We start from the raw sequence: 72089 nt of genomic DNA, 5'->3' as shown, positions 1-72089 counted from the left end.
GCTCGTCATAAAGGGTTACGTCGATGCTAGCTTCGACACAGATCCGGATGACTCCAAGTCACAAACCGGATGCGTGTATATTTTGAATGGTGGGGTAGTCAGCTGGTGCAGTTGCAAGCAAAGCGTCGTGGTGGGATCTACATGTGAAGCGGAGTACATGGCAGCCTCGGAGGCAGCACATGAAGCAATCTGGACGAAGGAGTTCATTACCGACATAGGAGTTATTCCCAATGCGTTGGGCTTGATGACTCTCTTCTCTGACAACATTGGAGTCGTTGCCCTTGCCAAGGAGCCCAAGTTTCACAAGAAGACCAGGCATATCAAGCGTCGCTTCAACTCCATTCTTGAAAATGTTCAAGATGGAGACATAGAGATTTGTATAGTGCATATGGACCTGAATGTCGCAGATCTATTGACTAAACCTCTTCCACGTGCAAAACATGATCAACGTCAGAACTCTATGGGTGTTCGATTCATCACAATGTAACTAGGTTATTGACTCTAGTGCAAGTGGGAGACTGTTGGAAATATGCCCTAGAGGCAATAATAAAATGGTTATTATTATATTTCCTCGTTCATGATAATTGTCTATTGTTCATGCTATAATTGTATTATCTGGAAACAGTAATACGTGTGTGAATACATAGACCACAACGTGTCCCTAGTGAGCCTCTAGTTGACTAGCTCATTGATCAATAGATGGTTACGGTTTCCTGACCATGGACATTGGATGTCATTGATAAAGGGATCACATCATTAGTAGAATGATGTGATGGACAAGACCCAATCCTAAGCATAGCACAAGATCGTGTAGTTCGTCTGCTAAAGCTTTTCTAATGTCGAGTATCCTTTCCTTAGACCATGAGATTGTGCAACCCCCGGATACCGTAAGGGTACTTTGGGTGTGCCAAACGTCACAACGTAACTGGGTGGCTATAAAGGTACACTACGGGTATCCCCGAAAGTATCTGTTGGGTTGGCATGAATCGAGACTGGGATTTGTCACTCCGTATGACGGAGAGGTATCTCTAGGCCCACTCGGTAGGACATCATCATAATGAGCTCATTGTGATCAAGGAGTTGTTCACGGGATGATGTGTTACGGGAACGAGTAAAGAGACTTGCCGTAACGAGATTGAACAAGGTATCGGTATACCGACGATCGAATCTCGGGCAAGTATCGTACCGATAGACAAAGGGAATTGTATACGGGATTGATTGAATCCTCGACATCGTGGTTCATCCGATGAGATTATCGTGGAGCATGTGGGAGCCAACATGGGTATCCAGATCCCGTTGTTGGTTATTGACCGGAGATTTGTCTCGGTCATGTCTACGTGTCTCCAGAACCCGTAGGGTTTACACACTTCAGGTTCGGTGACGCTAGAGTTGTAGAGATATTAGTATGCGGTTAATCTAAAGTTGTTCGGAGTCCCGGATGAGATCCCGGACGTCACGAGGAGTTCTGGAATGGTCCGGAGGTAAAGATTTATATATAGGAAGTCCAGTTTCGGCCACCGGGAGAGTTTCGGGGGTCACCGGTATTGTACCGGGACCACCGAAAGGGTCCCGGGGGTCCACCGGGTGGGGCCACCTATCCCGGAGGGCCCCATGGGCTGAAGTGGCGTGGGAACCAGCCCCTGGTGGGCTGGTGCGCCCCACCCAAGGGCCCAAGGCGCCTAGGGTTGTAAACCCTAGGGGCCGTTGCCCCCCGAGGGGCCGCCGCCCCGGGGGCCGCCCCCCTCTAGATAGGATCTCCAAGGGGGCATGCGCCCCCTAGACCCTATATATAGTGGAGGGGAGGGAGGGCAGCCGCACCCTAAGACCTGGTGCCTCCCTCTCCCTCTCGTGACACCTCTTCCTCCTCTAGTAGCGCTTGGCGAAGCCCTGCTGGAATCCCGCTGCTTCCACCACCACGTCGTCGTGCTGCTGGATCTCCATCAACTTCTCCTCCCCCTTGCTGGATCAAGAAGGAGGAGACGTCTCCGCTCCGTACGTGTGTTGAACGCGGAGGTGTCGTCCGTTCGGCGCTAGGATCATCGTTGATTTGGATCACGACGAGTACGACTCCATCAACCCTGTTCTCTTGAACGTTTCCGCTCACGATCTACAAGGGTATGTAGATGCACTCCTCTCTCTCTCTCTCGTTGCTAGATGACTTCATAGATTGATCTTGGTGATGCGTAGAAAATTTTAAATTTCTTCTACGATCCCCAACAGGGGGCGGGCTTCTTTGGCCACTTTTATTTTGATAACCTCACATGGGACAATGTTCTAATAATGATGATCATCACACTTTTATTTACTTACAACTCAATATTACAACTCGATCTAGAACAAAGATATGAATCTATATGAATGCCTCCGACAGTGTACCGGGATGTGCAATGATCTAGCGTAGCAATGACATCAAAAAACGGACAAGCCATGAAAACATCATGCTAGCTATCTTACGATCGTGCAAAGCAATATGACAATGAATGCTCAAGTCATGTATATGATGATGATGGAAGTTGCATGGCAATATATCTCAGAATGGCTATGGAAATGCCATAATAGGTAGGTATGGTGGCTGTTTTGAGGAAGGTATATGGTGGGTTTATGGTACCAGCGAAAGTTGCGCGGTACTAGAGAGGCTAGCAATGATGGAAGGGTGAGAGTGCCTATAATCCATGGACTCAACATTAGTCATAAAGAACTCACATACTTATTGCAAAAGTTTATTAGCCCTCGAAGCAAAGTACTACTACGCATTGCCCCTAGGGGGGTAGATTGGTAGGAAAAGACCATCGCTCGTCCCCGACCGCCACTCATAAGGAAGACAATCAATAAATACCTCATGCTCCAACTTCGTTACATAACGGTTCACCATACGTGCATGCTACGGGAATCACAAACCTCAACACAAGTATTTCTATTAATCCACAACTACCCACTAGCATGACTCTAATATCACCATCTTTATATCGCAAAACTATTGTAAGGAATCAAACATATCATATTCAGTGATCTACAAGTTTTATGTAGGATTTTATGACTAACCATGTGAATGACCAATTCATGTCATCTCTCTAAATAGATATAAGTGAAGCAAGAGAGTTTAATTCTTTCTACAAAAGATATGCCCACACTCTAACAAATATAAGTTAAGCAAAAGAGCATTCTACAAATGGCGGTTGTCTATGTAAAGAGAAACAGGCAATCCAAACTTCAAATGATATAAGTGAAGCACATGAAGCATTCTATAAAGCCACACTCAAAAGATATAAGTGAAGTGCAAAGAGCATTCTATAAATCAACCAAAGACTATCTCATACTAGCATGGTGCATAAAAGAAATATGAAAACTAAATGCAAAAGATGCTCCAAGATTGCACATATCGCATGAACGAAACAAATCCAAAAACATACCGATACTTGTTGAAGAAAGAGGGGATGCCTTCCAGGGCATCCCCAAGCTTAGACGCTTGAGTCTACTTGAATATTTACTTGGGGTGCCTCGGGAATCCCCAAACTTGAGCTCTTTCCTATCTTCCTTCTTCTCACATCGAGACCTTCTCGATCATCGAACACTTCATCCACACAAAACTTCAACAGAAAACTCGGTAAGATCCATTAGTATAATAAAGCAAATCACTACTCTAAGTACTGTTGTAAACCAATTCATATTTTGTTTTTGCATTGTGTCTACTGTAATATAGCTTTTCCATGGCTTAATCCACTAATATAAATTGATAGTTTCATCAAAACAAGGAAACTATGCATCAAAAACTGAATCTGTCTAAAACAGAACAGTCTGTAACAATCTGAACATTCACCATACTTATGATACTTGAAAAATTCTACCAAAATTAGGAAAAATAAAAAATTTGTATAGGAAGACAGTGCAAAAAGAATCAGAACCGTTTGACATTTCAACTAAAAATGTAAAATCGCGCACTACAGATAAAGTTTCTGTCCTGCACCATACAAACCATCAAGCAAATGTAAACATCCTAAAGGCAAACCTTGACACATTATTTTTAATTTTAAACCTTATAAAAGCACACAACAGAAATAAATGACTCTCTAAAACTTTTGGGTTGTCTCCCTGGCAGCGCTTTCTTTAAAGCCATTAAGCTAGGCATATAGTGCTCAAGTAATGAATCCACCCGGATCCCAAGGTATATCAAAGCCAATTTTAATTAGCAATGATTTGTAATTTAGCAGTGAGCACAAAGTAACATATATCATGCAACAACATAGTCTAACTCTCTTCCTATGCATCGGCATGTCATAAAAGAACAATTCATGCACACAAAGTAAAGGCCAATGCATAGTATAAACAGTTTCTTGCAATTTTGTTGTATTGGAAACATAAAGAGGCGGAGATGTAGTTCCTCTCTCATAATAATTGCAAGTAGGAGCAGCAAGCACATGCATATTATATCTATCAAAATCATCATGTGTAGTAGTAAAAGACAACCCATCAATATAATCCTTAATAAGGGCAAACTTCTCCGATATAGTGTAGTCGGGAAAATTCAAAAAGATAATAGGACTATCATGTGTGGGTGCAATAGCAACAATTTCATGTTTAACATAAGGAACTATAGCAAATTCATCTCCATAAGCATAATTCATATTGGCATCTTGGCCACAAGCATAGCAAGCATCATCAAAAAGGGATATTTCAAGAGAATCAACAGGATCATAACAATCATCATAACAATCATCCTTCGGTAAGCACAAAGGGAAATTAAACAATGTATGAGTTGAATAGTTACTCTCATTAGAAGGTGGGCATGGGTAGCTAATCCGCTCTTCCTCCTTTTGTTCTTCGCTCTCCTCCTCATCTTTTTCATCCAATGAGCTCACAGTTTCATCAATTTCTTCTTCCATAGACTCCTGCAAAATATTAGTCTCTTCTTGGACAGCGGGGTAGTCCTCAATATATGGTTCAACATAGGCATTAGAAGCATAATTATCATAGCAATATTTAAGTATGTCAAAATTTTCAGATTTGTAAAGAGTAGCATCATACGTTTCAATCAAAGAAGCAATTTCATAAGCACCCTTAAAAGCAACAAATTCTTCAATTTGTTGAACATCATAATAACTATAAAGAAGGTTGGAAAAGGCGGTAGGCGTAAGCGGGGTGGTTGGCCTTTGCCTAGTGCCTAGGCGGTGCCTAAGCGCCCTAGGCGCAGCCTAGGCGGTAATATAGTTTTTACTCGAAGTGTATTTGTGACTTTTATATGGGTGTTGATACTAATTTAGGGCATATGAATAAGGTAATTACCGGCTACTCCCACTGGAATATAACCCGCTTGACATATCTGTGCAGTATGTGGCATGATTTCTTGCTTGGGTAGGCAATTCCTTGCTTTCCCTGCCTAGACCTTCATTTATGCCCTAGGCGAGGCGTTTGGCCATTGCCTAGCGCCTAGGCGTGCCTAAGCGCCTCCTAGGCACTGCCTTTTCCAACAGAGACTATAAACACCCTTAGCATATGAAGATATGATTCCATTATCACTAAACTCACATTGATAGGGAAGGTGTTTCTTAGGGTTTTCAGAACAACAAGTAATATCATATATTTCGCATAAATTCCAAGCATAGCATTGCAAACGATGAATTTGACCCAGTAAAAATTTCCCTTTTTCAGATATTCGGTGTGGCACACAACAAGCATGCTCATCTAAAGATTTTCCCTCAACTAAGCTAGTTGGGGTTTTAGCACGAGCACATAGGGATCGAAGATGATCCAAGTAATAAGCTTCAGCAGTGTGATAGATTTTGAGTGGTTCTTCAACCACTGGTTTAGTAGGTACAACTAATTTTTTTGGTATTTTGCGTTTCCTACCCATAACTAAAGATAGAAAACAACTAAGAACAGCAAATAAAAATTACTTAGTGATAAAGCAAACAAGCACACATGAGAATATTCACCCCACGCTATTGCTCCCCGGCAACGGCGCCAGAAAAAGGTCTTGATAACCCACAAGTATAGGGGATTGCAATAGTTTTCGATAAGTAAGAGTGTCGAACCCAACGAGGAGCTAAAGGTAGAACAAATATTCCCTCAAGTTCTATCGACCATCGATACAACTCTACGCATGCTTAACGTTCGCTTTACCTAGAACAAGTATGAAACTAGAAGTACTTTTGTAGGTGTTTTGGATATGTTTGCAAGATAATAAAGAGCAAGTAAATAAAAGCTAAGGGCTGTTGTAAGTAAAGAATCAATAAAGTAAATATAGCGAGTGTGGAAAAGTGGTGGTAGGAGTTGCGAAATTGTCCCTAAGCAATTGACTACTTTACTAGACCGATAGCAAGTATTATGTGGGAGAGGCCACTGCTAGCATGTCATCCCTAACTTGGAATTCTATGCACTTATGATTGGAACTATTAGCAAGCATCCGCAACTACTAACGTTCATTAAGGTAAAACCCAACCATAGCGTTAAGATATATTGGTCCCCCTTCAATCCCGTATGCATCAATTTCTATGCTAGGCTGAAGCTTCTGTCACCCTTGTCATCCAATACATAGTCCTATCAACATACAACTAACCCTATGGTGTGATCCACGTGCGCGGTCATATGATGGGCACCAAAGGACAGCAACATAACCACAAGCAAATTAAATCAATCATAGCAATTCATCAACCACGATAGGACAACGAAAATCTACTCAGACATCATAGGATGGCAACACATCATTGGATAATAATATGAACCATAAAGCACCATGTTCAAGTAGAGGGTACAGCGGGTTGCGGGAGAGTGGACCGCTGTAGATAGAGGGGGGAAGGTGATGGAGATGTTGGTGAAGATGGCGGAGGTGTTGGTGTAGATCGCGGTGATGATGGTGATGGCCACGGCAGCGTTCCGGCGCCACCGGAAGAGAAGGGGACAGGGGCCCCCTTCGTCTTCTTCTTCCTTGACCTCCTCCCTAGATGGGAGAAGGGTTTACCCTCTGGTCCTTGGCCTCCATGGCATTGGAGGGGCGAGAGCCCCTCCGAGATTGGATCTGTCTCTCTTTCTCTCTTTGTTTCTGCGTTCTGTTCTGCTGCCTTTTCACTGTTTCGGGTATATATGGAGATCCGTAACTCCGATTGGATTGAAACCTTCGCCATGATTTTTTCTCGAAAATTAGCTTTCTTGCGGCCGAAGAAGGGCATCAACCGTCTTACGGGTGGCCCAGGAGGGTCAGGAGCACGCCCAAGGGGCAGGCGTGCCCCCCTGCCTCATGGCCACCTCAGGCACCGTCTCGCTTGGATTTTTCTTCCGGAATTTTCCAAATATTCCAAAGATAAGCTCCGTTCGTTTTTATCCTGTTTGGATTCTGTTTGATATGGATATTCTGCGAAACATAAAACATGCAACAGACAGGAACTGGCACTGGGCACTGGATCAATATGTTAGTCCCAAAAATAGTATAAAATGTTGCCAAAAGTATATGAAAGTTGTAGAATATTGGCATGGAACAATCAAAAATTATAGATACGACGGAGACGTATCAGCCGGCGCCTCACCCCCTCCGCATGGTCCCTCGCCGTCCGCGGCGCCACCGGCACTGGGATCCTCTCCGGATCCAAATGCCAGTCATGCGACAGCGTCACGTCCGGGTACGGCAGAGGCACGCGGTGGTGCCAGTGCCACTCGGCCTGGTGCAACGGCACGTTGATGCGCTGCCTCTACCGGGGAGCGCGGGGGGGGGGGGGGGGGGGGGGGGGGGGGGGGGGGAATGGCGGGTGGGGGCTTTGCCCTTGCGGCTGCTGCCGATGCCGGAGAAGAAACTCATGCTGGCGGTGGCTAGGGTTGTCACCGGCGTGCGGGCAGGGGTGGCCAGATGGGGATGTGGGGCGAGTGATAAGTGGATGAGGACGGCCCCGCCGCACGCCCGACTTAAAAAAGGACGACCTGCGTCGCTGACGCGTGGGCCCAAGGTGGGCGGTCATCATAAATTATGTTGACCATGGCGGTTGGGTGGCCGCCAGGTGGGGACGCGGCGGACGGCGAGGAGACGCGCGGCGCGTCTGCTTCACGTCTGCGCCGACACATTCCAGGCGCAGTTTTGCGCCGGAAATGGGTCGGCGCGGACGCCGGGCGGACATGATTTGAGTTTGGGTTGGCGCGTTGGGCCGCCACTTTTGTCCGCGCCGACCCAAACGGACGCGGGTGGACGAAATGGGTCGCCCCATTGGAGTTGCTCTAACTTTAGCACGAACACCTAAAACGAACATTGTACTCCCTCCATTCCACAATGTAATGCTTTCTCTATCCTCATGCTTCAACTTTGACCGTAAATTTAACTACCAAAACCGATTGCGGCGGAAGCAAAAGTTATATCAGTGAATTCGTATTCGAAAGAAGTTTTTAATTATGTAACCTTTTCTCCCGCCGCAGTCGGTCTTGTTCGTTAAATTTATGGTCAAACTTCGATCTTGGGAAGCGCGGGCGCACTATATTTTGGAATGGAGGGAGTATCTATCCATGGACTGATTTGGACAGGGTTCCAAACAACGATGTGGGAGGCGGTCTTTCAAATCTAGCAAAAACGTCTGATCATATTTGATGCAAATTTAAATAAACTACACAACTTTTCATTCAAATTTAGATAATTTTTACATAAAATCGGATGATTTTCTTTTAAACCGGAGCACATTCATTACATTTTGAGACAAGTCCACATTTCAACCCTCAACTAACTAACATGGTTGATTTTCACTCTGATCTTTGAAACTGATCGAGTTCAACCCTCACGTTGTCACAAAGTTCAAATAACAACCTTTGACTCAATTTTTGGCTGGTCAAGCGGTTTTGACCAGTCAAAGCTGACTAGGCAACCTAGTCGGCATGCCACACACACATCCATCCCAACCTTATGCCCCTGTCTCTGTATGTTCCATTCACACCCTCACACACTTATCCAGTCCACCCCGTCGCCTAGATCACAAGAAACGCCGCTGCTAGCGGCCACCACCTCCACCATCGACAAACGGAGACTTGCGATGCCGCCACACCGCTGACAGGTTCCTTCTCTCTTCCCCTTAAGTTGCTTTTGTTGTGAACCATAGCCCAACTGTTGTTGTTGCCACCACCGACGAGCTACTAACTTGGGCAAACTGCTGCTGCTGGTGTTATCGCTCCACCCCTCCTTCTAGTGATCCTCTCTCTCTACAGTTGAAACCCTAGTAATGATTTTTTTTCCATCTCTTGTAGATTGAATGGATCCTCTGAATTGGCCTTTTCTTCATCCACCTGACATCTCACCTCATGTATCACCTCTTCCATGTGTATCTTCTCTCTCTCCAACTGAGCAATCTCATCTTAACGTAAAGCATAATTGGGATCATCAAACTGCCTACTATCACAACGGCACAAAATAATGGCATAAGGCTGCTTGTAATGGGTAGTATCATAAGTTAGTATCATGCATATGGTACTAGTATGTGATACTACCTCCCTAATGCATAGTATCATGTACTAGTATCATAGATGACTTTATTTATTGCCATGCATGACACATAGTGGCATTGCATTTATTATGATACGGTATCATTGTATGCCCTCCTCTTCGAGCAGCCAATTGCTTATGATGCGCCAATCTCCGACGAGGTGCTTGCCAAATACGCCCTCCTCTTCGAGCAGCTACTTGCATTAGACGTGCTACAAGCTTTCGCCGACTTCTTCGGGTGGCAACTGCCCAGCTCGCTGCCCCCTCCTCCGGGGCAGCTCATTGTCGCCTAGGTGGCTGCCTCTACGCCGTCTATAACGTGCCCCCCACCTTTTCCTATGGATTGTAACCTCAAAACATTTTTTTGGAATGCCCGTGGTCTTAACTCCGGCGCTAAGCGCTCCGTTGTCCGCAGCGTGATCTCCGCTGCTGCACCTACCATAGTGTGTCTCCAAGAGACAAAGCTCGCTCACGTCTCCGACGCCATTGTCGTGGACACGCTAGGTCTGTCCTTTGAGGACTATTTCTTCCTCCCCGCGGATGGCACACGCGGTGGCATCCTCCTTGCTTGGCAACGTTCTACCATCTCCCTCTCCAACCCCCTCATCGGTGAGCATCACGTTACGGCCTTGGTCTCCTCCTTGGCCGGTGAGGGCCATTGGTGGCTCACCGGGGTGTACGGGCCTCAAGATGATGACGCCAAACTCGAGTTCCTTGCCGAGTTACATGACGTGCGCGAGTCCCGTATCGGCCCATGGCTAATTGGTGGAGATTTCAACATGATCACCTCGGCCTCGGAGAAGAACAACTCTAACATCAACCGTCGCACCATAAACAGATTTAGGCGCTTCATCGCCGACGAGGAGCTTCGTGACCTCTATATGCACGGCCGACGATATACTTGGTCCAACGAGCGCGACGCCCCCACTCTGGTTCGCAACGACCGCATTCTTTGCACCTCCAGTTGGGAGATCGCCCACCCGCACTGCCTACTCCGCTGCCTCTCCTCCGCGGCCTCCGATCACTGCCCGCTTCTTGTTGACTGCGTGGCCCGCCCTCCGGGTGCACGACATTTCCACTTTGAGAAATTTTGGCCGAGGTTAGAAGGTTTTCACCATGTGGTTGCTGAGGCTTGGGCCTCTTCGCCACCGGACGCCGATCCCTTTAGATGGATCGTGACACGTCTCAATGCAACTGCAAGGAGGCTGCAAAGCTGGAGTGCATGCACGATCGGCAATGTGTCCTTTCAGCTTATGGTGTCCCGCGAGCTCATTGCGAGATTGGACGCTGCTCAAGATCTACGTCCGTTATCCCCCCTCGAAACCTGGTTTCGTCGGAAGCTCAAGGCGTCCTACCTTGGCCTTGCTTCGCTCGAGCGATCCATCGCCAGACAACGTGTGCGTCTCTCTTGGCTCCGAAGTGACGACGTCGCGGTATCCTACCTCAAAGTGCACGCTGCCCATTGCAAGCAAAGAAATCTTATGGCAAGTTTGCGCGTCGGCACCCAAATTGTCACCGACCACGATGAGATGACCAAGGCCGCCTTTGTCCACTTCTCTAACGCCCTTGGAAGCACTTCCGATCGCGATATCACGCTCGATCTTCATGCCCTTCGGGTGCCGCAGTTTGATCTTCTTGAGCTTGACGCGCCATTCACCGAGGAGGAGATTTGGAGCACCGTCAAGAGCTTGCCGACCGGGAAGGCGCTCGGCCTCGATGGATTCACCGCCGAGTTCCTAGTCGCCTGTTGGGACACGATCAAGCCCGACTTTCTTGCGGCTTTCGACAAGCTCTACGCCATGAACTGTCGTGGGCTGCAGAAGCTCAACGAGGCACTTCTTACACTGCTTCCCAAGCGTGCAGACGCGCAATCCCTCTTTGACTATAAACCCATCAGTCTCATACACATCTTCACCAAGCTAGTCGCGAAGCTTCTCTCCCTCCGTCTCGCTCCTCGGCTAAACACCATGGTCTCCACCAACCAGAGCGCGTTTATTGCAGGACGATGCATCCACGACAACTACCTCCTCGTGCAGCAGACGGCTCGTCTCTTGCACAACCTGAAGGCGTCGCGCATGCTTCTCAAGTTGGACATTGCTCGTGCGTTCGACAGCGTCTCCTGGCCCTTCCTTCTGCAACTTCTTCAGCACCTTGGGTTTGGCCACGCTGGCGTGAATGGATTTCCATGCTTCTCTCCACGGCCTCCACGAGAGTTCTCATCAACGGCCACCCAGGGCCTCCGATCGACCACGCTCACGGCCTTCGTCAAGGCGACCCGGTCTCACCCATGCTCTTCACCTTAGTCATCGATGTGTTGAACTCCATGTTGCTACGCGCGGTTGAGCTAGGCCTCCTTCATCGCTTGACCAATCGTCACGCAGCTTCGAGCATATCCCTTTATGCCGACGACGTGGTCATCTTCTACCACCCGGACTCCCACGAACTCGCCACGGTCCGCAGGCTCCTCCACGTCTTTGGGCTCGCTTCTGGGCTTCAAACCAACCTTTACAAGTGCTCGGCCACTCCTATACAATGCACCGATGACCACATGGCCACTATAGCCGCGGAGATGCAGTGCCCCGTCACTCACCTTCCCATCACCTACCTCGGGCTGCCCCTCTCTATCCGCAAGGCCTCTTCGACGAGCTTGTAACCGATCATCGACAAGCTTGGGCGCAAGCTCTCCACATGGCGGGCATCCATGCTATCCAAGGGAGACCGTCTATCCCTTGTGCGCCACGTCCTCAGTGCCATCCCCACGCACTTCCTCATGGCCATCGCCTTCAACAGAACCGCCATCAAGAAGGTGAACCGGATCATCCGTGGATTCTTATGGGCAGGATCGGATAAGGCCAACGGTGGCCAGTGCCTCGTCAAATGGTAGCGTGTATGCCGGCCTATCTCCCTCGGTGGTCTCGGTATCCGGGACATACAGCGTACGGGCATCTCTCTCCGTGTTCGTTGGCTATGGTTGCAACGCGCCGATGCTACTCGCCCGTGGAGCCACCTTCACATCCCCCAGGACGCGGACGCGAGTGCAATTTTCAGGGCCTCCACGACCTGGCAGCTTGGAGCGGGAGACTCTTGCAGATTTTGGACCGACCACTGGATCTCTGGCAGCTCTGTGGCCGAGATTACCCCTCTCGTTCTCGCTCTCGTCTCAAGGTGCCTTCGGAAGCAACGCTGCGTGCGTGTGGGTCTACACCAGCGCTCTTGGGTACAGGATATCCGCGGTGCGCTTGGGCGGGCGGCCATGGTGCAGTACATTCAGCTTTGGCGCTTGGTGCGTCACACTACTCTCTCCAATGAGCCAGACACGCTACGCTGGCATTGGACCTCATCTGCTACATACACGGCAAGCTCTTGCTACAAGGCCCTATTCTTCGGCGCTTGTGAAGACCCTTTCTGGCGGCTCACCTGGCGACCTTGGGCCCCGCTCCGCGTCAAGTTCTTCCTTTGGCTGGCCATGCAAAACCGATGCTGGACCGCAGAGCGCCTGGCTCGCCGCGGATTGCCCCACGACGACGCTTGCGTATTGTGTGACCAGGACGAAGAGACCATGCACCACCTTCTTGCCGGTTGCTCCTTCTCTCGCCAAATTTGGCATGAGATCCTCGGCTGGGCACGTGTGCCCATCAGCCTCCCTGCCCCCGACACGCCATTCCAAGTGTGGTGGCAATCCTCCCTCGACATCGCGCCCGCCTCCATGCGCAAGGGTATATCCTCCCTCATCATCCTCACAGCTTGGTGGATTTGGAAGCAGCGTAATGCCTGCATCTTTGACGGCACGACACCATCGATCACCTTCACCTCCGACACCATCAAGGACGAGGCACGACTATGGGCCAAGGCGGGCGCCACCGAACTGCAAAACATTATCCCCGGCGCGTAGTCTCTAGTTTCTAATCGCGGGGCTGAGCATACCCCCATCTGTTGTGCTCCTTCGCTTGTACACCATGCCTACCGCGCACATGGCCTTGTTAGCGATGTAATCCCATGCTTGTACTCTTCTCCTATCAATACAAAGATACGCAGCTTGCGTATTCGCGAAAAAATCATTGTATGATACTCAACCATCTCTTTCTTCATTTAATTCTATGCCACATCATCAAAATTGCTTACTTGGCATGCATGATACTAGCTATGATACTCCCATTACGACCAGCCTAATGAGTCTAACAACTAAATCAACACAATAAATCCTCATGTGGCAAAGAACATCACACAGCATAATAAATCCCTTGCCAGCAGTTTCTCCGAGGGTAGTAATGGTGACCGTGACCAGGACACGATTTAATCGCCTCCCTTGCCGGAGTAACTGCCGCGGCCCGACATTGTCCGAACCTTGTAACTTGTATACGAATTGAGCAAATGGTGAGCTTGGTGGAGGCAGCAACTCTACTAGGCCTAGCAGCTTGCCGGCGACGACATCAACAACTCGCTGGCGGCTGCAACAGCAACATCTAGGCTAGGGCACCTATGGCGCTAGTTATAGGCTTTTCGGTAAACTGGCGTCGTGCGCTTGTATAATGGGCCAACCCATCTTAGGTCGACCAGGAACTCATCCCGGTTTTGAAAAACTTCTGGAAGCTTCCCCGTCGGTTTTTTTTTGCTTCTGCCTTTTCTGGACATGGTCTTTGTATAGGTTTTTTGTTTTTCCTTATTTTATTTTCATTTTTTTAATATGTTATTTTTTTTCAAATTTAAAATATTTCAAATACCTGAATTTTTTAAGGAATTTTTTTCAAGTTTCCAAATTATTTCTTCAATTTTTTGTTCATGTTTTATGAAGTTGTGTCAAATTCCTGAAGTTTATTCAAACTTCATGAACTTATTTCTACTTCCATGATTTTTCTCCAATTTTATGAAGTTTTTTCAATTCACAATTTTTTTTCAGATTTGATGTAGTTTTTTTTTTAAAATTTGCAACCTTTCTAAAAACTAAAAGTATTTTTTTTGAACTTTTCCCAAGTTTGGAACTTGTTTAGAAGTTTGATGTTTATTTTTATTTTTTATGGTGAACAACCAAACGGTTTTTTGAGATTTTTTTCAAGATGGTCTTGCGTTTTGAATTGAAGATCAAAAAATTGATTGTGTGAATTATTTTAATCTATATATAAGAACAATGTCCGAGTTAGTACAGTAAAAATTTACGAACTTTTTTTTAGCAAATCTGGCCACCGAGAGGGCGGAGTGAGAATTGGGCCACGGCCATGAATGAGGCTAGCGAGCGTTGTGGCCCTTCATCATTTATTGGTTTTTCCTTTTCTTTTCTATTTTATTTATTTTTGTTTGTTGTTTTTCTTAGTGTTCATTAGTTTTTTTTCGTTTTTTTTCCTTCGTTTCCTCATGGATTTTCACGGTTTTCTTAGGGTTTTATGTTTTCCTGTTTTTTCGTTTTTTCTCATCATTTTTCGGTTTTCACCGTTTTCCTTCGGGTTTTATGTATTCCTTGGGTGCTTTTTCTTGTTCCTTATGTTTCTCCCATTTTTACTATTTTTCTTCTTCCTTCCGTTTCTTCCGTTTTGACTATTTTTCTTCATTTTCAACACATGTTCACAGTTTTCATACGCAATTATACATTATACATACACATCAGGAACAATTTTCTAATTCATGTTTGAAATTTTATGAAAATGTTTGATGATTACCTTTTTAATACATATCGTACATTTTCAGTATATATCAGGAACACTTTTTAATACATGTTTAATAAAAATACATGATTAACATGTGTTATACACGAGCAACATTTTATAAAATTTATGTTTTATGTTCAAAAGTTTAAATACACGTTCTTAGGTTTTTTATAAACGCCAGCAGCATTTTAATTTGTACATGCTTAATATTTTTTAATTATTTTTATTTGATTTTTTAACACAGTACAGATACAGACGCTCATGCATGCACACATACATTCATTCCTATGAACACACGCATGCACGCACTCATACCCTACCCTCTATGAGCACCTTCAAGAGACTGAACTAGCACATTATCCTGAGAATGATGAAGTCATCATAGACGCCTTTATAGTCGACGGGAGTGTCTCCTCCCACTGAACGCACATCACCGAAAAGTCTGAAATAAATCCAGAAAAATGCGAGCACCAAGTCTAGGGCTTGAACCCAGATGAGTCGGGGTTACCACTATCCTCTTAAGCATCCAACCACAGGTTGATTCGCTAACTATGTTTATTTTATGACTACTTTTTTTTCATACATATTGTATATTTTTGGTATCAGGAACAGTCTTATACACGGTTATCATTTTTTGAATATATGATTAACTTTTTATACACAATCAAATATTTTTTTAATTTATGTTTTTTATTATCAATGTTTAATACGCATTCGACATTTTTGGTATACACCGGGGGCATTTTTTATACACATTTAAATTTTTCTAAATAGATGATTAACATTTTTCAAATGCTTGAATAACACTTATAAATACATGGTCTACTTTTGTGAGACACACTGAATTTTTCCTATACATTCTTTATACATGAGAAGCGTTTTTTTCTATACACATTTAACGTTTTACAAATGCTAGATTAACATTGTTTAATTGTTTAATGTAGAGTGTTTTTAATATTATATTTAGAATATTTGGAAGTATAAACAAAAGTAAAACATGAAAACAAAAAAAACGTGAAAAACAGAAAAAAGAGGCTGTGGTCTCCCGCGAGATGGGCCGGGCTTTAGCGGCCTTAGCTTCTCCCTGTGTATGGGCCGGGAAGCCCAACACATCTGACCAAGTCTGTCCTCTCTCTTGTGGCTTTTTATGCTAGCCAACCGGTATCATCCGACACCAATCTCCCCTAAAAAAAATTCGACACCAATCGAGAGGAAGTTTTTCTCGCGGTAGCAGAGCGGTGAACGACGACGACGATGGAGACCCTCCCCTGTGATTTTCGGGAGGGGATGGAAACCCTACCTTGTGAGATTCGTCAGGCGATGGAGGTACTGAACAAGGATAAGGCCGACCGGATCCAGGAGATTGCGGAGAAGCAGGCGATCGAGATGATCCAATGGTACTATGATAAGCTGAAGGAGAAGGAACCGGATTCTTATGAAGACTCGTCATCGTCTGATGACGAAGACTCGTGTGAGTCTGATGAAGATAGGTGTCGTCGTGACTGGAACCGTCTATATGCCGGTATGTTCGGCTCCTTCGATGATTTCAGTAAGCCCTTCCGCCGAATTCGCTTGGCAACGACGAAAACCGCCATTGATGCACATGCTTATCAAAACCCCTCGTATTTATGCGTGCAGCTGCTATCCCAGCCATGCGTTACACGGATAAGCCCGCGCCTCCCAACTTCGCCTGGGAGGATGATACTCTTCAGATGTTTTCAATCGAAGTCATGGGAATAGAGCAGCAAAAATTAGAGTGGCCGCTAGGTGTGTTTGGTATGGTTGCCGCACGCGACTCGCTGGATCACAATCACAACATTATCTTCAGTCGTGAACGGGACAATTGTCAGACCATCAGTGAGGAGGTTTGGACTCTCACTTGGCAAATTCTAATGATTAGTTAACATAATTAGTTAACTTCTGTTTGCTATTATGTGATTTATAAGTATATAATGTGCTTGTTTTTATACCCCCATCAACTGTACATTGTTGCCCATTTACTTAATTGTTTCGTGCAGAGTCCCTATCTAGAACTCACAGGCCCTACACGTGCTGTTGTGGTGTCGGATCGTGCGGACTTTGAGGTTAAGCTGAAAGTGAAGGGCGCTAGTGAATCCGAGGATGAATATTTAAGCTGTGTATCTATTCCCTACAATTGCTATTCCAGACCCACTCGCTCACGCTTGGTTGAGAAGCTTGAGACTAGCAAGCTCACCACACTCAAGTTGACACTTGGCTTCATCATCGACTCTATGGAGGCCACGATCAGCGTGAGGGTTATCAGTGGATTATGGACAGAGAGTTCTCGAAGTTTATTTACTGCCAGTACCGCCAGGATAGATCACATGAAAGTCGCGTTGCTCGATTTCGGAGGCGACGGATTGCCTGTTGCCGCTGATGGCAAGGTTCAGCTTTCGCGCCGTGTTGCTTCTGTCGAGCTTGCTGGTGAGCTAAGAGTCTCCGCTGAGGCTCAGTGTGAAGATGAGACTTTGGCTTATGTCAAAGTTTTTACACCAAGGAAGGCCAGTAGAAGCCATGGTATCCTCAACGTTGGATCCTGTAAGATGAAAGTCACGGTTGCCTGGTCTCTTTTCGACTGCGGCCCATTTGGGTGATGCTATGCTTTTGTGAGCTATGCTGCAGTAGTGCCATGGTTGTTGCTCACTTATCCCGTTAAATATGCTTGTGGTGGTAATTTGCATGTATGAACTAATGATGATACTCGACAAAGATATTGTTTTAATTATCTCGTTGTGTAGTCCTGTTTGGTGAATCCTACCATAGTTGACTTGTGGAATGTTTTTCTGTTTGATGCTTAAGTGAACATGTTAAACACCCTGGGAGCGCACACCAGTCACAAGTCTTTATGCAGAATTGTGTCAAAATCCACTTAAAAATCAACGGCAATCAAAACTGAAGCATTCAAAGATCTTCCTAGTACTATCAATAGCATTTTACCTCCAGTGGTCACTGTCACATTTATCACACTAGTACAATTATCTTCACATGTGGGTTCGGCTCCTCTACAGTTATGTTATTACTGTACCCGTGCAGTTACTTGTACAATCTGCCCTTCATTTCAATCAAAGGGCTCTCATTTCTCCAAGTATCTCTCTGTCACAGCGTGTCTTCCACCCCATGTCTGTCACAGCGACGCCTTCCTCCTTCCGCCGCCTCCACCTCCTCAACCCGCTCACCGGCGCGCGACTGCCCTCCCGTAGGCCGTGACGCTGGCCTTCGTCCACCCCAGCCACGACGCAAATGAACACCTAACATCCAAATTACAGTGCTGCTTATGACTCCTTATAAAGACGATGGCACGGCCGTGATAATCCCGCCAGCCAGGCTCCGGCACGAGCTCCACGAGAAGGTCATACTCATGTCCGCGCCGCCGAGGCGCTGAAGAAGCAGACCATGGCATCGGAGTCAGGCCCTTAGGGCGGCTACGCTGGCATGCTCATCTGCAGCTATTGTCCCTCATCGTCATCGTCCCAAACCGCCGACACGAGGTGGACGTTGCTTCAGCCCTGCTGCTGTTTGGTCCTCTTCTATCGTGGTCGGCGCTGCTTTGGTCGCTTCACCCTGCGGTTGCGGCTCGGGGCGTGCGTGTTCCATATCGATGGCGTGCAGCAGATACCTCATTAAGCTCTCGTCGCTCGGTGCAGCGGCTAGCTGCGCAAATTATCAAATCCCGAACGGCCAAGTCCAAAGCATATACTAGCATCGTAGAGATCCGCATGCACAATTGAGGCTGAGTTCTTCGAGTTCATCAGTGTTCGGTGAACGCCGGCGGACAGCAAGAAACGCCCGCTTCCTCAGGAAGAAGACGTCGGTGTGATGAGAAGGATGTAGAGAAAGGGAAGCCCTCCGATTAGATTGAACAAGTAACTGTACGGGTGAAGTAGCAACATAACTGTAGAGGAGACGAACCCCCCTTCACATGGACTCATTATCAATCTGCGGGCACGGATACAAGAGTCGGCCTTCAACCGCATGCCCAAAACGTCCGGCCTCATCTGAATATATTTGAAGTGCAAATCCAAAATCGTCCGGATACATTCAAAGTGCAAATCGTTCCGCCTCATCCGGATATATTTGAAGTGCAAATCCAAAATCATCCGGATACATTCAAAGTGCAAATCGTCCGGATACATTTAAAGTGCAAGTCCCAAAATGTCCGGCCTCATCCGGATACATTTGAAGTGCAAATGTTGATCATAATAGCAATTTGACGAGGAAATCAAAGTGCATATGTATGCAATCTTCACAATTAATAAACAACGGATATTCCGAGACTGGTTGTCCGTGCCTCCTTCACTTTGAATTTTGCAACTCCGCTGCGCCCGCCTCTTGCATCTCTGCCGTCAAGTGCTTCAACATCCTTGCATAGAAGGCTTAGCACGATCTTCGCCGCATCATCAGGATCTAAATCGTCCATCTTCATGGTCAACATTTTGGTTTTCTTCAAAACAGTCGCAAGCTCAACCCTAAACCCTTCTCTCTTCAAGCTTGGTTTTCTTCACATCGAGCTCGGTCTTCTTCTTTTCCGAGGTTAATCTTCTTCTCTGTCACCACCATGAAGATGTCAAACCTCTCTGCTTTCTTTTCCTCCTTGATGTCATAGTGATTGACACATGCCTCCTTCACCATGATGGCCTTGAACTTCTCTATCATCTTGGTCGCCGTCCCTTCTCACTTCTCCTTCTCATACTTTCTCCTTCGGATCCCCCTTTTGACCTTCTTGCCCGGCTCTCCTTTTGTTCGATTGGTTGGATCACCATCTTCATCTTCATTGTTGATGCCGGCAGTAGTCTTGATGGTATGGGCAATGGATAGGAATCACTTTGGTTGCCCATTCAACTTTAACCAACAATGCATGAGGATGAAGTTTCTTTCCACCTTCAAGCGCAATGTGACCGCATGGAAGGGCTGCAAAATAGGACATGGTCAACAAGTTGCATATCCGGCCAAATGACCAACACATGGAACAATTTACTTGCTCGGAAATTTGCGCACTTGTCGGTGTCAAAACCGGCGGATCTCGGGTAGGGGATCCCAAGCTATGTATCATGGACCGATGGGTAACAGGAGACAGGGGACACGATGTTTACCCAGGTTCGGGCCCTCTTGAGGGAGGTAAAACCCTACGTCATGCTCTTGTTTATATTGATGGAGTATCAAGTACAGAGTTGATCTACCTCGAGATCATATGTTGTGGTCTAAAACCTAAGGGTATGATGAATAATGTCATACTCTATCGACTTGCCTGGCCTTGGCTTATATAACATACTAGAGGCCTAGGATAACAAGAGTCCTAGTCGAATACGTCGGTGGAGAGGAGTCCTTGTCTTGATCACCAAGCCTTGTGGAATCTTCCTTATATATGTCTTCGGCTGTCCGAACTGGCCCATGAGTAACCGGCCATGGGGGTCCTCGTCCCAATCCAACTGATCGGGAGACGATGCGGTGAGTACCCCCTGGTCCAAGACACCATCAGTAGCCCCCTGAACCGGTCTTCAAGTTGGGGACGCTCCTCGGTTCTTCCGAACTATTCTTCGTCTTCGGTCGTCGGTCTTGAAAACCGGTTCAACAAATCTTCACTTCTTCTATCTTGAGGATTGCCGAGCTAAATCTGAAGATCTCACACGTCGGGTATCCGAGGAGCCCTTAAGTCTTCGGCCTTTATCAATGCCTTGTTATTTTTATGCCACACATCGGGTTTGAAGTTGTTCCCGGGCGGCAGTGTCCTCTTGCGTCCGAGCTCCAACGCCGGACTATATTCGAGGTATCTTTTGTAGACGAGCACCAACACTGGACCACTTCCGAGCTCCAACGCCGGAATGTATCCGAGCTCCAACGCCGGACTATGTCCAAGCTCCAACGTCGGACTATGTCCAAGCTCCAACGCCGGACTATATCCGAGGTGTCATAGATCACCTTGGTTCAAACAAGTTGAAAGAGTTTAGCCGAGCTTAATGCCGGAAATGCCCTCTATGGAGCCAGCCACTGGCGCCCGAGCTTCATGCCGGACTGCTTCCGAGGTGGTGCACCACCCCGACTATGGGCCGATTTTTTGTCAATATTTTTGATTGGTGCAATTTATTCTCTGCCGAGATATATAGCCAGTAGCCCTCAAGGTGTTTATCGGTCTAAAACCCGAGATGCACCTGAAGGATGACATGAGACCGCTGATCCCAGTAGCCGATGAGGCTCAGATTGATTTACAAAAATCGGTCTGAGGATCAACTCTTAGCTCGGCAGAATACTTTGGGACACAAAAAGCGGTGTGCAGAGTCCTCGAGACTCAGGTTGGGTGCGGCCGACCAACCTAAGGATCATAATCTCCTCGAAAACTATATTGCACTTAAATTTTCTGCACTGGATTGCCAATGCAGTAGCCCCCGAGACACTGGTCGGGTGGCAACACCAGATCAGGGGATCGATGTGCCCCTTTAATATTAGTAAATGATAATCCCAAAGCCCAGTAGCCCCCGAGCCTTAATGCGGGCACGGGTGGCCGAATTAAGGATCAATATCCAGAGTAAAATCACAAATTATGTGTAATGATTCTATGTATCCAAGTACTTTACATCATTAATGCTCGGATCCGCATTGTATAAAACTTTGTTGACCGACCATCGGCTTCCACCTCCTCGGCCAGTAGCCGAGGAGTGTTTGTCCTACTTTATAAAGCCTTTATGAGGGCAAAGATTTACGACAAACAAGGCAATCTGGCCAAACGGTTTTATAAACAAAGGTACGCAGAGAGATATGTTATATTACTGTTTAACATAAGAAATGTCTTCCAAAGAAAATAGTCCCGTTATCGGTTCCTTTCTTTGGGTTGTCATGCTAAGCATGATCATGAAACCTCAGCTCTAATGTAAGAGCAAAATATTGAGGATTTAGTTTGGGAGGCCAGTTACTAGCCCACGGTAGTGTTCGGCGATAGTCGAGGTCAAGCCGTAAACACTTCGGCCAATGTTATGAATGGCCCGTCATTTAACATAGTCATCGGATCGCTGACCGGTTTACGCTTATTGTGACAGTCAGTTTTCGGCTTTCTCCACTGAGGTGCTTAACCATGTGAACTGGAAGCACTCGCAGTGGTTCTCCCTTTGCACACCTAGCCGAAAGCGGAATGTAGGAGGCAAGCGCAGGAGCCGGGCAACCCAACTATTGACCGAAGACACAATTCGAAACCGATGCATATATAGCAATATTCGAGAATGTTTTTGCCGAATCTTTAAAGGTGTTCGGCGTTGCACTACGAGACTAATGCTGGAAACACACAAATAGTTTAAAAGTGCCATAGGCTTGGAAAACCAAAAAAACGTCAGTGAAAACCTGACGTCCGAACAAGATCAAGTGTTCGGTGCCAATCTAAAAATTGGACTTTAGAGAAAAAAGGTGCTTCTGTCGTACTTTAACATGGCACATCCCGAAGGCGGGTCAGCCTACGGCTTCAACCTCAAGACTTCAAGCGGGTCAGCCTACGGCTTCAACCTCATATCCCGAAGGCGGAGTACTTCTCATTAGGCCAGTTTAGCAAACTAAACTCTAGAGGCTTTGAGAGAGAAATTAGGCTCCCCGGCTAGTGACCACACACTCGTGTCGAAAAAAGGAGTGATAAATAATAATAAAAAAACTTTGCAACGACTAAGAAGAAGAACACTTATTATAAAACTGCTCATATAAATTTAAGAGCCCCCAAGTGACTTGGGCAAAAGAATTTTATGTAAAATGATTCTATGTACCGAAGTACTAATATCATATCTTTGTTCACCCGAACTTTAAACGCGTCCTAACCGGCCGTCGACTTCTCCCTCTTCGGTCAAGGACCGAAAAGTGTTATGTACTCCACCTGTCGAAAATATTGACGGTGTTTCCGATAACCAGGCAATCAGGCCATAAGGCTGTAACAGACAAAGCACGCTCAGAGAACTTATGCTATATTACTAATGAAGTGTAAGAAGCATCTTCGAAGAAAATAGTACCCTCACCGATACCTTTCTTCGGTGCTCATTGTTACTAACTTGTGCAATAGATTTTTTGTACCCATGAGTTCCGTTGTGTGCCGACCATAATTGAAAACAATAAGAGCGCTAGCTTTCAGCTTCAACCAGTCTGAGGTCCGGCTCGGATGACTCGATCGTGACAATCGCAGAGGTGCTCCCTTTACTCCCTAGCCGAACAATCAGGAACGTAGGGGTAAACACAGGAGCGAGGCAACCTAGCTTCCAAATCGCTTAAGTCAATATGGTGCATATTGTGGCATAATACACGAACAAGGAACGAAGCCGTACACGTATAATCATATGCAAGAGGAAAGGCTTCACGAAGGAAGCCCCCAAGTAAACTGGGTATTTAAATTTGTGCGTCACAGACAAAGTTTTGACAAGGAAGTATGACGCTTGGTCGAACCGGGAAAAAAATTTAAAGCCGAAAGTTTTGAGCATGAAAGCGACTTAGCTTGTTAATGTGTTCGGCATTGATGACGCGGTCCAAGCTTGATGTAGGACAAGGTTCCATCCCCCAAGCCAGTCCCAAGGTGGCGGAGCGAAGAGCTCGGCACTCCAAAGTGGTGGCATAACATGGCCAAAGCGGGCTGGTAGAGTGATGCCGAAGCCCCCGGTGCGGGTTAATGAAGTGTTGATGAAACCTCCCGTCCAGCCGAGGAGACAGCACTACCCAACTCGATTCATTTACCTGTGCACAAAAAATAGTGCAAACTAGAGATAATGGTAATAATGATGAAAAAAATTGTTGCATAATAAATAATTTATGCAAAGTTAGTAATAAAAAAAGTATGGCCTGTGCGCCGAACACTCGGTGAGGTAGACCTCTCTCGGCGATGCCGAAGTCCCGAGGCAACCGAACACGTCGGTATGGCAACACGACAAACAAGATGATCACGCAAGCCGATTCATGCCAATTTGAGACAGCAACGTTGGCTTGCCGAAGCGACCGCGTAACGCAGTCGAAGTCAATCACCTACACGCATAAAATAGTGCGGTCCAAAAAGAATAATATAAATATATATAAAATCCTTGCATAATTGCTTTTCACAAAAATAATTTATTTAAAGAGATGTGGTCTGGCACCAAAGTCAATATTGATGCAGAGCGTCGGCGTGACGCGATGAAGGCGTGGCAAAAGCCTGAATTCACATGTCGGTCCGAGTTCCGGATTCGGCGTTTGCCGGACTATATACAGAAACTGACCGTACCACCGCGTGACCGTCGATAATGCGGCCGCCATTTGACAGGGCCTGTGTAGAGATGATGGAACAAACCGGAGTAATAATTCTTTGGGGAGAATAGACCCAAACAAACAAAAATTACTGGGATAAATAGCACCTGGTTTATTTATTGTAGCAATCCGAAGAAAGATGACTCCCAACATTGGGACTCGATCCGCACACCCATTGCCTGATGGGTGTTAAAACGCCGGCATAGCGATGCTGGCAAAGGTTGGCTTGCCGAGACAAAGCCCTCGGTCCAGCTAATCGTGACGAACTTGGTCGGCTGGTGACGCCAAAGTCACCGGAGTAGGTTGACGAAGAGATGATGAAGCCCCCGGTCTAGCCGAGGTGTTGGAGCGGCTCGTCAAAAAGATGTCGGAGTCTACCTGTCAGCCGATGTGTCGAAACAGGTCGGCGTGTTTGATGATGATTTGAAGAAGAGCCAGCATGGTGACGCCGACGCAGGTCAAGACTTGTGACGCGATCGACGCTAGCTTGATGCAGCTACCGCGTGGCAATGCCGGTGTGCCCGCTCCGTGTAGTCCGTGGGGCAGCGACGTTGATGATGATTTATCCTTCGCGATGCCGAACTCTTGTTCGGCTTGCCGAGATGATGATCGAAGGAGCTAAGCTTGGCTCAATAAAACGGCGACGTGTCTAGCGCAGGTCGGCAGCCGTGGAGCAATACTGCCGGACTGGTTTGACACCAGCGTGATGGTGAAGATTACCTCGAAGGAGGCTTAAAATTTTATGGGTACGTGTTTAAAAACAACACACAATACCATAGAAGAAAAATCCTTAAAAAAGGTTGTCCAATATCACGTTCATAAAAAAACATGAATTCTGGTCGGATCCGTATTCGCGCAAAAAACAGATTCGAAAATCGTTGCGATCATCGGAGATTTCCCGGAGTTTGAACGGTCGGATCGAGCTGAAATTTTGAGGGATGCTAGACATAGGAATTCCGCAGCTGGCCAACGGTTGGATCTTCCAAAGGACGTCCGAGCTAGATGCTGGACGCCACGCTCCAAACTTGTCCAGATTCCCGTCCAGATTCGAAACGGCTTCGGTATATCATAGATTGCCAGAGATTCCTTCATCGGAACTCGATGAAATTTTGCATGATTGTTTTAGACTTAATTCAGCACAATCTTGCCGAAGCAATTGTCAAAGCGATACTCGAGGAGGCGGTGGCGGCAGATACGAGTTCGCTGTCCAGAAAAACAGCACGGTCGCTCGAGGGCAATGTTGACGTTGAGCCCCCGAGCTCCATGGATGATCCCTCCATGATCTTAATAGAGATCGGAGTTGATGTTTGATGAAGGCCCTTGTCCGAACATGGTGATCCGAACACGGGGCGTAGTTCTTGGTCGAACCAAGGTGACCAGTCAAGCTGGTGACGAAGATGCCGAAGTCGCAATTGATCTGCAGGCGAGCCATCGAACCTTTACCGATCACACAGCGGAACTCTCAATGAAAGCACCATTGTCGGTGTCAAAATCGGCAGATCTCGGGTAGGGGGTCCCAAGCTGTGTATCATGGACCGATGGGTAACAGGAGACAGGGGACACGATGTTTACCCAGGTTCGGACCCTCTTGATGGAGGTAAAACCCTACGTCCTGCTCTTGTTTATATTGTTGGAGTATCGAGTATAGAGTTGATCTACCTCGAGATCATATGTTGTGGTCTAAAACCTAAGGGTATGATGAATAATGTCATAATCTATCGACTAGCCTGGCCTCGGCTTATATAACATACCAGAGGCCTATGATAACAAGAGTCCTAGTCGAATATGTCGGTGAAGAGGAGTCCTTGTCTTGATCACCAAGTCTTCTGGAATCTTCCTCGTATATGTCTTCGGCTGTCCGAACTGGCCTATGAGTAACCGGCCATGGGGGTCCTCGACCCAATCCAACTGATCGGGAGACGATGTGGTGAGTACCCCCTAGTCCAGGACACCGTCAGCACTACTTGACCACCGGTTTATGAGTATATTGAGATGGCTGCAATACTTGCTCACAGCTCTTGGGTGGTGTACCATCGATAGGTGAGCGCTTTGGCGTACGATCTCAGATCGCTTCTGTGTGGTAGGCATCGGAGTTCTAGTGCTCATGGAACCAAGTATGAACATTGGACCAAACGGTTGGGCATCTTTGCTCCGTGCCTTGAAACGGATCAACGCCGGTGGCCAACCAAACATCACACAACAATTCGTCCTTCCTAAAATTGAAACTTTCTCCCCCACCACTTCTTCTTTGGGTCGGCACTGGCAGCCAATCGTCCGGATCAAGGCCCGATCCGACTACTGGGGATGTGTTTGGTTGCCCGCATGAGGCCCAGCCTGGCCCGGGCGGGAAGAATTTGGCCCGTTTGGTTTCCTGCATTCATTGTGCGGCCCGCATCGCACGAAGCTTAAAGCACGTCCAGGCCTGGCCCAGGGGCAACACACGAATCGGCAGTAGCTCGCGAGCCTGGCCAGGGCGAGGCAGGGGAGGGCGACGCGCTTCTTCCCTCATGCGAGCAGGGGAGATGGCGCGAGCTCGCCCGCGTCGCCGAAAAATCGGCGGGAGGATTTCAGCTCACCTCCCGCCGCTCCACCCCCTATTTAGCCCCTCCCTCACCGCCCCAACTCCCGCCACCATTCTTCCTCCGTTCGCGCTTTCCCGCTGACGTGCATCGGCACCGACGAGCAGGTAAGCGGCGCATCTTCATCGGCCGGTTGTCCACGGCGTCGGAGCTCCTTCACTGGCCGGCGTTCATCTTCCACCACCGTCCCCCTCGTCCTCAAGCTGCAGCCATGGCCTCTAGGAGTTCAATCCCCCTTTCTCTCTGTTCCTTCTAGCTAGATCTGAGCTGCAGCTAGGGTTTGATCTAGATGCATGATTGATTAGTGGTCTGATATGTGAGCTGATATGGTTGGTTGCTATGATGCGGTTACAATTTCTGGTAGGGCTAGATGTTCAAGCATGTGGTAGGCTAGATTAGTAGTAGAGTTTGAATTTGAACCTTGTGCTTGTGTTGAATCATGCTCATATCTGTGATTTGTAGCTATTGGTGGTGACGTGCTTGCTATGATAGTGATGAACCATGTACATGTATGCTTAGTGTGATAGTGATGAAACATGTGCTTGCTATGATAGTGATGAACCATGTACATGTATGCTTAGTATGATAGTGATGAAACATGTGCTTGCTATGAGAGTGATGAACCATGTACATGTATGCTCCTGCTTTCATAGATTGTCCGGTATGTTGTGTGCTATGCTCACTGTCAATGCGTGCTACGATTGTAGGACATGACCACGCAGATGCAAGATCTTAGTCAGGCCCTTGTCGTGTCCGACAGCCAGTTTGCTCCATCGTTTGTCAAGGACTCGCAGCCTATGGCCCAGATGGCACCTGATTCAGAGGTGTTCGAGTCTGATTCCCTCTATGTGCCAGTAGTGCTCGTTGAGTCAACTACTGCTGCTGCTGCTGCCGCTGCACTCAAGCTAGCAGCAGCAAAGGCAAAGAAGGATAGTAGGTCGAACAACATGAAGTGGCAGCCGTTCATGTCCACGTTCGTGCTGAACAAGATGTGTGAGCTCATCTCTAGTGGAGTTAGGACTGACAAGGGCTTCAAGGAGGTGCACTTGAACACCGTTGCGAAGCAGGTGTTCGAGTTCTGTGGGCAAGAGATGTCTGCCACCCAGGTGTACAACCACCTGAGAAAGTGGAGAAGTCGATGGATCCAAGTGTCCAAGCTGAGAGACCTTAGCGGCGCCATTGCTGTGTTGTGGCGTTGGTGTGCTAGGTGTGATCATTGTGGGTAAGCTCACCAACTAGGGTATAAAGTAAGCACAATATGTACGCCGTATGCAACCAAACGCCGTGTTCATGTGCCGGTAGGGCCAATACAACCAATCAAACAAAGTGCACTTGCGTATTACCTAATGCAGAGACTAGGGATGCAGGCAACCAATCAAGTTGCATATAGCGTATTAGGGCCTGTTTTTGCTCAACCAGATTGGATGGAGAAGTGCATGTGATGCAGGAACTGTTTACAACGGCAACCAGACACGCCCTGAGTGTACGTGCCCGGCTGCTCGGTATATAGCTCTGTTTGAGAATCATTCACTTGTTTGTCCTCGACGCCATCTCCGGCGTGGATGATGTCCAACATCTTTCCATCATCTGTCAGCGTCGCCTCCGGTCAAGGCATACCGGCGAAGAGAGAGCGGGCTCCAGTTGATCCGCGTCTGACGCACGTGACCGGAGCCGACATCCGCGACCGGACAAGCTGTGGCGATGGCGACGCAGCAAAGTGGAGGGCGCGTTCAATCGACGGTCCATGGCACGAATGTGCCGGAAGTGGCTGGGGTCTGGTGTTGATGACCAAGCTGCATGGCAGCGTAGTATATAATCCTACACAGGGCGTTGATGACCAGGTATAGAATGACCGATGTTTTTTTTTGAACTTTGGCAACCTTTACTAAACGATGAGCATATCTACAAGTTAAGGAATAAGAATCAGGAGGTTTCTCTCGCCACAAATCCGAGGATTTCCTTGTGTAATTTGCTCAAGCTAGCGCGTGCACTTGCGCCATTGCTTTCCCGGTCACAATGCTCTATGGTTGCCCTGCCGAAGAGTCATAATCTGCCGGCAGCCATCTGTCACTACAGCCCCCGAAGCACCGTAATTTGATGGATCCAGAATAGCTTGGACAATTTCTTGTGAATCATATTCTACAGACAGGGTTGAGATACCTACCTCTTCCCCAAGACACAGCCCCTCGAGAACCGCGGCTGCTTCCATAGACGCTACATCGGTGGCATACTCCTTGAAAGAACAGGATGCAGCTATGAAAGATCTATTCGAACCACGCAGCAGCACCCCTGTTGATCGGGAAAGAGCACAGCGATGACATTTTTACTCATGTTTCCAGAGCTGAATAACCCTTCACAGGGCCTACTAAGGACAAGGCTTCCTGCAATGCCTCTAGGAGATATCCTGGATGATCCTCGATGCGTACGCGCCCAAGTTCTGATGGTATTTTGCGCAGAACTCTTCCAACAATCTGCAATTAGCAGAAAGAAATGTGAGTGACTGAGAAGATGATGAAGCAGGAAAAAAAATACATGCACACAACACGATGCTTGCCATGCTTTTCTTCTTCTTTGTCATTCTTTTTTCGGGAATTGGGTTCAGTTTACTACCCTATTGATCGCAAAGCACGGTAAATAGGAACAGAATAATCAGATTATAGAAGAAAGCATCACTTGAAAATCACGATGACAAGGTATTTCTGAAGATTTCATTATAATTCTTCCATGTAAAAAGGAGTTGATGCGGAATGATGAGTTCAAGCTCGAACCTTGCGAGCATAGCCACCATAAGCTATTCCTCCTATTAGAGCTTCCTGGGAACCAACCTTTTCAGTAGTTCTTGTCCCTGAATTTACAAAATGAAATAGTTTTTTCAGAAGGAATGTTTTCCCAGGACAGCAAAACATTTGTGAATCAAAGTAAATTCTATGTTTACGTTGCTTTATATAATTCAGCTACTGAACACTGTCATATACCAAGTGAGCACAAATTTCATAAGTATTCTGTGAGATAAGAATTGAACATAAGGGGAAAAAAATACCAGGTAAAGTCCTAGCCATGAAAAGACCAGCTTTCTTTAAGCAATCTACAGTGTATAAGTTGGTGCCACCAGCCAGCTGATAAAAGCCTTCCAGACCATAGTAACAGCAAAGACTTAGAAAATTTGAACAATAATATTCCCACAGATATTACTCAATATTATTACTAAGAATGAATGTGTTTACCAAGAGGCCTATCTTGTACTGAAGTCAGATCAACAGCAAAAGAAACAGTTTCCCTTGTTGCACCTCGACCGATGTCACCACTCATAGGACGACCATCTAACTACTCACATAAATCAAAGTAACTGAAATAAGCCCAAAGTAAAAGCATGGATATGCTTAGAGGATCAGCAGTAGCGTATACCATATGCACGGCGGAGTTCCTATCACATTAAGAGAATTGGACAGAATTTACAGAAAATATGGCTACATATATATAAATTAAGATAAAAGAACTACTCCGTTCCATATTAGTTGTCGCTGATTTAGTACAAAGGGAGTACATATTTATGGCTATCAGTTTACCAGTTTAAATAAAAACATAACCTAGAAAATACCAAAATTATTAATTAAGTTCATGAACAAAGCAATCTGAAAAAAATACGAGCAATGTGAAAGATGCAATTAGGAATTTTTTCTCTTGAGAACAACCTGCCAAAGATTATACCCTTCCAGATTAGACTGCATTATCGTGTATGTTGCATTCATGAAATCAATTGTTGATGCACCAGCATTAGGCAGGCTTACCTGAAATGTATGAACTTCCTTATTTGTTATACGAGTAACAGGGGGGGATTTTTAATATGAAAAAAAGGAACATGGTGGCACTTCTTAGCATCAGAACTAGCACACATGCAGATAGAGTGTGAGGCTTACTGCGACCAACTTCACATTATTGATTGACTCACCCAAGCTGTTCCAGAGCGTACTAAACATACCAATTCCCCTACAATAAAGGAAAAGTATTGTAACAACTGTGCTACATGACAGAGAAAAAGCAACGAAAGATACACCAAGGAACAGGAAACCCACTTTCCAGTGGTATGTATTTCTATTGCATCAACATCACTCCTTTTCAACAGTTCAGCTGTCGTGGCAGGATCTCGTACATAGGACATAGCACCTGAAATGATTTAAACCAAAGTTGGTAGCTTTAATAAGATACACAAAGACAAAGGTACAGGAATGATAAGGTTACCATAAATACATGCTGAGATTACATATGAATGTAAAGAAGGTTATCTGGAAAAAAAGATACAGCTCAATTTAATAGATCATGTAAACCATCCTGATGGCTGAAATAAAAACAAATGAAAGAACCCAAAACACAGTGCTCACTTATTCTGTCATAAGGGCAAACTGATAAGCATCTACCGCAGCCATAGCATCGTTCCATAATGACACCACCCTGCACGAGACATGAGATCATGGAGAGATAAAACAAAAGCATAAAAAGTAACCAAACCAATGGATACCTCAAGTTTATCACATATTGGATCGGACTGAGCATGTTCTCCAACCATGACCCTCTTTAGTGATATTGCATCAGCAGGACAAACTTTCTCACATGGCTTTGAGCAATTCGGTGGGCAATCTTCAGGATCAAATCCTATGGACAGAGAGGAGTTCATGGCTTCAGACATTTTTTTCAGCAGTTACAAAATCCTTCAGTTAAACAGACATGCGCCAGTCCTGCTAGTGAAAGCAGGAAACTGGGTACATATATTAGAGGTACAGTGGTAAAGTAATTTACAAATTCAAATAACCATAGTTAAATATAAATGTCAAAGAAGACAATCATTTTGAAGTAGCACATTTGCAAATTAAATTATAATAAAGATTACGTTATTTTGTTTACCAGCTTTGCGGAAATGAAGATCTCTGCAATCATCATTAACGCTAACCATCACCCAAGGCCTTTGAACTTCTGGTACAATTGAGGCTGCTACATCAATACCTTCATTCACCGCACTGACTACAGATGCATCTGCTGCACAATCAATGCAATCCACTGCATGCACAAAACTGAGCCATGACTTCTATGTATAAACCCTCGTACATTGATGAAATCATGCCAAATAAGCAAATATAACAATTTTTCGGTAATATAACAATTTTCCAAGAAGAACTTTAAGGTATTCTGTAAAATGCTTTCTGTGGCACATTCCATTTAATCGAGATGTGAACCTTTTTTTTTGAAACGTGAGAAATACCTGAATTTGTCCCCCTGCGGGGTCGAACTCTCTAATCGAGATGTGAACTACTTGGCTGAACTATCCATTAGATAACTTCCAAGCCTATTAAAACCCTCACACTTACAGAAGTCCCTCCATGAATATGAACTTTGCAATATGCATATGTACAGATTATCGCTGTAGTAACACAAAGTTCTAAGCCCTATACATTTCACTTAGTAATCAACAGACTGTAAGTACCCATCATTTCAAATAAGAGGAAAATTAAAATGAGTTAATGTGTGGCTGAATGCAAGAATGTATAGAACCTTCATGGAATTGCATGACTCTGTTATCTCGGTCACGCGCATTATTGTTTATAAGAAATACTAGCTTGTCTCTGGGTTCACTAATGATTTGATTTACGTTAACGTCTGATCAGAAAATGTCGAATTCCAGGTAATTCAGTTAACAGTTCTTTATTCACTATGTAAATATTTCATCAGTTGCTAAAAGTATTATTCCGCTGTTGGTACGAAATGGTAAACTTGCACCCGGAATTATTATTTTTCAATTAAATATGTATACCTCCAGCCAGCGTGTAGACAAGGGAGAGATTCCGGACATCGGCAGCATCCTACAAGGCACAGATAATGTTTGTGAACTACTCCCGGCCCCAAAGGTTTGGTAATTAACATATCAATTACATCGTCGCCAGTCGCCACCACTAGTTCCACTGTACTTCGGACTAAAAGATTAGTGTTCCAGAGCCACAGGAAGACATGAACAACATCCACGAGCTGAACTGCACAGGTTAAATTAACTAGGATTTCTATGTAATACTGCTAATAGAAAAACACTTCTCCTCCCTGTAACCAAAACCATCAATCTATCATCATGGGCAGCCCCTTCCTCTAAAGTATAATGAGCTCACTTAATTACGAGGCAACCCTCAGCCAACGGGGACTAAATAAGCAATAACACAACGTCGCAGCTCCGGCGGGAGAGTGCAGTGAAGGAACCAGGAGGCATTTTGCGACGGGGTTCCAGTATGCCGTACCTCGAAGCTGGCGCCGCAGATGAGCTTCACCCAGTCGCCGCGCCGGAGGGCCGCGACCTGCGGCGGGTTGTGGTGGCAGTCTTCGCCGGCGACGCGGATAGGCCGGGATGCGACGACGCGTGAGGCTGCGGCTCGGACGGCGGCGTGCGAGGCGAGGAGAGGCGGCGGCGGAAACGGCGCCACGGCCATAGCTTCAGGCGCGGTGGCGGAATGATATCTGCTTCCCCTGCTTCGCCATTGGGCCTTGAGCGAACGACTGGATTACCTGGACCCGTTCATCATGAGATCAACGGCCACGATCTGTTCTAGATGCCGAGAAACCTGGCAAGAGTACTGCAAGATACTGTCTGTTTTTCTCTTGGCTCTCTTACTGCTCTTCCCTTGGGGGAAAAATGCTCTTTGTTTCTTTCGTTGATTACAAACTTGAATTTTTGAGTCGAATACAAAGCTATTGGGTTATCAACGAAAAAAAAAACAATTTATGTTAGATACATTTATTTGAGGGACAAGTTTTTTCAGACGGATAGAGTATTATTGATTAATCTCATGGTCAAGCCAACATCAAACAGATTTTAAAAGCACATCGAGTCTCCATCTCTCAGAATATGGCACGAACCTGTAGTAAATTAAAGGAACAATTCATATACTTAGTTTCATCGACTTCTCCTCTGTGGATATAAGTGATTAAATGACTTCACCACCACCAATGCCTACATCTAATAAACGGTTATTTCATTCTTCTGGTGTGAACTAAAAGAAAGAGCTTATCGCCGGCTATAAGATGGAGTTATTACATCGATCCCTCCTCATAGACAGTAATTAGGATCACTTCCCGCAAAAAAAAGATCATGTCCCATAGAAGATATTTTGTGTTATGTACTTGTGTTTCTTTTTCGTTTGACTGTGTCTCATCAATATTGGAATCCATGTTTTTCTTTTCTTTTCATCTTCTCCTCTACCTCTAACCTATCGATTGCCTTCCGTCCCTTCTCTTTACACTACTCACGGCCAATGGCGAGCGACACGTCTAACAACATTTCATTGCTTGGTTGCCTACCACAAAGTGGTGAGTTAGTGGCCATGATTTAGTTTATTTTCTAGTAGATGATCTTTTAAATATTACTCAAGAAATATTATAATATAACTAATCACACACACCACCATAATAAAAAAAACTTTATGAACTCATTGAATCAAGGTAATGGAACAATGAGTTTTCAAGTTTTTTTTTCTTCTTTTTGGACAGCAGCAGAATTCTCAAGGTTGTAGGTTTATAGAGAGTTCTTTTTTTGGTGAAAAGGGTTTACGGAGAGCTACAGTTGGCTTTCCAGGATTAGTAGTTAATCCAATTAAGGGGGTGTTTGGTTCAGGGACTTTTTAGTCCCAGAGACTAGAAAAAGTCCCTAAAAAGTCTCTAGAAACAAAACAGGAAGGATTTTTTTTACACGGACTAGAAAAAAACTCTACTGGAGTCTTTTTTGATTAGTCTCTGGGATTAGAAAAAGTCATAGGACTTCTGAACCAAACACCCCCTAATATAACTATTGCTCATATAACTGTTATTATTACCAAGTACCATCGTACCAGCACACACTGAACTCCATTTTTTCACATCACAACATAATATATTGTTTATACATAGATAATTGACCTTGGTTATGTTGTATGTTTGACTTATCCATGTGCAGTCCGCTTAACCTTAATCAGATGCCTAACATTAACTATCAACCGACCGAACCTAGTCATCGATGCTCAGCTGCCGTCATACTTGAATGCATCAACACAATTAACTAGTAGACTATACTGCTCCATGATCTCTCTAGGAATCTTCCTAGAAAGTGCACAACGTACTGATCATGGCAATTAAGCACTAATTCTTATCCCGCAAATTGCGCTAACCCGTCAATTGATCGTCGGTCGATGTATCCACAGCTGGCACGATCAACACTTGTCAGTGGCACATTTGTAATAAACATATAAGGTGTTGATCCACGTCATGGCCTACCGATACATGTGCCGGCAGTGGCACAAGAAGCTCCATGTTGCCAGCGGATGACAGTTGTCGATATCGACACGTGTTAGCGGAACATTCTAATCGTCGCGCAGATCAAGATCAAGGGTGTCGTGCACGTTACCGTACCCAAGAATATATGTCAAAAGAGGAGAACATGTCAGGAAATCAGGCCCCCAAATCATGGAGATGGCATGCATGTGCAACGAATTTGATTAGTCCAATTAGTTAAATCGGCACTATGGTGCATACCATGATCAGCTCCCCGGAGGGGAACATGGTGGCACATTATCTCAACCAGTACTTAACTATAGTTAACATAGGGAGGAGGGAGATGTATTGCATGTAGTAGTATATATCGTGCTTAGCAAACTATGTATGTGTGCACATGACGCAGGAGACCTTTTCCTTGTGCTGCATGCACTTCTGCTGAGGTGGCAGGGAGGTAGAGTGGTGTGGTGCATGTGGGCCCTTGACACATCACACATGCATGCATGCATATGCATGGTAGTGGCGCCTTGAGGAGGATCATGCAATGGAGGGGGGGATACAGGGTGTTCTGATGAGGAGATCATAAAAGGAGTGCATGCATGGTTGGTTGGTGGTGTATGCATGAGAGGTGTCTGCCTGTGTTTGGATGGACGAGAAGATCAGAAATGTTTGTTGTTTAAGATATATCATGTGGTGGCATGTGGCCTTGAGTTAGGAGGAACATGCATGCATGCCCTCTCCTTCAAGCAATACCTCCCATGCATGCCAACATGCTGCCACCCCTACTCTCTCACTAGCATCACAGAAATAAAATAGTATATGAATATATGATCCACATAAATATACGTATATGATCTAGCTATGCTTGATGCATGTGCATGCTTAATCACAGGACACAACATGGGTTCTTTATGCTCTGACACCTAATTCCCCCACATAGCTCACCCCTTCCAACCTAGCAGCTCCAACGCGGCCTCTCCTCTCCTATATATATGGCACCCCTTTCGCCATGTTCCAACACATGCATACTCAGCCACCAGCTGCATTATCTCCCTCATCGACCCATCTCCTCTAGCCACTCTACGTACGCAGCGCACTTGCCTCTCTGTCTCCCTCCCTCTCACATCCCAAGCAGTAGCCGTCGCGAGCGATCGAGATCCGCCATGGTTGCACACGCCAGCATCTACTGCAGCGCCGCCACCGCCATGGCGACGACGGCGAGGAGCGGGCCGGCATACTCCGCCGTGGCTCCTAAGTCGTCGCCGAGGAATACCAAGAGAAGGAGCGGCAGGAAGACGACGAGGACAACGGCCGGGCGGCGGCGCTGCGTGGAGGCCATCAGGAGGAAGATGGAAGCGCTGAGGCGGCTCGTCCCTAGCGGCGGCGATCACCGCAGCGACGACATGGCGGAGGACGACGGCGTGGACGAGCTCCTGTTCCGCGCCGCCGACTACATCGTGCGGCTGCAGGTGCAGGTGAAGGCGATGCAGCTCATGGTCGACGTGCTGGAGCACACCAAAGACTCTTGATTATTTATCCATTTCTACTATATAGGTCGTGTCGAGCAGAACAGATACATGTACACGCATACCAGTATAGGTACCCGCGTACGTATACAAATTGTGTATTTTTTTCGATTTTGGGGGTCATTTCTTTCTTTCTTTCTCTTTCGGCGTTTTGGAGAAGTATGAAATACGTAGGGGTTAATTATACGGGTGGGAATGGTTATTGGTTTATTCGTTAATTGTTGTGAACTTGCGTGAGTGCGTACTACTTACGTGATGATGTAAATATGTATACATGACTTTGATATATGTATACATACATATATACATCCGGTATATGATGCTACAATGGAAATTTTGGTTGCTAGTATTTGTTTACGAATCACTATGACAGGACAATTATTCACTCTTATGTGATGTTTGTTTCGAAATAAATGTTTATTTTGGCGGGTTTGCTATTTCTCAGTTACCTGAGAATAGAAATCGGGTTAGTCAGAGAACCAACTAGTGGTTTGATGGTTAAGAGGGCGGTTGTACCCCTAACCTCCCATGGTTCGAACCCCATGGTTGAGGTTTTGGTGTCTCATTTATTCTTTCAATAGGAGGTGACTTTCTATCAATGGTGATACCAATGCGACGTGGCTAGCCACTGACGCACACGAGGGGGTGGATGTGCTTTTCGTTTTGTCCGACTCTCGGATTGAACAACAACAAAGCTCGACACGAGGATGCCATCAAGGGCTTATCGAGACCTCGCCGAAGACGGGGACAACGCGGATCGCCGCCGGAGGAAGAGGGTAGATTGGAGGAGGAAGATATGGTGATGGCTGCTAGATTTCAATCCAATATTAGGAAAAACTTTTTCCCAAGGCAGTTGTTCCCTAGGTGCTTCCTTATTTTAGAATTTATTTTTCAGGAGCATGCAAACTGTGTGCCTTAGCTTTAGAGAGGATAGATGTAAAATACAAGAATTATAGACAAACTCCCATCACACCTCAGTGAGAAGTAAACTCCCCTCCAGCTTGAACGCGCACATTACAACCACAACACACAAGATCATATCCTAAACTGGCCATTAAAGCCGCATCTCAACCAACACCGGCCATCTCCAAAGAGCAACAACTTCAAAGAACTATCCTTGCCGACGCACCAGCCACCCCTTGAAAGGCCTAAAAGAGTCGGTAGTGTGTGGTGGGACTTAGACAACTACGAGAAAGTCATCATCTTGGACTCACCCGTACATAGCTAGCGCCCCTAGACCCTTGAGAACGGTCCATAACAGCAGCGCGCACCATAGGAACGCAACTTAGAACCTCCAAGCCATGTCTCCAAATACGATGCTCCAAACAGAGGGATGGCGTCGAGGGTGCCGCCATCGTCATTCTGGATCCGAACATAAGCTTTCACCTGGAGAAAACAAACCAAGTGAGAGAGAGCGAGATGCCGACACACCACAATGAAGCCTCCAAGAAGGGGGAACGACACCCACGGGCGTCATCGCTGTTGGCACCAACGTAGATGGGCAAGACTTTCATCCGCATGGACCCGCCCTTGCATCCCTGCCCATGTTGGTTCACTCCGTTGCCAGTACATCACCTCGTCCTTGAAGCCGTGTCATCACACTCGACCAACACCACCGCCAGAACGGCTGGCACCACCACGCCGGGCTAACATTGTTGCTGCTAGCACCACCGCGGTGCCCAGTAGCCACTGCGACTCGGCATCATCATGCCTACCGGTAACCACAGACCAACCCCACAAGCCCACCTAGATCTAGAACGTGTGACCTAGAGCCCCTGGCGGCCGCGGCAGCACCACTAGATGGAGCCTGCCCCACCGCCACCGAGCAGGGCCGCCATCGGCTTCATCGTGCTTCGCCGCAAAGAAATCCGCCGCCGCCGGGGGAGAGCCGCATCCAGGAGATGGCCCGTTGCCATCGGCATTGCTCGGGCCTCTCCTGACAATGTTCCTCCACGGCAACAAGGGAGAAGGGGCCGGAGGGAGGGAAGCTAGGGTCCCCCGTGTCACCTCAGAGAGGGACAGGAAGTTCAACTTGAGAACTTCTCGATGAATGGCCTTTATTATTTTAGCATTTTAATTGTGTTCCGGAAAACGAGTTTTGCATCTCTAATTAGTTAGCTGCCCTTCATTCCTCCTTCCCCTGCTGTGGCCTTCACAAGTGGCTCCCCTTGCGCGCTCCTCATGGAACCCCGCCTCCCCCTTTGCTCCCAAGGGCAGGCAGCATTGCCGATCGTACTAGCTCATTCTCGTCGCCTCCCTAGAAGTTGTCCTTGCCCTTGCGCCGCGCTGGCCTTCTCCCCTTTGCCCAGCATTAATCATCACTCATCTCTCCTTGTAACAAACGTCATGGAGAAAAACCTCACCGTAAAAACCACGGGAGCCAAGATTTAGCTGCACCAAGAAACCTCACCGTCACCTCTTAACAAGTGCCGGAACCATGGCAGCAAAATTTCTGAAAGGTGGATAAAATGAGCACCCAGAAATTTGGGCCAAAATTTCTACATACAAACAGGGTTCACGACGGAGTTTCCTTCCAACATATCCAGATGCTAATGCCAAAGAGAAGAAGGGTTGTACAACAAAAGAATGGCATCGCCCTACAAGACAACATGTTCATTTCCTACCAGAAGGGTGGCGAAGAAGCACGGCATCTTCGCCAATCAGCAGTTCACTCTTCTCTAGGATAACTGACCATCGTCCACTTCTGTTCGACAGCTCCTTGTCGACAAAACATCAGATGCTCTCTACCTACTGTTCAACAGCTCCTTGTCGACAAAACATCAGATGCTCTCTACCTATGGTCTGAACTGAACTAGATGAAACGGCAACAGTGCTAACATTATGACGAAACTGCTCTGTTCCGTAGTATCCTCTCTACATAACGTCCGAGCTCAGGCGAGATAGAATCCGCGGCACCCTGGACACATTTCTTGTAAGAAAAGTCTTCAGTTGTGCCGTCATCCCGTACCATAATGAAGCACCTTGTTCCTGGGTGACTAGGATGATGTCCAATCTGCGAGGAGCACACACCACATCATCTCAGGGTAACAATATGCTAGAATTCAAGAGTAACCATAATGCACTGCAAAATAGTTGGCTACGATATTTACAACAAGCATAGGTACCAAAACAGGGATGTAACACAATAGATACCGTCAGATTGAACAATATGAACAGAGGGAAAAGATTGTTGTTCATGCAACCTTGGGAACACAACAATGCTACGAAAGCTGGTAAGGGTAGCAACCTTGAGATGGAATTAAATGAACACAATCCTTTTTCACATTAAGTGGACAGCTCATTAGCACATTCGCATGTTAGCACCGAGAATATTAGCACATATACCAAATGAAAAACAGATGCAGACAAAGATGTAAGAAAATCAATCCTATTATTTTGGGAAACAATAGAATTCCTATTAATACATTCATCTATAGTTAGCTACATTCATAACAGTAGAATTGTAGAATGACGAAGCTATGAGGAAAACAGAAACACATTTATATTACCTTTATATCTTCTATTCCAGCACCAATCTTTTCACGCCCTCTGGGATGAAATCTCAGGGCCTCGATTACACGTGATTTATCTAGCTCCCCAACACATTCATTTAATTGGTACCTTCATGCAAGTAAAACATGGTATCATATAGGAGGGTAATCAAGATAAAACTTCAAATGGGATAAAACTACTATGCACAATACAATTCCATGGATAGTGATGGGGGCATTACTCTCGTAGCATGTTCTGCAAGCAAGTGCGCATATCAATAATGCTGTCCCATATACCAACTGCAGCAACAAGAAAATCTTGCTCCACAGATATGGTGCTACCATTCAAGAAAGCTTCGCCCGGCGCTTGCCGAACTTCAGGGCTATTTAGGAAGTCATAGATGTTCTCATTTGGTATGGGTGCATGCGCCTGCAGAAAAAGTTAAATGTTAGCATCGAATTAAACATATGTATATGCATCGAGTACAGTAAGGAGAAAGCGTATTTTTATCCATTTATCACTTGGCCAAGATTAAATCACTGGTTACAAAATAATCCCAACATCACGAGACAGGCAGTTCAAGCATCCCACAGCCTGATCACAGACAGGTATCTGGGAAAATATATCTGGCACTATGCTCACAAAAACTAAATGCATGAATCTATAGCAGTGGAGTAGAGGGCAGTTGTATATGAAGGCCTCAATTTGCTTTTACTTTTTTCATTTTTGGGAGTACAATGAAATGCCCCTAAAAAAGCATGCGCCTAAATTTGACAGTAGTTACAATACTCACCTTCCCAGAATAAATAATCTTGAAAGGACCCGATGTCCCAGTAGAAGGCTCCTTGCCCCAGGCCATTGCATCTACAGTACCACAGAGATTGTCCACTGAAGACTGCTTTGCAGCATTTATAAAAGTATGTGCAGGCCTCTGCAGAACATGACATCAAATAAGAATTTGTTCACCGAACTTTAAAAAGGAAAATCTTGTAGTAAAGAAGAAGCCTAAATTACTCACAGAAAAACAAGCTTCAGAAAATGGAGATGAGATTGATAATCGAGTCCGTTGTTGCTTCAAACCTTGACTGCTTAGTCCATGGAACTGCCCACTTACAGACAGGCAATTTGCCACGACCAGCAAGTGTTCGCGGCGAATATTCCTTCCAATATCATCAGTTTTTGATCTTAAAGACTGCACAAGGAATGAGGAAACATCAAATGCTATAGAAGAAATTATCATTGGCAATCAGGCTTCAAAACAATTTGACCCAAATATTTAGAGAAGTGAAAATCAAAACAAAGAGAAGAAAATATATACTTCAACAAAGTATTTCCACGCTGAGTCTATGCCATATGAGCAGAAAATATCATATACGCTCCCTGGCCGGCTCCGCTCCCAGTCAATCAACTCCATAATTGCTATGCAAGACTTTTGTAGAGTAGCCCAAAACTTAACACTCTTGCAATGCTCCTCAGACATAACAACTTTCACAACAAGTTCACTGTCCTCTTGACACTGGATCTCAACTTTCTTAAATTCCAAAAATCCTGCAAAGGAAAACAAGTATTGTGCATCAAATATAATCCGCATGTTCTGTACTGAAGGAATCAAGTTAGCATGTGGTATTTGAAACATAGAAGTCACATAACGGGTCCTCAAATTTATGAGAACATCAGAAGACTGAATCATACAAGTTGCAGCGAAAACAACTTTACCTTTGTACCATGAAACTTAGAAAAATAAAATTATATGTTCTACAACTCGATCTAGTAAAGTAAGGAGTTCCTTAGCACAAATATAGAAAACATGTTTCGGAAAATCTATCGAACCATAATTACCTTTCACTAGTAAGGCCAGGAGGTTTGGAATCACCCTTTTCTTGATAGTGTCCAATTGAGACATAGAGTTTGAATCATCCTGTGTTACCACAGTGATGCAACAAGTCTGCCTGTTACCGCACTCATTGTCAGCAGAACATTTGCTGCAGGGTAGAAGTATTACATGTCAAAATATATATTGCAGAAGCTCAAAGAGAAAAAGTAAAGTAGGCATTCGCATAATGCATAACATGCATAAGCACTTCATAGCCTACAATTCACCTCACATCTAATGCCTGACATGTTTGTTGAAATATTGATGTGTATATATCACTTAGGCAGGCAATGCAATAGTTGGATTTAACTACAATGTAAATTTTTAGATAAAAACTGTTTAGTAGTATTAGTATTAGTCTATGTGTCTGTATTAGTCTAGATTTCCTTCCTTGTATTTCAAGTCTCTTGTACTATATAGTTGCTCCTCTAATACAAAATATCTACTCCTTCCGTATCAAAATATAAGACGTTTTTGTAGGCTAGTTTAGTCTACAAAAAAGTCTTATATTTTGGTACAGAGGTAGTATTTTGTTGTGGTAATTTTAACTATATCAAGATGTCAAATTCTCCAAAATAAGAATGATAACTCATTTATTGTTGCTGGTTTGGTCTAACATTGATGTGAGGTAATCCATCAATGGATAACAGCATTGTATCTTGAATAGTTCAATTGCTACCATGAACAGCTATTGTTTTCCTTAACGAAATGACGCAAACTAGGTGTTCCAGAAAAGACCAATACTATATGATGAATAGATTAAAATCTAGTATTTGGAGAGAAAAAAGGTTGCTAGGTTGACACTGTCGTGTGGGTTGGTCACCCAAATGCTAGGTACGGACGGCCCTAGCTGGCTCCAACTAAGGGATATAATTGTGTTATCTTTAAGTTTGGGAATAGTATTATTAACTAGGAATTAGTAATCAACTAAGGAGAAGATATCCCTTAAGTCAAGCCTTACACCAACTAGGGAAAAGATGTTCAGTTTGTTGCCTAGCTTGGGTTGTTACTTGACCCCTTGAGACCTTGAGATGAATGATCAAGCAAGAAGAATTACGACCTATCTGTCGCTACCTCATCCTCGCAATCCCTAATCTAATCCCTCTCCCAAACAGCCGCCTGACCATCTTCCCAGCGGTATTTACCCTTCATGACATCATTTCGACAAAGAAATGAAGCACACACTATAAACTGATGCTTCTGAAATACAATTACTTTGTAGCATACACACCAAAATGTTTATCCCCTGATTGGTAAACATCAGCAGAATCTAACTTATATGTTGCCATGAATGTTAGTGATAATTACCACGCCTCCTGGGAAGTCCACTGATTGGGCGCTAAGATCCTGTAATTATCACCTCCTAGGAGGCATGTACTCTCCCCCATCTTTTCAGTGAAATGAAACGCAAAGATTCCTTTGCGTTTTCTCGAAAAATTACCACGCTGAGAGCGAGGGCAGAAAGGAGAGTTGAGTATATTAACAGGGCATATACTGTATCTTCATTTTCACGCTAGCGAGAACATGGAAGCAGTTGGCACACCAAATTAGTGGTTAGACAAAAAGAAACAGAGAGACATATAAATACTAATTTTAACTCGAACATTTTTTTCATGGGAACCAAATAGTTTCTGAACTTACCCCTTTGAAATATAAACTTTAGGGAAGTTTAACTTGTCTCTTTTGGCATTGTATTGTTCTGTAAGCTCTTCCACAACAAGTGTTAGTCCCAATCTTTTTTTCGTCATCATTTCCTGCATGTACGTACAAGTTTAAATATTTATTTAAGACATCAGCTTAATGACCCTTATAAAATAGGAAGTGTGGTTACTTCGAAAGAATAAGACCTGGCTTAGATGAAAATGAGTAATCCATGCGCTTCCTTTTGTTGACTCTATACCACATCCCCCATATCTGCAAAACAAAATGCAAAAAATATTAATTAATTAAAAAGTACTTCAACGTGAAGTGATAGGAAAAAGATGATTCAAATGTACTGACAGGATCATGACGGTGTCAACCAAATCAGAGAAGTTCACTGGCTCGAGATGATCCTTAACTTCTAGCGATGCATACTCCAAACCATATCTATATTTTTTTAGATTCTTTGACAGGAAAAGCAAACCAACATGATCCATAGAAGTACCACCCTTCTGGCACTTCAATACATCCTGAAATTAATGTTAAAGTAGTATCAGAAGAAAGAAAAGAGACATCACAATAATCATTGGCCGTGAAACAATATAGTAAAAGAGCATAACCTGCAAATTCATGAGAGGAGATTCCTCCAAGCTGTTCACTGGGTGATCCAAAGCTCCATATGCAGCTTCTGAAATGGAACAAGCAGCCCATGAACCAACAGGGGCACCAAGTTCACCTTCCACATTGCGATCACTGCACATGTCTTCAGCAGTATCATAAGTGAACTGCATTATCTGCTGCCCGTAAGAACTTCTAACAGTCCCATCATAAGCAACATATAAATCCCTCAGGTGATACATTAGTTTTCTTGTTAAAGTCCCGGGAACATCTGCATTCTCACTGAAGAAGTTTGCCCTGCCAGATATCGAATGAAGAAGACACTCCAATGGATTTAAACCACCAGCAAAGGAATTCCTGATCACAGCATACAAGTTTTGGCCTCCCAAGCATTCACCCGTGCCCTCAGATTTATGCCTATTCCAGCTGGCACATGAGAGTTCCGATGGAATTCTAAAGGGGAATCTGCTTGCTGGAAGTTGAAGACCGACGCATGCAGTTTGTTGCACAAACTTCAACATGCTACCCTTACTTCCTGCATTAGTCATCATCATCATTGAATTATTTTTGGCTGTGTGCTGTTGAACCATCTTCTGAAGATCACTGAATACACTCTTAAACGCCATGATTGAAGATTTTATAATTGGCAGATTGCTCTGAATGAAATTGGACTGTTCATAAGATTGTGATAAATCAGCACAGTCGTCATAACATTTCAGAATCGATATGGAATCTGGACTTAGCAATATCTGTTTAATACGAAAAGCCTCTTCAGCATCATCCAATGCCAGATTAACTCCATCAGCTAGTTTTCTCCTCGAGTCATGGTCTGGGAACAGATAGATATCCGAAAGACTGACACTTAAACCTCTCATGGTTAAAAACTCACATAGTACATCCTGAGCAGAAGAGAGTAACTCAAGAGCCTTGTCGCCATATTGTTTGAACATGACGGAAAAAAGGCCAGATATGCTATTCTGCAGCCAAAAAGATTCAGATGGGCAGGCAAGAACTTCACCGTCTATGATGTGTACCTTAGGCTCAATGCTGAAACTCATATCAGACGGAAGCAGCATGCTGAACAACTGCTTACCGGTCCACAGTGGACCATGAGAGTGTATAGATTTCATTATTGCTGGCCCTGGTGTCGGCGAGAGTGGATGGCATAATAACATTTGAAATTGCTGAACTTCAGTTTTCTTTAGTAAAACCTCTGAGCTTGTTAACAGATATGCTGCAGCTAGAGAGTCATGTGTTAATGACACCAAACTTCGCCCATCTTGCGCGTTCAATAGTTGGTGGCTCAAACTAACTAGCTCCTCAAGCTCAACTCTTGACTGTATGGACTGTGGGACATATCCATGCAAACAGTCCCCATCAAAATCTCCCGCGAGTGGTGCACAACAGAGTGGGTTGATTGAAAGTACCGACTGAACTGGGAGTAATTTTGCAGAGAGTCCAATAACGGAGTGTTGATGTATTGACGGTGGCCTATTGATAAGAATAAGGTCACCATCCTGCAACAGCCTGTGCACAGTGTCACCAATTACCAGCTGATTTGGCTTCCGAACAATAATTGTCTTTCCACTGCGCTTAATGACTAGTTTTTCATTGGCAAGAAGGTAACAGTTGCACTTCGAATTTATGCTGTCAAAGTTGTAGGAGTTCACATGCTCAGAAACTAACAAGTTCGAAGCTAAATCCACAGGGATGCCAATTTCATGCAATCTAATCTTCGGATCACCGACCATAGTACCCCGAAAAGCATTATCGGACCGTTTGCTGAGAATGGCATCCTTCAACCATTTCATTCCATGTGTGTCTGTTGATGACTCCTTATCTGTCTTTTTAGAGTGTAACTGCAAATAAATAAAAATGTTATCAAGCAAGTGAAAGCATATGACATAAGCAATAATCACAATGCCACCTCAAACTACATATTGGTAATTCTTTGTTTTGAATAATAACAAAAACAAACAGCTTTTCTTTCACTGAACCCGATACTCATCCTTCGAAATTAACCGAATTAAACTTGGAGGGGACTAGATGAAACAGCTATGTTTTGTCGGTTGTGTTTAATCTGTTTACAGAGGGCAACATATCAAGGTGGAAGATTGGTGTATGCGCTATTCTCCACTACAATCAGGTAAAGTGCCAGAACAATTTGAATATCATATGGTGCAAGTCAACTACTGAGTGCATGTTTGGAGATGGAAAGCAATTAATGGAAAAGGGATGGACAAAAATGGGAACCAGATATAATACTGTCAAATGCATAACTCCATATGTGTGAGTGGGAACAAAATAAACAAGAGCTGCTTCAAATAAAATACACCTAATCTAACCATATTAAAAGGACTGTTATGATGCTTTTTAAGAGCCGCATCAAAATAAGCTAACATGTCCTTTTACTGGATTACGACAGAGAAGTGTTGCGCGCACAAGTGTGTGTGGGGTTGAGGTTATGAAGTACAGACTTTGGTTTAATTTTTTTTTGTTGAGTATCTACAGATCTGACAATACAACAGGAGAACTTGACCGGAAAACTGCAAGGGAGGCTCTGACAGTGTATAATTTTAGTAAAACTGACAAAAATAGGGAAATTCAAATCTGGATAATGTGGATCATGCTATGCGGATATTGCAATAGAAAGACATATAATCATGCAACATCGATACTGCAATAAAACAAGATATCAGCTCCCTTGCCTTTGACAATTTGAGGCACTCCACAACTCGGCTTGTGACAAGTGAACTTGCAAGAACACTGAACTGTGGATGCTGACGCAAGTCATCAAGTTTCCTACCGACATCAACCGTCCTCTTGTAAGCTTTTGTCAGGTCATCCTAAGTCCAAACATGGAATGAAAAAACATATAAGTCCATAATTACGACACCAACACAGCCCAGAAAATGCACCAAGTATGTGCATCAGACCACAATAAAACAAGCATGCTCAACAAACCTATAAGGAAACCAGAGAGAATACTGCCTTGCTTTGGCAACAGAATTGTGTAAGAGTATATTAGACAGAGTAATGATGAATCATTTAATTAGATGTAGGAAGACTAGCCTAGGTTCTCTCGTTGATTACATGATTTATTGTTGACTCACTATCAGATGTAAGTCCTTACACCATACAGAGGATTTGGTTGCATTTAACAAAAGCATTTAAGGGGAAAATTGTTAGAAAACGTTGAAGGGATGATACAGAAAATAATCTTTGGTATGAAGTTCACCAGAGAGGTCTAGCACTTACATAAGCTAGGCGAGGGCCATCTGAAAACCCATAGGGCAACTCCGCACGCGATGGAAGTTAGGAGTGACCGGCAAACACGACAGGAAAATTAGCTCCGGCCTTGAAGCAAACCGGCTAAATAGCTCAGGATCAAGTTGTTTCAATATGTGAGAGGCCTGCAAATACGATAAAGGAAATAAGGTTGTAACCATAAGAAATATTTTAAAATTATATGGTCGGTTGCTTGCCATTTACTTTTGAAAGAAATGCGCTGTAGCATAGCAATACCAGTGCAGTGGCCTACAAGAATATGCATACCACCTTTCAAAAGAAGCTTTGAGAAAATAGCATTGGCCCAGTTTCCCTTATCACTTAATTATATTTTTCATCCACACATCGTCCACTGAACAAAACTAGAGGTGCATTATAATTTCACTGAAAAGTGGATGAGTCAATTTACACCCTATGAGGACATTCTGCATCCACTTTTATGCAGAGAGTTGGTAACGCATCATCGTGGACCAAGTGTATTGCCTTAATGTTCATGCAAAACTATTTTGCCAGATAATAATAATGATATATCATATTTCTGGATCACATAGTGTTTGTTGTGTTTTGTTTTCTGCATGTTATAAAATATTCAAAACAACACAAGCAACCCAAAATCCCCTTTAAATTGTCTTATAATTCCATACACTTGACGCTTTGAGAAAAATATGGCAGGGACAAAGTTGATGAATTGTCAGCCAATAATATAGAACATTTTTCTCAAAAGAAGAAACAGGAAACGATGCTGCAGCAAAACCAAATCTGCTCTGCAAGCCAACACAGAACAGACTAATGTTACTGAATAGCAAATACTCTGCGACAATTAATATGGATCGGAGGGAGTACTAAAGCTGTGACAATTAATATGGATCGGAGGGAGTACTTACTTGGTATGGAGACAGTAATATCTTGGTCATATTTGATTGAGGGGGGTGGTGATGAGGTACGAAATCCCAATAGTCCAGGGGAAGAACTTCAGCTGAATCAGTCACTCTGTCAGCAACTTCTGCAGTAAGCGAAATTTTGTCCATAACGCTAGGATCCCGTTGAAGTTTAGCCTTGGACAGTGTCATTCTTGGGCTTGTCAGTGTCTTAAAGATTACATCGGGGTATTGTTTAGTGCCATCCTTCTGTTCAGCAAAAAAGGGTCAAGGTTTAATATGATAGGGCAGAATTACAGGCCCAAACGTTGAACATGCACTTACTGAGCAATACTTGCAAGTTGCTTGACTTGTTGCCCCATCCGACCTCTTCGACAACAAAAATCAACATGTTAGAGGAATAAATATGAACCAACCCGGTATACCAAAAACGAGATATGCTTCTGCATGCATAGTTTCTATATTATGTATTGCAATGCCTACATATCTTCTGATGTGCTTTTGAAATGTAAATATCTTGTCTCACAAATTCCAAATGTTCAAACAAATAAAATGTTAGTAATCAGTATAAAGCTTAGTTTCCACATTGCAGAAGTTTGTTTAAAGATACGTTAGGCATGGGAAAAGATGCACTAGCTATGACAGCAGTACCGATATTTGTTTTATGGACTTTTATTTTGTATGCAGGACTTAGCACCATGACATTAGTTCAGCAGATCAACAATGAGAGTTTTTTAACAAGGACCTTATTGTCCAGAGGCGCTATGACCCATAAGGTATGATACCCTTAAAATATTAAAGAGAATAAATTGGTAAATCAGGATGAAGTAGGTTAATCTGGCTATTACAAACCTTTGAATCTCTGTTCTGCTTTGGAGTGTGGCAGCCAGGACATATCTGATTCAGTAACTGAACAACTTCCTCGAATAGATGCGGGTTGAACACAGTTGCTGGCAGCTTAATCACGCCAGAATGACCTAAAATTTGGACACATCAATTTATTTTGGATTAGGAACAACCACATAAATTTGATGCTGAATGCTTAATATTACTCACCATCACATTCACGCACACTCTGCGCTCCGCAAGTCTCACACTGTGGTGCCCCATTTGGTAGTCCCAACTTGGCACTACTGACATCAGATGGTTCTACAATGCTCACGCTGCTTGACTTTTCCTGGAAATGCACATCAGCTTTAAGTATATTCCTCTTTTCGGGGGCAAAAAGCAAAAGCTTACCATCTCTGTATTGGTCATGAGATAGAATGTGATGCCTTTCAGCTCCCCGGTTGGCATTCCCATTTCAGCATTTGGCTCCTCCATCCTGCAGAACGAACACATAGAAAATGTCATGTACTGACAGAAGTAGATGATGACACACGAAAAGGAACAGAATCTAATCTAAATCATTGATACAGGAAGAAATAGTTTGATGGAACAGCAAACTGCTACAGGCATTGCTACGGAAACAGGAATCGCATCTCAATCCCAGGCACTCGTATCAAATCGGACAGTTGATAGCAAAACCGGAGCAAACGGGCCATCGGCACGAACTGACAACCAGTACCAATTTACAGGAGAAACGTGAATGAGTACGAGAATGTGGTCAGATTGGACACTGGAATTCCTACGGAATTTGGACACAGGAAACGAATTAACAGGAATTTGACAGCACGGTTCGGTTGATCCGAAGAGGGTTTATAGGAAAATAAATACAGGATCGAAGTCCAAGCCAGAAAACAAAATAGCCTACGAAAAATCCTCCACGGAGAGGCAGAGCCGGGGCGCCTCACCTGCGAAGGACGGAACCAACCCGCCCCTAGTCGAATCCCAGGAGCGGCAGAGGGTGCCGACGCCGCCGGCGCAGCAATCTGCGTGCGAGGGAGAGCGAAGGGGGAGGGCGGCACGGAGACGAAGAGGAGGAGGGCGGCACGGAGAACGGTAAACTAAAGAGAATCTCTCTCTGAATCCTAACCGGTTCAGAGTCGGACGAACACCTGCGGAAAGGTAAGGAAGAATATTTCTAGCCGTCTCGGGGTTCGGGCGCCGCGCTCCACCTACCTGGGGGTTTGGGCATTTGCGGGCGGGCGGGCCACCAGAGCCGGGGTTTTCTGGGCAGTCCACCGGGAGAAGCGGCCTGATTCCCTGACGTCACTGCGCCTTCTTCCTCGGTCCAAATGGCAGACGGGGGATCAAAGAAGACTGAGAGAGAGAGAGAGAGAGAGGAGTCGGACAGCGGGCGCTGCAGAGGTCAGTCAGGAGGATATTACCCGAACACGAACCTGGAGCGGAGCGCTGCACGCGGCGGCGGCCGACGGGAGGGGCGGCGGCGTCCGTCCGGCTCCGGCCGGCTGACCGCGGTCGCCGACGGGAGAGGCGGCGGCGGGCGCCCGCGCGGGCTCGTTCGAGCGAGGGAGTCTGGGAGAGGAGGCGCACGGCCTGGCCTCGTGCTGGCTTTTTCTTTTCTGAGATTTGGATTTGATGAATTGGACCAGGGTCCAGGGGTGTGTGTATTATATACTCTTGTAGCGGCCCTTTTTAAGGGAAACATTTATCAGCCGCCATAAAGCTTTTATAAAACTAGTGGAATTTGATAAATAAATAAAATAAACACCACCTTATATTATACTACAACCCGTAGTAATTTTTTTTTTGAAAAACGTAGTGAACTGATTCTGACAAATAGTATAGCACATTGCACTTTGCATCTTTCTGAAAATACCAGTGTAGTATAAAAACATGGCTACATTCGTGGCGCGAATAAAGCTTTGGGTTGGCAAGTTTAGGCGTAAAACAAATAGGTTTGAACGTTTATGATGGTGGTGGATTTGCTTTTCTTTTGAGAGACTATAAGGGATGGATTGCTAAATTCCTTGCATCATCTATAGAATACTTAATGAATTTGTGCATGGGAAATCAAGTTTGATAAGTATTTATTTTATTACAAGAGAGCATCAACATTGTGACGCTTGAACTCCGTATTTTTGGCTTTAGCATCAGTGTCGCAAGTCAAAACCCTAAAATGGGCATTGATGAACCTTCCTTCTCCATCCCCGACAGGTTTGCTCCATTTTGTTGTCTCTTGGTGTGTTATGTGTCATGCTAGCTTTCATAGTTTTTACAGAATATGGAACAAACAAAGGCTTTGGCTTAGCAAGTTTAGTCATAAAATGAAAATGTCTCGACGCTAATCATTTGTAGAAGAATTATGTAGTGGATTTGCTTTTCTTCCAACAGTTTAAAGGCAGATTTGTTGATTTCTTGCATCATCTAAGGGTTTTAAGAAACTTGTGCGCGAGAATAGAATTTGAAATGTATTCACCGGTTGCAATATACAAGAGAAGTGTGAACGAGTACGAAAACATAGTCAGGGCGCTGGAATTCCGACATAATTTGGAACCATGGAACCAAACACGAATTTGAAACGTAGTAAACTGATCCTGACAAAGATAGCACATTGCATTTTGCATCTTTCTAAAAATACCAATGTAGTATAAAAACATGGCTATATTCATGGCGCGAAATTATGGCGCGAATAAAGCTCTGGGTTGGCAAGTTTAGGCATAAAATGAATATGTTTGAACGTTAACTATTTGTACGATGGTGGTGGATTTGCTTTTCTTTTGAGAGACTAGGGGTGGATTGCTAAATTCCTTGCATCATCTAGGGGTTTTAAGAAACTTGTGCGCGAGAATAGAATTTGAAATGTATTCACCGGTTGCAATATACAAGAAAAATGTGAACGAGTATGGAAATATAATCGGATTGGGCGCTGGAATTCTGACAGAATTTGGAACCATGGAACCCAACACGAATTTGAAACATAGTAAACTGATCCTAACAAAGATAGCACATTGCACTTTGCATCTTTCTAAAAATACCAGTGTAGTATAAAAACAGGGTTGTATTCGTGGCGCGAAATTATGGCGTGAATAAAGATTTGGGTTGGCAAGTTTAGGCATAAAATGAATATGTTTGAACGTTAACTATTCTTACGATGGTGATGGATTTGCTTTTCTTTTGAGAGACTAGGGGTGGATTGCTAAATTCCTTGCATCATCTAGAACACTTAATGAATTTGTGCGCAGAAACCGAGTTTGAAACATATTTATTTTATTACACGAGAACATCAACATTGTGACGCATGAACTTCGTATTTTTGGCTTTAGTATCAGTGTCACAAGTCAAAACCCTAAAATGGGCATTGATAAACCTTCCTTCTCCATCCCTGATACGCTTGCTCCATTTCGTTGCCTCTTGGTGTGTTATGTGTCATGCTAGCTTTCATAGTTTTATACAGAATAAGGAGCGAACAAAAGCTTTGGCTTGGCAATTTTAGTCATAAAATGAACATGTCTGAACGCTAATCATCTATAGAAGAATTATGCAGTGGATTTGCTTTCTTCCAACAGTTTAAGGGCAGATTTGTTGGTTCCTTGCATCATCTAGGGTTTTTAAGAAACTTATGAGCGATGATACAATTTGAAATGTATTTATTGTGCCAATATATGGGAAAAGTGTGAACGATTGCGGAAACATGGTCAGATTGGGTGTTGGAATTCCTACAAAATTTAGACACATGAAACCAAAGAGGAATTTAAAATGTAGTAAATTGATTCTGACAAAGATAGCACATTGCACTTTGTATCTTTCTAAAAATACCAGTGTAGTATAAAAACATGGCTATATTCGTGGCGCCGATAAAGATTTGGGTTGGCAAGTTTAGGCATAAAATGAATATGTTTGAACGTTAACTATTCGTACGATGGTGGTGGATTTGCTTTTCTTTTGAGATACTAGGGGTGGATTGCTAAATTCCTTGCATCAACTAGAATACTTAATGAATTTGTGCGCGGGAAATCGAGTTTGAAACATATTTATTTTATTACATGAGATCATCAACATTATGACGCTTGAACTCCGTATTTTTGGCTCTAGTATCGGTGTCGCAAGTCAAAACTCTAAAATGGGCATTGATGAACCTTCTTTCTCCACCCCGACACGCTTGCTCCATTTTTTTTGCCTCTTGGTGTGTTATGTGCCATGCTAGCTTTCATAGTTTTTATACAATATGGAGGGAACAAAAGCTTTGGCTTGGCAAGTTTAGTCATAATAAAATGAACATGTCTGAACGCTAATCATTTGTAGAAAATTATGTAGTGGATTTGCTTTTCTTCCAGCAGTTAAGGGCAAATTTGTTGATTCCTTGCATCGTCTAGGATTTTAAGAAACTTGTGTGTGAGAATAGAATTGATACGTCTCCAACGTATTTATAATTTTTTATTGTTCCATGCTGTTATATTATCATTCTTGGATTTTTATATTAATTTTATAGCAACTTTATATCATTTTTTGGAACTAACCTATTGACATAGTGCTCAGTGCTAATTGCTGTTTTTGCTTGTTTTTACTCCACAGAATATGCATATCAAACGGAGTCCAAACACAGTGAAACATTTTAGAGATTTTTTTCTGCCTAGAAGACAACTTGGGAGCCAAGGAAGTGCTAGAGGGGAGGCCCGTGGGGCCCACTACCCACCTGGGTGCGCTAGAGGCCCCTGGCGCGCCCTGATGTGTAGTGGGGCCCACAGAGGTCCTTTCCGCCGCCTCTCAGCTCTATAAATATCCAAATATTCCAGAAACCCTAGGGGAGTCAACGAAACACAATTCTAGCTGCCACAAGTTCCAGAACCACGAGATCCAATCTAGAGCCCTATTCCGGCACCTTGTCGGAGGGGAACACGATCACGGAGGGGTTCATCATCCTCATTGGTGCTCCTCCGATGATGCATGAGTAGTTTACCACAGACCTATGGGTTCGTAGGCAATAGCTAGATGTCTTCTTCTCTCTTTTTGATTCTCAATACAATGCTCTCCTCAATGTTCTTGGAGATCTATTTGATGTAATGACTTTTTGCGGTGTGTTTGTTGGGATCCGATGAATTACGAGTTTATGATCAGTTCTATCTATGAATATTATTTGAGTCTTCTTTGATCTCTTATATGCATGATTATTATAGCATCATATTTATTCTCTGAACTTTGGTTTGGTTTGACCAACTAGATTGATTTTTCTTGTAATGGGAAGAGGTGCTTTGTGATGGGTTTGATCTTGCGGTGCTCAATCTCAGTGATAGAAGGAGAAGTGACACACATGTATCGTTGTCATTAAGGATAAAAAGATGGGGTCTATTCCTATATGAATAGTTTTTTTCTACATCATGTCATCGTTCTTATTGCATTACTCTATTTCTTCATGAACTTAATACACTAGATGCATGCTGGATAGCGGTCGATGTGTGGAGTAATAGTAGAGATGCAGACAAGAGTCGGACTACTAATCTTGGACGTGATGCCTATATAATGATCATTTCCTGGATATCATCATGATTATTTGAAGTTCTATCAATTGCCCAACAGTAATTTGTTTACTCACCGTATGCTATTTTCTCGAGAGAAACCACTAGTGAAATCTACGGCCCCCGGGTCTATCTTTTATCATATTGTTTTCAGATATATTATTTCAAAAACCCAAAAATACCTTGCTGCACTTTTTCTTTATTTATTTTATTTAGTGTTTTTGCTAGATCTCTTTATTCAATCTCATACAATTTAATCTATGTCAATACCGAGGAGGGATTGACAACCCCTCTTATGCATTGGGTTGCAAGTATTTGTTATTTGTGTGCAGGTACTGTTTACATAGTGTTGCTTGGTTCTCCTACTGGATTGATAACCTTGGTTTCATAACTGAGAGAAATACTTACTGTTGTTGTGCTGCATCATCCTCTCCTCTTTAGGGAAATACCAACGGAGATACAAGCAATCAGGAATAATTTCTGTCGCCGTTGCCGTGGAGACATCATCAACATCTATCAAGTACCCAATCACAAATCTCATCTCCTTGCAATTTACACTATTTGCCATTTGCCTCTCATTTTCATCTCCCCCACTACTAAAACGTTTTTGCGAAAAGCACAAACATATTTTTTCTTTTGTTGCCTTCTTTTTTTTGCCTTTTTCCCGTTTGATATTTTGTTTGCATGTGATCTTGATTGCGTAGTCACGATGTCTCAAAGAAAGTATTATGATATTCCTTACCCCAATATTTTCTTGAGATTGAAAAAACTACCAAGGAATATATGACTATACAATTTGAGCATAATAAGTTTTCCACCGAAGAGCTTAAAGAACACTCTATTGTGCTAGATGCTATAACAACACAACTTGATCATGTTAGTAGAGAAGTTTCTAATCTTCAATCTAAGTATGCTCACACTGAAAATTTACTAGGGAAAATATCAGATGCACAAGCTACACTAGTAAATCAGATGGCAGGTAAGCCAGTATCTTTAGAGGATAGTAATGATGAAGATCTTAAAATGATTGGTATTTCTTCTATTAATTCTTTGTTTAGTAATATTAAACTTGATGAAAAGAGGACTGAATAAGAGTCAACTTTAGCTAGAGGGCGTTCTCATATTTCAGAGGGTGAAAATCTTGTTGAAAAAATTGATAGAAGTGGGTATGGAGAGGTCAAAACTTTAACTAGTGATGTGCCCACTCTTTTGGATTACAAAGATTTTAATTATGATAGTTTCTCTTTGATTGAATGTATTTCTTTGTTGCAATCCATGTTAAATTCACCCAATGCCTATGAACAAAATAAATATTTTAGTAAACATATTGTGGAAGGGATGATGAAAGTTTTAGAAGAAAAGTTGGAATTATATATTTCAATTCCTAGAAAATTATATGATGAATGAGAACCTACCATTAAATTCAAGATAAAAATTTATGAGTGCTTTGCTTTATGCGATTTAGGTGCTAGTGTTTCCACAATTTCGAAATCTCTATGTGATGTGCTAGGTTTTACCAAGTTGGAAGAATGTTCTCTTAATTTGCACTTAGCGGATTCTACTATTAAAAAAAGCCTTTGGGAAGGATTAATGATGTTCTTATTATTACAAATAGGAACTATTTATTGTTCTTGATATTGGTTGCAATCCGTCTTGTCCCATCATACTTGGTAGACCGTTTTTATGAACTATAGGTGCCATGATTGATATGAAAGAAGGGAATATCAAATTTCAGTTTCCACTAAGAAAGGGTATGGAACACTTCCCTAGAATAAGAATTAAGCCACCATAGGAATCAATCATGAGGGCAACCTGTGTATAAAAAACTAAAGATGACAATACTTGAATCTATGCATTATGCCTAGCTAGGAGCATAAAACGATAGCGCTTGTTGGGAGCCAACCCAACGAATAATTTTTTTTCTCTTTTTATTTCTATTTTTGTGTGTTCACACAATTATGATACTATTATGATTGTGTTTTTATGTTTTAATTAGTGTTTGTGCCAAGTAAAGCCTTTAGGAACATGTTTGGTGATAGTTGATTTGATCTTGTTGAAAAACAGAAACTTTTGCATCCAGTAGCAGAATTTTCAAAAATCACATAAGTGACGAAAAATTCTGTATTTTTTACACAAGATTAATATACAAGTTGCTTACGTTGTCCTAATTTTTCAGAAATGTTGGAGTTATAAAAGTATGGACAAAGTCTGGATTACTACAGACTGTTCTGTTTTTGACAGATTCTATTTTCGTTGCATTGTGTGCTTATTTTGATGAATCTATGGACTGTATCGGGGGTATAAGCCATGGTAAAGTTAGAATATAGTAGGTATAATGCAATAATAAAATATGAATGGGTTTGCAATAGTATTTAAAGTGGTGATTTGCTTTAGTATACTAACGGATCTCAGGAAGGTTTTGTTGAGTTTTGTATGATTGAGGTTTTCAAGTTTTGGGTGAGATCACGATGGATGAAGGAATAGGGAGTGAAAAGAGCCTAATCTTGGGGATGCACATGGCACCCCAAGGTAATATTCAAGGAGAACCAAGCAACTAAGCTTGGGGATGCCCCGAAAGGCATCCCCTCTTTCTTCTAACAATCATTGGTAATTTTACTTGGAGCTATATTTTTATTCGTCACATATCATGAGTTTTGCTTGGAGCGTCTTGTACTATATGAGTCTTTGATTTTTTTCTTTTTATTTTGTCACAATCATCCTTGCTGGACACACCTATCTAAGAAAGCCATGACGATGCTATGATTTGTTAGAATTGCTCTATGTGCTTCACTTAAATGTTTTGAGCTATGGAATTTCTCTAGTGCTTCACTTATATCTTTTTGAGCACGGTGGTGCTTTAATTTCTGAAGAAATACTCTCATGCTTCACTTAGATTAATTTGAGAGTTAGTACATTTTTGGAGAAATTCTCTCATGCTTCACTTATATTATTTGGGAGATGATGAAAAATTATTCATGCTCATGTTCTTCACTTAAATTTGTTTGAGAGCTTAATATAAGCAATGGTGATATATGAAACTAGTCCCAAAGTGATATATATCCAAGGGGGATATAATAAAAACTTTCATGAAGATCATTGGACATTATAAACTTGATTCTTTGTAATAGTTTTGAGATATGATGATAGTAATATGTGAGTCATGTTGGTGAGTAATTATGCTTTAGTAAGAATATTGGTGTTAAGGTTTGTGATTCCCTATGCAGGCACGAAAGTCAATAGTTATGCAGTGAAATTACATCCTACTTGTGGTGCATTATTCGATGTTAGTTATGCTTAATGCTCGTTTATGAGAATTTTTGTTTCTTGGTTGGTTGCTTCTCAATCTATTTTCTAGCCTTTCCTTACACTAAGTGATAATACTACTTGTGCATCCAAAATCCTTAAACCAAGTTGTGGCATATGAGTCCACCATATCTACCTATATGCGGTATTTCCATGCCGTTCCAAGTAAATTTGTATGTGCCAACTCTAATTTTCAAAACAAATTTCCTTTTTGTGTGCCCGTACCGCTCATGAAGCGGCAGGGGGTGGCCGATATTTTCCATGCTAGATGTGTTATTCTCAAGATGAGTGTTTATTCACTTGTCATTGCATGAGAGTGTGGCAATAATAGGGATGCCCAGTCTCAAAATGAAAAAGAAATTTACTTTATGTTGTCAAACAATAAATTCCTTGGAAAGTGTTGGTATGGAAGGCACCCATGGATACGACTATCCATGGATTATGAAAAAATGGTGGAAAAAGGAATAAACTTTATTTTATGTTTGGGAACCGCCTATGATGTATATAGCATGGAAAGTATTCAGAACTACTCGGTCATTTTCGTTGACGGGAAAAGCATGCCTCTCAAAATATTTTATCTCTCAATTTAAGATTTGAGCTCTGGCACCTCTACAGATCTCTGCTTCCCTCTGCGAAGGGCCTATCTATTTACTTTATGCAATTTTTATTTGATTCTCCGTCCTCTCTTATAAAGCACCAACTAGGGAGCATTATGATCATACTTGTGCATTGGATGTAGCTAATATTCGAGTTTGTTTCATGAATGGATCAATGATTGAGCATGATGGGCTAGGGATAACTTCCTTTAGTGTTTATATTTTGAAAGACATGGTTGCTTATTGATATGCTTCAATATTGAAACATTCATGTCAAATATAGACTATTGCTTTGAATTGTCTAAAAGTCCAAATGTCCATGCTACAAAAGAAAAGAATATGTGATGAACATGTTAGGCAGCATTCCACATCAAAAAATCTGTTTTTATCACTTACCCACTCGAGGTCGAGGAGGAAATAAGCTTGGGGATGCTGATACGTCTCCAACGTATCTATAATTTTTATTCGTTCCATGATGTTATATTATCATTCTTGGATGTTTTATATTCATTTTATAGCAACTTTATATCATTTTTTGGGACTAACATATTGACATAGTGCCCAGTGCCAGTTGTTGTTGTTTGCTTATTTTTTACTTCGTGGAATATGCATATCAAATGGAGTCCAAACACAACAAAACTTTTTGGAGATATTTTTCTGCCCAGAAGACAACTTGGGAGCCAAGGAAGTGCCAGAGTGAGGCCCGTGGGGCCCACTACCCACCTGGGCATGCTAGAGGCCCCTAACGCACCCTGATGGGTAGTGGGGCCCACGGAGGTCCTTTCCACCGCCTCTCAGCTCTATAAATACCCAAATATTCCAGAAACCCTAGGGGAGTCGACGAAACACAATTCCAACCGCCGCAAGTTCCAGAACCACGAGATCCAATCTAGAGCCCTATTCCGGCACCTTGCGGGAGGGGAACACGATCACGGAGGGATTCATCATCCTCATTGGTGCTCCTCCGATGATGTGTGATTAGTTTACCACAGACCTACGGGTCCATAGGCAGTAGCTAGATGGCTTCTTCTCTCTTTTTGATTCTCAATACAATGTTCTCCTCGATGTTCTTGGAGATCTATTTGATGTAATGACTTTTTGCGGTGTGTTTGTTGGGATCCGATGAATTGCGAGTTTATGATCAGTTCTATCTATGAATATTATTTGAGTCTTCTTTGATCTCTTATATGCATGATTATTATAGCCTCATATTTCTTCTCCGAAACTTTGGTTTGGTTTGGCCAACTAGATTGATTTTTCTTGCAATGGGAAGTGGTGCTTTATGATGGGTTCGATCTTGCGGTGCTCAACCTCAGTGACAGAAGGAGAAGTGACACACATGTATCGTTGCCATTAAGGATAAAAGTATGGGGTCTATTCCTACATGAATAGATCTTGTCTACATCATGTCATCGTTCTTATTGCATTACTCCGTTTCTCCATGAACTTAATACACCAGATGCATGCTGAATAGCGGTCGATGTGTGGAGTAATAGTAGTAGGTGCAAAATCATTTCGTTCTACTAATCTTGGACGTGATTCCTATATACATGATCATTGCCTTGGATATCATCATAATTATTTGCTCTTCTATCAATTTCCCAACAGTAATTTGTTTACCCACCGTATGCTATTTTCTCGAGAGAAGCCACTAGTGAAATCTACGCCCCCATGTCTATCTTTTATCATATTGTTTTCAGATCTATTATTCCAAAAATCCAAAACTACATTGCTGCACTTTTTATTTATTTATTTTATTTTGTGTTATTGCTAGATCTATTTATTCAGTCTCATACAATTTAATCTATGTCAATACCGAGGAGGGATTGACAACCCCTCTTACGCGTTGGGTTGCAAGTATTTGTTATTTGTGTGCATGTACTGTTTATATAGTGTTGCTTGGTTCTCCTAATGGATTGATAACCTTGGTTTCATAACAGAGGGAAATACTTGCCGTTGTTGTGCTGCATCATCCTCTCCTCTTTGGGGAAATACCAACGCAGATAAAAACAATCAAGACTTTGAAATGTATTTACCCATGCCAATTTACAAGAAAAATGTGAACGAGTGTGAAAACATGGTCATATTGGCCGCTAGAGTTCCGACGGAATTTGGACACATGAAACCAATTAATAGGAATTTGATAGCACGACTCATTTGATCCAAAGAGGGTTTATAGGAAAATAATAGATGGAAACATTATCTGCCCAACCTTCCTCAAGGACGTTTTGCTAGCGAACCCCCCTCAAGAGCATGGTCTTGATTCGATGGATGTCAGTTTTCACAGGAAAAAACCCCCAAAAACACCCTTGAAGAGTGAACGAACAAGAGGAGAGTGAACGGTAGGGAGAATCTCTTTGAATCCTAATCAGTTTAGAGATGGATGAACACTTGTAGAAGGCAAGGGAGCTGCTGAGGAAAATTTGGTCTCAGGGTTCAGGCGCCATGCACATGGGGGTTTGGCCCTTTGTGGGCGAGAGAACCAGAACCAAGGGTTTTCTGGTCAGTCCATCGGTAGAAGCGGGCTGATTCCTACTACTCCCTAGGAGTTGTTGGATTCCCTAAAGAGAAAAGGTGATGTAGCACAACAACAGAAAGTATTTCCCTTAGTTGAGAACCAAGGTTTATAAAAATAGTAGGATTCAATAAGCTAACAATGTTAACAACACCTACCCACAAACAAAAATATTGCTTGCACCCAACTTGGCAAGGGGGTTGTCAGGCCCCTTGTCTTGCTAGTTACTCCCTCCGTCCCAAAATAAGTGACTCAACTTTGTACTAACTTTAGTACAAAGTTAGTACAAAGTTGAGTCACTTAATTTGGGATGGAGGGAGTACAAGATTAAAAGCAAATATATAATAATAAAGGGAAAATGGCAAAAAAGTAAAAGAACATTTTTTCTAGGAGTTTTGCATTTATGGAGAATAGACCCAAGGGCCATAGGTTCACTAGTGGCATCTCTATCGAAAGCAGGTAATGGCATGGTAATAAATTACTATTGGGCAATTGACAGAAAAGTAGCAATTTATAACTATGATCATTCATGGCATAATCTCACATAGGCATTACATCTGTGATAAGTAGACCGTTAATCCAACTGAATCTACTACTATTAATCCACTCCAAGACCACTATCCAACATGCATCTCAAACTATTAAGTTTGCAAGAAACATAGTAACACAATAAGCAAGATGACGTAATGCAGACAAAAAGAAATCTAGCAATAAGATTAAACCCCATCATTTTATCTTTAGTGGAAACAATACAATACGTGTCTTCGTCATTATTGTCACTTGATTAGAGCACGTCAAGATTTAACCCACTACTATGCACCACTCCCTCAAAAGAAATACTCACCTCTCTTGGCCAGAGAAGACAAATAGATCAGAAATCATGTATAGCCATTTAATTATGCAGCAAAGATGATGGAAATATGCCCTAGAGGCAATAATAATGTACTATTATATTTCCATTTTCATAATTAGCAGTTTATATTTCATGCTATTAATGTTGTGATACTGGAATATGTTATTCAGTGGAAAACTGATATGCACGTGTGGAATGATAAACGGTAAAGTATAGGTTATCGGTCTTGCCTCTAAGACTAGCTCAAGTGTTGTTGGTGGTCATGTTTTTCGGTCTCAGGATATCGTTAGTGTAACAATAGTCCTGAAACAATATAGAGAGTACGACGTAAGAAGAATGATCATATTGGATCGACCCAATCTTGTTTGTTATACTTTGAGATAGTATTGTCTGAAATCAATTGTTATAGCACAGAGTGTTAGCATGTGTTTTAGTTCCTCGGGCCATGAGAGTCACTACAAAAAAAACACTTCCATGATGATACGTGTTTGTCACAGTAGGTCACGTTTTCTGTCATGCATGTACATCCGTGACGATTTTATGGCAGAATCAAGATAGTCATATCTGTGCTGTCATAGAAGTGTTCCATGACAATACTCAAATTATCATCACAGAAGTGTCCACTTCCATGATGATAAATGACGCATCATAGAAGTGTTTTCATCAAGGGTAAACAACACGTGGCATCCACTGTAATGGGTCATTGTTAAGCTATCGGGTTCTGGTATGGATCTGATAACTCGTTAACAGCTCGGACCAATGGGGATTTTCCGCGTGTAAAATTCTCATTGGCCAAAGGAATCACGTGTCAGCTCAGTGTCGCGACAGATGTCATTCATCCAATGGATGAGACGGGCCTACACTACTGCAGGATGGTCCTAACGCGATACTACAATCAGAGACCCTTCGACGAAACTGTGTGTGGTGCATTAATTGCAAACGGTCGTGTAGGAAAATCGTAAACAATGATACGAACTGTTTGCGATGGCGGAGACATCAAACACGATTCAGATTAGAGTTGAGTGTGCGATACGTGGCATACAATTCACTCAGATGAACTATTTGTGATTAGGCAACACAACAGAAACGGTGAGCCAAATCAAGGTGTGTGCGATATGCGGCATATAGTTCACTCGAATGAACTGTTTGCGATGGGCCAAGACAACAGAAATGGTTCAACTTAATAAGATGTGTGTGATACATGACAAACATGTCCGTAATCAGAAATGTGTGCGAAAACTGATAATAACACGACACATTGCTGCTAATAAGCTGTGTGTGTTGCGGGAAAACGCTTGATGTCGCTTGAACTACGTCGGCATTTCCCCAAAGAGGAAGGGATGATGCAGCACAACTACGGTAGGTATTTCCCTCAGTTATGAAACCAAGGCATCAATCCAGTAGGAGAACCAAGCAACACTATGTAAACAGTACCTCACACAAAGAACAAATACTTGCAACCCGACGCTTATAAGGGGTTGTGAATCCCTTTTCGGGTAATGGCGCCAGAAATTGTCAAGTTGACGGGATAATAATTGTGATTGAGTGGATAAATAGATCTCGAATAAATGCGAAACAAAAGATGCAAATAAAAAGTGCAGCAAAGTATTTTTGGGTTTCTAGAATAATAGATCTAAAATAAAAGCAAATAAAAATATATCTCAAAGGCAAATAATAGATTGGAAAGCAAATATGATGGAGAATAGACCCCGGGGCATAGATTTCACTAGTGGCTTCTCTCAAGAAATAACACACGATGGGTAAACAAATTACTGTTGGGCAATTGATAGAAAATCGAATAGTTATGACGATATCAAGGCAATGATCAATATATAGGCATCACGTCCAAGATTAGTAGACCAACTCCTGCCTGCATCTACTACTATTACTCCACACATCGACCGCTCTCCAGCATGCATCTAGTGTATTAAGTTCATGGAGAAACATAGTAATGCAATAAGAATGATGACATGATGTAGACGAGATCTATTCATGTAGGAATAGGCCCCATCTTGTTATCCTTAATAGCAACAATAAATGCGTGTCTTGCTGCCCCTTCTGTCACTGGGAAAAACACCGCACGATCGAACCCATCACAAAGCACCTCTTCCCATGGCAAGAGAAATTGATCTAGTCGGCCTAACTAAACCAACCATTCGAAGAAGAAATACGAGGCTATAAATAATCATGCATATAAGAGATCAAAAGAAGACTCAAATAATATTCATGGATATAGATCTGATCATAAACTCAAAGTTCATCGGATCCCAACAAACACACGCAAAAAGAGTTACATCAAATAGATCTCCAAGAGACCATTGTGTTGAGAATCAAAAGAGAGAGAGAGAGGAAGCCATCTAGCTACTGCCTATGGACCCGTAGGTCTATTATAAACTACTCACGCATCATCGGAGAGGCACTAATGAGGATGATGAACCCCTCCGTGATGGTGTCTAGATTGGATCTCGTGGTTCTGGAACTTGCGCTCCCCTAGGGTTTCTGGAATATTTGGGTATTTATAGGGCGAAGAGGCGGTGCAGGAGGCCACCGAGGTGGGAACAACCCACCTGGGTGCTCCCCTTAGAGCTCCCCTCTGGTACTTCTTTGTCCCATCAGCTGTCTTCTGGTCCAGAAAAAGTCTCCAAATTTTTTGCTGCGTTTGGACTCTGGTTGGTATTGATTCTCTGCGATGTAAAAAATAAGCAAAAAACAGCACCTGACACTGGGCACTATGTCAATAGGTTAGTCCCAAAAAATGATATAAAGGTGTTATAAAATGATTGTAAAACAGCCAAGAATGATAATATAACATCATGGAACAATAAAAAATTATAGATATGTTGGAGACGTATCAACTCTTGCTGGTATACAATTGCCAGCAATTGATGAAATCATCACCGGTGGGTTCCCTAGTTTACTCTGTTGCGATGTGATTTGCTCTGTCCACAGAAGAACAACATATATAACCAAAATAAACATCCAATTATATAAGTGACTATACAAAACATTCACATACACCTCAATAAACAATTACATGCATTCTAAACTAGGAGAAACAGTCATCTAATCAGCTACTTCTTGTGACGATGCCGCCACTGCTCTATGGCTTGATCCCTCGTCTGGGGCAGGATGAAGGGACTTAGTCATGTCAATGATCTACCTGTACATCTCATAGCTTGTGTACGCGTCCTTGACCGCATACTTGATGTGTTCTTCATCTAGTCTCTACTCCCAGGCACTATTCCAGGCGATCTTGTCCTTCTTGATCTCATCCTTCATCTTCATGTAGTATGGGTCAATGATGGTCGAGGCGAGGTCAACTAGGGATTCTTGGTTGTTCTTCATGTTGCCCTAGACCGTGTAGTGGTCACGGATGTCGACAAGATTCCAGCAGGCCAAGCGCGAAATCTTGAGCGCTTATAGATCATTGTTGGTGTCCACCATAGCGAAACTGTAGTAGAGGTTGTTGATAAACCTGGCGAAACGCTCGCAAGGCCTTGTGGCCAGGTAATACACATCACAAGAAGCTTGCAAGAAAATTGACTAAGGAGTTAGTTACAAGACGATGTATTATGGAACAAGTAAAGAGACTTGCTGGTAATGAGATTGAACTAGGTATGAAGATACCGACGATCGAATCTTGGGCAAGTAACATACCGACAGACAAAGGGTATTATGCATGTTGTCATAAGGTTTGACCAATAAAGATCTTCATAGAATATGCAGGAACCAATATGGGCATCCAGGTTCCACTATTGGTTATTGACGGGAGAGGTGTCTCGGTCATGTATACATAGTTCTCGAACCCGTAGGGTCCGCACGCTTAACATTCATTGACGATATAGTGTTATATGAGTTATATGATTTGGTGACCGAATGTTGTTCAGAGTTTCGGATGAGATCACGGACATGACGAGGAGCTCCAGAATGGTCCGGAGGTAAAGATCGATATATATAGGACCATGATATTTGGACACCGGAAGAGTTTCCATAGGTACCGGGTAGTCATCGGATCACCAGAAGGGGTTTCGGGAAGCCCCGGGAAGATGATGGGCCTATTGGGCCAATAGGGGGGAGCACACCAACCCACAAGGGGCTGGCGCACCCCCCCTATGACAGCCGGCCTATAGGAGAAAGGAAGGAGGGGGATCCGGCCTCCCCCTTTCCTTTCCCACCGGCACATATGGAAGGGGGCACGGCTTGGGGCAGGAGCCGAAGTGGGATTCGGCCCCACTTGGGGTGCCTCCTGGCTGCCTCCCCTCTCCCCAACCTATATACATGTGGGAGGCGCCACACATAACCACGACAATCGTTTAGCCATGTGCGGCTCCCCTCTAGATAGTTTCGTCCCCCGGTCATATTTTCGGAGTGCTTAGGTGAAGCCCTGCGGAGATAGCACCATCACCACGCCATCGTGCTGTAGGAACTCATCTACTACTTCGCCCGTCTTGCTGGATCAAGAAGGCAAGGACGTCACCGAGCTGAACATGTGCTGAACATGGAGTTGTCGTACGTTCGGTACTTGATCGGTTGGATCACGAAGAAGTTTGACTACATCAACCGCGTTACTAAGCGCTTCCGCTTATGGTCTACGAGGGTGCATAGACATACTCTCCCCTCTCGTTGCTATGCATCTCCATGGATAGATCTTGCATGTGCGTAGAATTTTGTTTTGTTTTCCATGCAACGTTTCCCAACAGTGGCATCCGAGCCAAGTCTATGCGTAGATGATATGCACGAGTAGAACACAAAGAGTTGTGGGCGGTGATAGTCATACTACTTACCGCCAACATCTTATTTTGATTCAGCGGTATTGTGGGATGAAGCGGCCTGGACCAACCTTACATGTCGATGCACATGAGACCGGTTCCACCGATTGACATGCAACTTGTTTTGCATAAAGGTGGCTGGCGGGTGTCTATTTCTCCTACTTTAGTTGAATCGTATTTGACTATGACCGGTCCTTGAAGAAGGTTAAAACAACAAACTTAATAAATCACTATTGCGGTTTTTACGTAGTTAAGAACGGTTCTTGCTAGAAGCCCATAGCAGCCACGTAAAACTTGCAACAACAAAGTAGAGGACGTCTAACTTGTTTTTGCAGGACATTTTGTGATGTGATATGGTCAAGACGTGATGTGATATATGTTGTTGTATGAGATGATTGTCAGTGTCAAAATCGGCGGATCTCGGGTAGAGGGTCCCGAACTGTGTGTCTAAGGCGGATAGTAATAGGAGGCGGGGATACAATGTTTACCCAGGTTCGGGCCCTCTCGATGGAGGTAATACCCTACTTCATGCTTGATTGATCTTGATGATATGAGTATTACAAGAGTTGATCTACCACGAGATCGTGGAGGCTAAACCCTAGAAGCTAGCCTATGGTTATGATTATTGTTGTCCTACGGACTAAACCCTCCAGTTTATATAGACAGCGGAGGGGGCTAGGATTACACAGAGTTGGTTACAAGGGAGGATATCTACATATCCGAATTGCCAAGCTTGCCTTCCATGCAAAGGAGAGTCCCACCCGGACACGAGACGGAGTCTTCAATCTTATATCTTCATAGTCCAACAGTCCGGCCAAAGGATATAGTCCAGCAGTCCGAGGACCCCCTAATCTTGGACTCCCTTAGTAGCCCCTGAACCAGGCTTCAATGACGATGAGTCCGGCGCGCAGATTGTCTTCGGCATTGCAAGGCGGGTTCCTTCTCTGAATACTCCATAGAAGATTTTGAACACAAGGATCGTGTCCGGCTCTACAAAACAAATTCCACATACCACCATAGAGAGCATATTATTCCACAAATCTAATCTGTTTACAACTCTTCATAACGTGACTTCCTGCCGTAGCTCGGTCATTACGAACCATTTTTCCCTACCTGCCACTTCACGTGTTGCGAGGCGGTTTTATTGGCACGTCTTGTCGAAGCAGAGATCGTGTTCCCCTTATCACGGGGTTCTCATCAATACGGGTGTGGGTAACCCAATCATGCTTGTTAGTATGACTCCTCGATTTTAGGCAAGTTCCAGACGGCCACGCGGAGGACACTTGATATTCGCCCTCTTTATAAAGGGGCCAAGGCATGTCCTTCTCTTCTCGCGCTCAATCCTTCCCTTCCCTCACCTCGAGTTCCAACACCCAAGGCTCAGGCTAAGCGGTTTGGACCTTCAACCATGTCCGGATCCAACCTTTAAGGCCGGTGGATGGCCTCTTCTGTCATAAAGGAGGACATCAAGAAGCTAAGATAAGCCAGGTATCTAACCGCCGAAATCTCGCACAGGCTGCCCGCTTAAGGGCAGGTCATCCCCACTCCCGAACCCAACGAGAGTGTCGTATTTGTTTCCCACTTCCTCTGAGGGCTAGGCTTTAGTCTTGATCCCTTTGTTAGAGGGCTTATGTTCTATTACGGGCTCGATTTCCACGATCTAGCCCCAGATTCCATCCTTCACATCTCGTCGTTTATCGTCGTGTGTGAGGCTTTCCTCCGCATCACCCCACACTTCAGCTTATGACTCAAGACCTTCAATTGGAAGCCAAAGATGATCGATGGGTGACAAGTAGAATGCGGAGGTGCCATAATAAGCAAAGGCGCCGATGCTCCATCGCCAAAGGGTTCCTTCCCGGAGGTGTCCAACTTATGGCAGCGGGAGTGGTTTTACATCATAGCTTCCCGAAGTACTAAGTGGGTAGCTGCCCCCGCCTTCCGTTCGCCCCCCCCGCCACAACTGGTGTCATGGGTCAACAAGGGGCTGGACTGGGGGCCAGTTAATGACGTGCCGACATTGCAAAGTCGCATCCGAGATCTCCTCAAGAGAGATGGCAGTCTCGTCAAGGTAATGCAAGTTATGCTAGTTCGTCGGGTCCTGCCATGCCAACGTCGATCTCTCCGTATGTGGGAGTTCAACCCGGAAGGACCGCGAACTATTCAACAATTCTTCGGCATGACGCTCGAAGGGATGTATGGATTGTTCTTCGGATCATGAATAAAGTGTCCGGACACCACCGAGGATGCGGGTCTAAACTGCAATCGTCCAGATACCCATGTAAGTAATTCTGCGACCGAACACGTCGTCTTTTCATTTGTCATAACATCATTCTGAAAAAGTTGCTCTTGGCCAGGACTGGATAAGAAAGGCGAAGATGATCAGGTGTTCGGCCCCCTTCCCAAAGGCTCATCGGATCCTGTACTAGCCAGGATGCTTGAGCGCGCACTTTATCAAGTGCCATCAGGGGAAGATAAAGGGAGGGATAAAGAAGCCGAAAGAGGACCTCATGCATTACTCTTCCAAACCGGGGGAATTAGTGTCTCCGCGAAGGAGGATAATCGGCGAGAAGAATCTAGAATCCCCTTTCCCCAAGGAAGGAAAAGGACCGCCCCTGAAGACTTGGAAATGAAGGTTTCCAAATGAGGGAAGAAACCTTCGCCAGGGGGCCTTGCCCCGGAGGGCGTCCTGACCGCACGGTGCCCGCAAGGGGGCCAGCCCTCCACCGAGCTGTAAGTGAATCAAGAGTACTTTTGGTAAATATATCCTGTTTTATCTCCAAGGACAATAACCGAGACATATATCTTGCAGTCCGGCTCGTAGCCCTTCTCAACAGAGTTCGTCTTCGGGGGATCTTCTTCCCGAGATGATGGAGAGCGAAACGCCTCCCCTGCCTCCTGGGGCGGACGACCCTGAGGTGTCATCACGGAGGATTTCTCCTGATCCGCCAAGGCCAGAAGGTAACCCTTCGGCCACCCGAAGTCCGGAGCATTCGTCTCCTAAGGAGAGCAACAGAAAGAGTGCGGGACTGTCCAGTGCGCAACTGGACGCACTGATGAGTCTTTTGGAGCAAGCGGCTATCTCAGAGGAGCATCGTACTTTAATGGGTACAGTGGTCGAGAGGATCTCATCCGCCATGAGTGGGTTGCATGAAGCTTTTACGAGCCTGCTTAGAGGCTTCGAGGTACGCAAAGTAATATATAAATTTTTTGACGGTCCCGCACACGCTAGGTGTGCTCTATACAGATAGTAGCCCCTGAGACTCTAGTTGCTGTCCACATGCGGGAAACAAAGGATCATAGTCCCAGGTAATAATCGCGCTGCTTTCATGTGCAGGCGGCTGACGGTCCGATGGCTGGCCGGACTGCTGAGTTTGCCGGACTGAGCCGGCAACTTGACACGGCAGATGCCGACATTGCGCTTGTGAACAAGCGGCTTGACGAGGCACAGGGTATGTATTGTCGGGTGGTCAACAAATATTAATAGGAGCATGATGCTAGTATCTAAAATATTTTGTGCCTGCAGATGGAGCTACCGCCGTGGAGACCCTTCGGGCGGAACTTGCCTGAGCCAAGGAACAAGCCAGGAGGAGTGATGCGGCCTCCCTAGAGGTGGCTGAAGACCTAAGAGCCGAACAGGCCGCTCATCGCAAGAGCGAAGATAAAATAGCCAAGATGGCTGTTGAGCTGAAGGATGCCGCCGCCCGGTATGAGCTTCTTGAAAAGGAAAGCCAAGCGAAAATGGCGGACCTGAAGAAAGCCATTGTAGCAGCCAACGAAACCCGCTCTAAAATCAGAGCGGCGAAGGAGGAGCTTCGTCAAGCCGGAGATATCACGGCTGGGGAGCCCTTTTTGTTGCGGACGAAGTTTGGAGATCCGAAGTATGCCCCTCTAGATCAATTATGGAGTGCTGCAGATGCGTACGTGGACTTGGCAACGAGTGCTGCTGATGCGACTGAGTTTTTCAAAGATAAAAAAGATCACGAAGTGGAAAAGTTGTTCTGGTCGCAGTTCAGTGCTCCAACGCGTCCGCTGCTGTTAAATGAGCAAATGGCCGAGTGGGCTGAGCTCCATAGGTTGTCCGGGCTTGCCATGAGGTCTGTCGTGGATCATCTTTGGCCGGGAGGACCAAGGCCGAATAGTTATTTTAGTTTAGTTCAACGATTTCTTGGTGTTGTGCCACATATCGACGCTGTAAAGAGGTCAGTGTGCATAGAGGGTGCGCGGATGGCTTTTGCCCGTGTTAAGACATACTGGGCAGATATGGATGCCACCGTGCTACGTCTTGAGCTTGCGTTGGTTTTCCCCGAAGAGGAAGGGATGATGCAGCAGAGTAGCGTAAGTATTTTCCTCAGTTTTTAGAACCAAGGTATCAATCCAGTAGGAGCCCACGCTCAAGTCGTACCTGCACAAAGCGATAGCTACTCGCAACCAACGCGATTAGGGGTTGTCAAGCCCTTCACGGTCACTTGCGAGAGTGAGATCTGATAGATATAATATTTTTGGTATTTTTGGTATAATATAAGGATGCAAAGTTAAAAAGTAAAGGCAAAGTAAATAGCAAAACAATATAAAAGTGATGGAGATTGATATGATGAGAATAGACCCGGGGGCCATAGGTTTCACTAGTGGCTTCTCTCAAGAGCATAAGTATTCTACGGTGGGTGAACAAATTATTGTTGAGCAATTGATAGAATTGAGCATAATTATGAGAATATCTAGGCATGATCATGTATATAGGCATCACGTCCGTGACAAGTGATCGAAACGATTCTGCATCTACTACTATTACTCCACTCATCGACCGCTATCCAGCATGCATCTAGAGTATTAAGTTAAAAACAGAGTAACGCCTTAAGCAAGATGACATGATATGTAGAGAGATAAATTCATGCAATATGAAATAAACCCCATCTTGTTATCCTCGATGGCAACGATACAATACATGCCTTGCTGCCCCTTCTGTCACTGGGTAAGGACACCGCAAGATCGAACCCAAAGCTAAGCACTTCTCCCATGGCAAGAACTACCAATCTAGTTGGCCAAACCAAACGGATAATTCGAAGAGACTTGCAAAGATAACCAATCATACATAAAATAATTCAGAGAAGATTCAAATATTATTCATAGATAGACTTGATCATAAACCCACAATTCATCGGTCTCAACAAACACACCGCAAAAAGAAGATT

General features: G+C 44.0%; 3 protein-coding genes across 4 annotated transcripts; 1 reads left to right on the top strand and 2 right to left on the bottom strand.

The window, feature by feature from the left end:
* Positions 1-29005: 29005 nt before the first annotated feature.
* Positions 29006-33443, bottom strand: LOC125550904. Of its 2 annotated transcripts, XM_048714022.1 has the most exons (12): positions 33188-33442; positions 32716-32764; positions 31812-31964; positions 31429-31562; positions 31292-31361; positions 30986-31076; positions 30830-30899; positions 30605-30700; positions 30137-30236; positions 29953-30039; positions 29681-29757; positions 29006-29383 (listed from the first exon to the last, which is right to left on the bottom strand). In XM_048714022.1, exons 1-12 carry the CDS (start codon positions 33374-33376, stop codon positions 29240-29242), a joined length of 1260 nt encoding a protein of 419 aa, XP_048569979.1. In that variant the 5' UTR covers positions 33377-33442; the 3' UTR covers positions 29006-29239. The 2 variants fall into 2 exon arrangements, with proteins under 2 accessions (XP_048569979.1, XP_048569988.1); XM_048714031.1 differs by lacking the exon at positions 30605-30700 and having other exon boundaries at positions 33188-33443.
* Positions 33444-36198: 2755 nt separating this feature from the next.
* LOC125515833 lies at positions 36199-37028 on the top strand. Its single transcript, XM_048681359.1, has one exon. The coding sequence runs from the start codon at positions 36353-36355 to the stop codon at positions 36716-36718; it is 366 nt and encodes a 121-aa protein (XP_048537316.1). The 5' UTR covers positions 36199-36352; the 3' UTR covers positions 36719-37028.
* Positions 37029-39153: 2125 nt separating this feature from the next.
* On the bottom strand, positions 39154-50976 carry LOC125550894 (DNA-directed RNA polymerase IV subunit 1-like). Its single transcript, XM_048714012.1, is given in 20 exon segments — positions 39154-39728; positions 40225-40336; positions 40449-40636; positions 41001-41138; positions 41226-41399; positions 41526-41755; positions 42047-42189; positions 43722-43834; positions 43928-43994; positions 44082-44251; positions 44342-46198; positions 47048-47185; positions 47598-47641; positions 47644-47752; positions 48512-48754; positions 48830-48874; positions 49358-49482; positions 49562-49682; positions 49745-49829; positions 50776-50976. Coding segments are annotated over 19 exon segments (4275 nt in total). The 5' UTR covers position 49829; positions 50776-50976; the 3' UTR covers positions 39154-39554.
* Positions 50977-72089: the final 21113 nt, after the last annotated feature.

Source organism: Triticum urartu, chromosome 1 (genome assembly GCF_003073215.2).
Source record: "Triticum urartu cultivar G1812 chromosome 1, Tu2.1, whole genome shotgun sequence".
NCBI classification, from domain to species: domain Eukaryota; kingdom Viridiplantae; phylum Streptophyta; class Magnoliopsida; order Poales; family Poaceae; genus Triticum; species Triticum urartu.
Note: the sequence above shows the minus strand (reverse complement) of the source record. Positions and strands in the feature narration are given on the sequence as shown.

Coding starts and splice junctions, on each gene's coding strand:
- LOC125550904 (XM_048714022.1), bottom strand. CDS start 33,376: ATGGCCGTGGCGCCGTTTCCGCCGCCGCCTCTCCTCGCCTCGCACGCC. Junction 31,965..32,715: donor TGTCTACACGCTGGCTGGAG/GTATACATATTT, acceptor TTGTGCATGCAG/TGGATTGCATTGATTGTGCA. Junction 30,701..30,829: donor ATAATGTGAAGTTGGTCGCA/GTAAGCCTCACA, acceptor CATACATTTCAG/GTAAGCCTGCCTAATGCTGG.
- LOC125515833 (XM_048681359.1), top strand. CDS start 36,353: ATGGTTGCACACGCCAGCATCTACTGCAGCGCCGCCACCGCCATGGCG.